Here is a 60,948-nt window from a genome sequence, read left to right on the forward strand (position 1 = left end):
TTTCCCCTTTCTAAACGTTTAAGGCTGCAGTGGGAAAGTGCCAGAGTTGATTTACCGGTTAAAGTTAACCGGTATTTCAACACGTTTAAAAAGCAGAGTCCTACACGTTTCAGAGCCGTTTTTTAGGCAGTGGGAATGGCTCTGAAATGGTATTTAGTAAAATAAAAAAAAAAAATTGGCGTGGGGTCCCCCCCACTGCTGTAACCAGCACCAGGCTGAAAGAGCTGGGGCTGGTATTAAAAAATCAGGAAACCCGACAAATAGGGCTTTGCTGATTTTTTAAAACCAGCCCCAGGCTCAAGGGCCGGGGCTGGTTCCCAAAATACGGGGGACAAAATGAGTAGGGGTCCCCCGTATTTTAAGAACCAGCCCCAGGCACAACCAGCCAGCAGGGTAATGCCACAGCCGGGGGACACTTAGTATATAAGGTCCCACGGCCAAAGCATTAACCCTACCGATCAGTCAGCCTGGCCAGGGGTCCTGGGAACCCCCCAATAAAGGAGCCCCCCCCTCCAGGACTTACCTAACCAGGCTGAAGCCTGGTGCTGTCCTCGATGCTCCTGGGCTGTGGGCATCGAGCTGATCTTTGTGTAAAAAAATAGATTAAAAACTATCGTCTTATACCGTGGAACTGTGAGTCCCAGCAAGCCTCCCCCGCATGCTGGGACTTGGAGAACCACAAGTCCCAGCATGCGGGGCATTAAAGGGCCCGCTGGCACTTGTAGTTGCACAGTACAAGAAATAGTTAAATAAACACACTGACAAGCCAGAAAAATAAAAGTTTAATACATACATTACACAAACACACTGATACTTACCTATCTTGAGCCCTTAGTTAGGTCCCTGGATCCTGGGTCCGGGGCTCCAGGGCTGAAGAGTCCGGGGTCCAGGATCCGTAGTAATCCAAGTGGGTACCTGTGGAAGGAAATCCTACTCACCTGGTCCTCTGGCGACGATCCTGGCATCTTCTCTTCAAGTCGTGCTTCTCCTTGCTGGTACCTGCTCTGACACTGGAGAGACGCAGAGATATTCATCTTCCGCGCCTCTCCTCAGAATGATTCTATTGGCCGCCTAGTGGCCATACAGGAGCCGACTTCCTCGGCTCCTGTCTTATAGTTCCACGGTATAAGACAATAGTTTTTAATCTATTTTGTTACACAAAGATCAGCTCGATGCCCACAGCCCAGGGGCATTAAGGACAGCACCCGGCTTCAGCTTGGTCAGGTAAGACCTGGAGGGGGGGGGGGGGGGCTTTATTGGGGGGGTCCCCACTCCACCAGGACCCCTGGCCAGGCTGACTGGTCGGTAGGGTTTTAAATGGTAATTTACTGTTTAAAAGCTGCAGTGGGAAAGGGTCTTTATGGCTCTTGCCGTTTAAAAATAACGGGTAATGACCCGTTTCAGCAGTGGGAAAGCAGCATGAGTGTGTACAGCAATAATAACAAATGTTAGCATCATTTATGATTTGAATATACAAATATCAGTTCCTTGGCAGCATATTAGCACAATAGATTGCGACTGATTTGCATATGATATGTATTTAATATATAAACAATTTAAGAATGTTCCTGGACTGATGGTCATGTATTTTATATCTGTTGTAAATGTCCCAGTAGCAGACAGAGAAGTGCAAGGTCTTCCCAACTTGTATACATATGATTAGGAATTAAAGAACTCCTTGAAACTTCTTGAAAACTTTTCTCTGAATCTTTACAGACTGCATAGACCTTGAGCTGCAAGCAAAGCTGGAGTTACCAAAGAACTGTACTTGGTAAATATAGCAGTAAGGGAAATGCCATCATAATCCACCCACTGAGGTGCTTTCTAATTGTATAAAAACACACTCTAAGACAGAGGCAGAATTAGGAGAGGATATGTACACTCAGTTTATCGGGGATACGGTCATTAGGTCTACAACAACTAGGTCGACAAGCATTGGGTTGACACCACTAGGTCGACAGGCAACAAGGTCGAATTGGGTTTAGGTCTACATGGGTCAAGGTTGACATGTGTCTAGGTCGACAGGTCATTAGGTTGACACAAGCATTATGTTGACATGGGCAAGGTCGACATGGGGTTTTTCACTGTTTTTTGAGCCGACGTGCCGATAGTCGGTATTTCATGTCCTACCATCCACTAGGGCGTGGTGGGAGAAATAAATAGTGTGCCGAGCGTAGCTAGGCACCGTGCCCGATGCGAGGGGATGCGGTGCACTTCAAACTGTGTCGACTGTGTCGACATTCGGGTAAAAACAGTGAAAACCCCATGAGAATAAAATAGAGAATAAAACCACATGAGAATAAAATAGTGTGCCGAGCATAGCAAGGCACCGTGCCCGATGCGAGGGGATGCGGTGCACTTTAAACTGTGTCGACATTCAGGTAAAAAACCGTGAAAAACCCTGTGCTGACCTTATGCTTGTGTCGACCTAATGGCCTGTCGACCTAGACACATGTCGACCTTGACCCATGTCGACCTTGCTGTCTGTCGACCTAGTGGTGTCGACCCAATGCTTGTCGACCTAGTTGTTGCAGACCTAACAGCCCATACCCGTTTATCAGGTACAATTGAATGTATCCCCCAGTGTTTATAATACAGTTAAGGGCCCCTTCATCTTTCCTGCATCTTTGACCCGGTAGATGCAGGGATGTAGTTTAGAACCCTGGTACCCAGGGGTGTAACTAGATATTTGTTGGCCCCATAGCAAAAGTTTGTAAGGGCCCCCTAATTAGCAACTGATGGTGATAAATGTATGTAAAACATATTACTTAGACAGTAAAGATGGGCCCCCTTCAGCTCTGGGCCCCATAGAAGCTGCACCCCTTGCATCTATGGTAGGTACGCCCCTGCTGGTACCCAGAGGAAGTATATTCTGTTTCTAGTGGCAAACAATGCAGGGCAAGTTGCATGTTTTATGAGTCAGTGCAGGGACTGGCCAGAAGGGCCAAAGGGGTTGGCCATCTTAACAAATTATATATTTAGGGGGTTATTCAGTCCTGGGAGTCGGAAATATTGTCCATTAATATTCAGTTCAGGCCGTTTTGGGATGGGACTCGCCTATGCCGGTTTCACTTTTTTAAAAAGTCGAATCTGCATTGTCAAAAGCGGCTCTTGGATTGTCAAATCATTTCCGACAATCTGTGTCTGTTTTCAAGAATCTACAACCTTTCCGACTTACGGAACAGTTCAGACAGTCGGACAATTAAATTCTGAATGTCGAATTGACGTTGGAAATGGAAAATATTCAGACTGTCGAAAGATTTTGAGTCAAAATCAAGATTAAATACCCCCTTTGTAGCAACAAAAAATATACGCTACAAAATAAATACAATACAAAATATAAAATAATTAAAATGAAACATTTTTATTCATTATCTGATATGACATGGTCATATATAATATTATTATTATTGTTCCCTGCTGTCTTTACCCTTGTTTCGTCTTCTCTTGTCTAGTCTGTGTCCCCCCTCCACACTAGGTTTATATTGGTTATACTATTGTTGTGATAACTTACTTATTGTTCATGTGCTACATTTATTGCTGAAGATTTACGATACGTGACGACATGTATTTGTACAGTTTAGTGTTATGTATGTTTCTACAATCTTCTCTGTATATGATTCTGTTCATGCTTTACTTACATTTCTTATAATGTATTCAATATTCTCTTGTAAATTCAATACAAACTTTATTAACAAAATAAAATTAAACATTTTTAAGTAAAATAAAAAAAAATGGAATGCTGGATACACATTGGGCGATATATTGCGAATGATATGAACTATATCTATATCGTTAACCATATACAGGTCGAGTATCCCGTATCCGAATATCCGTTATCCGAATTATTCCGAAAACCAGACATTCCAGAAAGTGAAAAAAAATATTTTTTTTTGCTAAAAACTCACTGGGGACATTTGTAACAGCATCACTGGGGACATGATATGTAACCCAGAGAGGGATTGTAATTTGTCGCCCATGGGAGGTTAGTGGATAAGGATGGAAAGAGGAAGTAAGGCTGACGGGCCAGGACCGATGAATAAGGGTTGTAAGGTCGTAGGGTAGGTAGCAGTAGGCGGTTATCAATTTGTGAACTGTTTGGATAAGGAAAAGTTTGTATCTGTGAGACAATTAAGGAGTAAAGCTGGGGTAGGTTTTTAGGGCTGTGAACATGTCAGTATAGTATTGTCGGGGTTTATGTTATTGTCTTTGTGGGTGTTCGTATGTATGTGTGTGTATATGTTTTTTTTTTATATATTTGTATACAATATCCGATATACGCTTAAGTAAGGTGTAAATTGTTTGTTTTGTACATGAAATTTGAAAATATTAAATAGACTCAATTAAAAAAAAAAAAAAACAGCATCACTGGGGACATGATATGTAACCTGCACTATATATGTGCAAGACAATGATTGCTTGGCATTCGAATTCAGTGCTGAGATAGGACACACATTTTGTTTCACGTTTTGAAACCTTGTTTTTTGATCAAATAAAATATATTTGTGTGTATTTTATGTGGTAATAAAATATATTTGTGTGTATATTATGTGTTTATACAGCATAAATGCAAGATACTTCAAAATACATCATTGAAATATTAAAATATTCCGAAATACGGAATAATCCGTTATCCAAAATTCTCCTGGTCCCGAGCATTTTGGATAAGGGATACTCAACCTGTATAGTGCAAATCATCTAGTGTACACTAAATGTCAACAATGATGCATGCTCCCACGCACCGTTAAGGACCGCCCCTGTTATCTGTGCATGCAGCTCAATGTTGACTTTCTAGTCAACAACGCATGTACGGAGTGGGGTCCCAGTGATGTCACTGACCGATATTGTTAGCGATATTGGTCAGTGTGTATGTACTATATCATTCGCCCATGTGTACCCAGTATAACTGTCAGGGTATGCTGGTGATAGCGTGATTATAGAAGATGGTAAGTACATATGATTAAAGAAAGAATTGTGGTTACTGGAATATTTTATTTCAGTCATGTGGCATTGTACACGGTCTTGCCTCTGTTCGACCACACAATTCTGATCGGCAGCCACCAAACATAAGGAGGGGAGTTACAGTAACAGTTTGGAATAGTGATGGTAGCAAAGTCAGAAGCAAGGGAGGGGAGGTCAGAAAAGCATAGGTGCCGATTCTGTGGGTGCTCAAGGGCCCGAGCACCCACGGTATTGATAAACACCCACGGACCCAGGGCCGCTGTATTAACTTGCTAATTTGCGGCTGCAGCACCCGCCGCCTGGGAAACAGTATGCCGGGATGGCGGGAAGAGTGTATTCCATCCGCAGAGTAATAGGTGGATGTAAGGCAGGCCAGCCTGTGCATGCTCTGTGCGTGCTGTGCACATAGAGCACACGGACTGAGTAGCTCAGCAGCGGCCCTTCAGCCCATTTCCCACCGCACTCCCCCTCCCTCATTGCCGGCACAGGTACTGTGGGGGCATTTATGTACCTGCATTGTAGGGGCATTTATGTATTTGGCACTGGGGGGGCATTTATGTATCTGGCACTGTGGGGGTATTTATGTACTTGGCACTGTGGGGGCATTTATGTATTTGGCACTGCTACCATAATTTGCATATTGGAGACAACTGTACTACGTAATATAAATTGGTATTATTTTGTGGCCACGCCCTTCCACATGAAGCCACTCCCCTATATTTTTGGCTTGAGCACCCAACAGCGAAATCATAAATCGGCACATATGCAGAGAAGCACACACAGAGAGGCGGTACAAGGATGGGGGGACTGTATAGTAGGACAGGCAGGTACAAAACTGTACACCTGCTTGTTTATGCAGGTAACCTAAGTTACCAGTAAAGTGCTTAAAAGCATACAGACATGGGCAAGAGTTTCTTCTGTTCGTCAGACCAAATGGGAAAGAAAACAAACTTTCACCATGGAATATTTGTTTTTAGATTAGCTGAACACAGATTAGCATGGGATCCACATGATAGCTATAATGTGTCTAGGTTGAAAGTCAATACTACAAGATCTTTGATAAAGCTGCTGACAAATACGGAGGCGAGGACATGCATCAATTCCGCATCATTGCTCAACTACTTACAAGCCGGCCCCCATATCTGCAGACAGACACCCATAACCAGGCCACCTCTTATCACTTACATATATTCAATGCCGTGGGCGAGCGGTGACTGCGAGCAGGACTTTTTGCTCGCAGTCACCGCTCACCCTGTCAGTATTCAACTGACCCCCCCTCATTCGCAAATTCCCCCTCGCTCTGTTTTTTGAGCGAGGGGGAATTTGCGAATGTGCCTCCAAAAACTACGAGAATCGAGGCTAATTAAAGCGAGTTTGCTGCACTAGCCGCGGCTCTCGCAGTTTAGGGGAATCCTCGTTGTTCTGTGACTGCGAGGATTCCCCCGGAACGTTGCATAGTGCGAGCAGCCGGCGCAGGGGTTAAACTGCGAGGATCACTGGTTTTCTGTGATCATCGCAGTTTAACCCCCTCGCCGGCCGCTCGCACCGGCATTGAATACCTGCCACTGAGTTGGGGAGAGGAGTTTGGAGGCTTGTGAGCACACCAATATTAGTGGAAGAACTACATCTGTTTAGCTCAGTGATTTCTATATAGCGATGGTCGCTGATGAAAATGGAGTAACTGCAGGAGGAAACAGCTGGGCGCAGGAACATGCTCCTCCGACCAGCGACCAGTACTGGGCTGGTCACGCAAGAGCGCTTCTAGCGACCGTCGCCCCTTACACACAGGGATATGGTCACTTAGCGACCATATCCCTGGCGGATTCGGCTGAAATCGCCCTGTGAGTACAGAGATTAAAAGTGAGTGATTGTTCAAATGAATAGCAAAATTATCTATACACCTGGCAGACTCTCTCCATTGGGCCCTTGATATACTGTAGTATTTTATCATTTTCAAGATTATTTTATTTTAGGACTGTTCTTATTACGATCTGGTAATTAATTGTATGTTGTAATTATTGTATTACATTGAAATTTACCGTTTTTGTTTTTTTTAGCACTGTCTATTACTGATTTTTTTTTTTTTTAGGTAGAGTCCAGGGGCAAGGCAAAACTAAGCAGTGGGCAGACTGAGGTAATACAGCACATGCCGGGTCCCTTTATTAGTTAACAATTCTGCATGGAACCTTTTTGGTGCCAATAATAGATGATAATCAATATCTTTTGATCTTAATATAATTGACTAAGATGGGAGTTCTCTTTCACATGGGGTGTTGCTGTGGGCAACCAATCAGACACCATCTATTATCTTCTAGAAGGTGCTAAATAAATAAGTAGATTCTGAATGGATGCCCATGGCAACATCCCATGTGAAATAGAACTCACATCTTAGTAAATTTCCCTCATAGAATAGCCAACAATGTGTAAATAATTAACTTATAAACTCAGGGCTTCCTTAACAGCATTTTAGGCCTTAGGCAAAGCAATGCATTTGGGGCCCCTCCACACCCATTCATGCGAAAAAATGTAAACAAAAAAACTCTCATGTGCCCCTGCTGTAGTCCCATGCCATGTCTCCACTTGCTTCCATATAGTGAATGGCTGTCAGCAGTCTGGTGGATAGCTCCAACCAACCATCCACCAATCAGCATGCTGCCAGCCATTCACTGTCCGGCTGCAGGCTGGGAAGCTGGAAGAGAGTGAGGGCCTTATTCTAGTTCACTCTTTCTGACAAAATCCTTCTTAGATGGACAAAACCATGTGCACTGCAGGTGGGGCAGATGTTACTTGTGCAGAGAGAATTAGATTTGGGTGGGGTTTTACTTCAAAGTGAGATCTATATTGCAGTGTAAAAATAAAGCAGTCAGTATTTTCCCTGCACAGAAACAAAATAACTCACCCAGATCTAATTCTCTCTGCACATGTTACATCTGCCCCCCTGCAGTGCACATGGTTTTGTCCATCTAAGAAGGATTTTGTCAGAAAGACTGAACTAGAATAAGGCCCTGATTGCTTGGTTGCACTGTTTATATGTGATTCACAATGAGAGCGACCAGGCAGCATTCTCTACTGCCTCCCAAGAAGCTAAGGTGGCAGATGCCCACAACCCAATCTGCCCTAGCTAGAATTGGGTGGACCTTGGGCAGCTGCCCATTGAGCCCATATGGTAAGATGGCCCTGTATAAACTTGTGTTTTAAGTTAACAAAAACCCATAAAACCTAATTTCTAGAGAAGGCTCTACAGCACAAGTGCAGCTCAGTTTCCTGTTTATTGCAACAAAAATATACACACACTTACCACATTTTATTACATATGTTGTAATAGTTTAACTGTATCACTACCAACAAGTAAAGAATATGCACAAAAAAAGCCTGGCTGCTAAATAGATGTTAGTTTTATGATGTTTCTACTGTAATGTTCTTATAATTGAGATAACAACAACTAAATGTACAGTATGTGGACAGGGCCTGATTAAGGGTTCTGAATGCCCAAGACTAATAGGTACTTGTTTCCTAGAACGGCGCCCACGATTTTGATCTTAGGCATCGCAAGGAAAGAAATCGCGTCGGTTGCATCGCATGCAGCCAAAAAAATCGCATGCGATGCGACCGACGCGATCACCGCGATTTTACATAGGGAACAATGTTAAATGGCCCAATTGACCCGATTTCACATAGGGAACAATGTTAAATGGCCCACAGACCCCAAATAGCCACCCCCCCAATTGTTAACGCCACCCCACGATCAACGTCAACCCGAAGCATGGCGAGCGCAGCGAGGGGCGGCGGTACGCGTCCTCCTACCTTTTCATACCCCCACTATCCACGTCGGCGTGGAGTTGAGAATAGAAAGTGTGGCGAGCGCAGCGAGCCACCGAGCCCGAAGCGTGGCGAGCGTAGCGCGCCCCGCGAGGGGACGCGGAACACGCTCACGAAGCGCGGGGAGTGCAGCGAGCCCCTCGAGGGGACACGGATTACTTAACATGTATTCCGCGTCCGCTCGCCACGCTTCGGGCTCGTATTCCGCGTCCGCTCGCCGCGCTTCGGGCACGGTGGCTCGCTTCGCTCGCCACACTTTCTATTCTCAACTCCACGCCGACGTGAATAGTGGGGGTATGAAAAGGTCGGAGGACGCGGCTCGCTGCGATCGCCACGCTTCGGGTTCACTTTGATCGTGGGGTGGCCGTTTCACACTTCAGGGTGGCTATTTGGGGTCTGTGGGCCATTTCACATTGTTCCCTATGTAAAATCGGGTAAATTGGGCCATTTAACATTGTTCCCTATGTAAAATCGGAAATCGACTGACGCAATTTACATTTTACCATGCATTTCTATGTAAAATCGCGGCCATCGCATCGCATGCCATTATAATGGCATGCGATGTACATGCGATGCCCGCCGTTCTAGGAAACAAGTACCGACTAATATACCTGTAGCACTCCCTGTTATTGCTTTCACCCTATCAGAGCATTTTAAAAAAGAACATAAATCTGATGAGTGTTGTATTATAAATTTTTGGGGAATTCAGTTAATTACCCCACGTTGGCGCACAAGAGATTTGGATAAGAGACTAGCACAGACAGAAATGAGGTGGATCTATCGTTTAAACACCCTTGTCCCCGAGGGGTTGAACGCAGAATTCGAACTGAAGCACTTTCTGTCTTAATTTTGAATGTATTAATTATGTTGCTATAAATCTCTCTTAATCGCTGCTAAACTTTTTTCATCCATATTTTAATCAATGCGTTTTTGTATATATATTTATATATTTTTATATCTCTTAGTGCTGCTATAAATTATATTGCATTCATCAGTGCTGCTATATACTATTGCTGCTATGTATTTTATCAGTACCTGACCATCTCTCCAATGTTTTATAATGTATTTATCTTATGAAATGACACCTTTTTTATACGTATATTTATTCTTTTTTAATATCAGATTCGTATATGATTTTATATCTATAGTGTGTATCCTCTTGTGCTGGAGCGCAGTTGGAGCGCATCCGCATCGTGAGGTGAAACGCACAGCCATGTTTCATTATCTGAGGGGCGGAAGTGTTGCCACTCGGCGCCCACGTCACCTGGGATGCGCTCCACCTTGATTGGATGATGCGCACCGCCCTAATTGTGACGGGCGCCGCATCTAGAGGTGGGACACACGGCCATCCCTCACTACAACAATGTGGATGGCACGTAGAAATACGTGCGATGACACGCATCATGCGCTTCCTATAAACAGGTGGAACGCACGGCCATTTCTAAAATAATGATTGGCCACTATGAGTTTTGACCCTTACCATCTCCTGTATATAAGGAAGTAACATACTGTTAGTTAACACGCTACTGAGGAAGGACCTAGTGTCCGAAATGCATTTGGCGTTTGTTGCCTAACCTATCTAAGGACTTTTTGTGCTGACATTCGAGAACCCAGCTCACCCCAGCTTCCGGACCTGGTGGTATCCTGTCTCTTGGATTGTTTCCTTGGCACTCCAGTCCCGCTTTGAGCGTTCTATTGAAGTTTTAATTATCCCTACAAATTGTAAGTGCACATCCCTATTAAACTTTATGTTTTAAAAAGTTATGCACTATTATTTTCTTCTGTGTCATTTCATATCCTAATTGGGAGGACGTTACCATTGGAGGATCCTAAATCTTTGTGAAATCCCACCCATTGTGGAATACCATTGGTGACAATCTATGACTCTCTTGTGTGTCCTTTTTAGAACACAGTGACTATTTTATATGAGAACTACACAAGCGCTAATTAACCAGTTTTATCTCCCATTTTGCACATTATCTATACCAGGTGGTCATTGAATGTCACCTTAAACTGTTTATAAGCTGCATTGTGTATCGTGCGCACCCAATCACTTGGTTTCTTTTTTCTGTTATTGCTTTCACCCTGCCAAACCTACTCTGAGCCGTTTTTTTTAAACGTTTCTTTAACCAGGTCAGAGCAAGTTTAACCCCATTCACACTGCATGTTGTAAACGGTATATTACTGGTTAATTACCATTTTGGAACCTTTCACATTGAACCCGTTGTGAAAGGTACACGGTAATTAACCAGTAATATACCATGCAGTAGGCAGAGCGGGTTAAGGCGGTGACCCGGGGGCGGCAGCCACAGGTGTCGGTAAAGCAGCAGGGCCCCCCCACACAGCCAGCACCTAGTAACACCCCCTCCCTCCCCTGGTACCTGGCTGTGGATCCGGGCAGCGGGCGTGCACGGGTCACTAGGAGCCGCTCATTACATATGCACATATGTAATGAGCGGCTTCTGACTATTAAATATTCACTGCGCTGATAACCAGCTCAGTGCTAACTGCTGCCTGAGTCCTATATACCGGTTCAGAGCTGTTCACATAGCATAAAAAACGTCTCTGAACCGTGTAGGACTCTGCATTTTACCTGTTTGCAAGTACCCGTTATTTGTAACCGGTAAATGAAGACTAGCGCTTTCACACTGCAGCTCTAACCGGTTTAAAAGGCTAAAAAAACGGCAGTTTACCGGTTAAGAGCTGCAGTGTGAAAGGGGTATAATACTGCTAAACACAGAGCACAGTGTGTTTGCGGGCCCAGGAAATCAGCATTCGTTCTGCACATGCAGGTTGTAAAGTGACATGCTCAATCTTGGCATCTAATGACCAAATGAAGTTTGCAGAATTTAAAGTAGACTTTAGCTCAGGAGCATTTTTAGAGGAAGAGGCACGTGTGCAGCCTCCTCCATTCAGACCTATTCATCTTTGCCTACAGCCACGCAGCGCAACACAGCGCTAGAGTCTGAGCACTAGAGGGCACAAACTCTAATGCGCATGTGGAAATCTCTAGAAAAATAGTGATTTCCGCAGTGCTGCTCCCCCCCCCCCCCCCCCCCCCCCCCCGGTTGCCTGAACATGTACATCAATTTTGGCTTTGTAGTGACGGACCTGCATCTGAACATGTACATCAATTTTGGCTTTGTAGTGAAGGACCTGCATGTTCAGCGAGGTGCCAGTGATGTCACTTTAACAATATACTGTAGTTCAGTGTGTACAGACTATATCATGCACCGCTCAGTTGTGTAACTAGAGAGGGTGCAGGGGATGCAGCTGCTATGGGGTCCGGCAGCTGGAGAACAGTACTTTAAAACAGTAGTGCCGCAGGTTTGAGTCATGTTTTTGCTGAGAAAGAGAGAGGCGGAGCTCCTGCCTGGGGAGAGAAGGTATCTGCTGCGGCCATTGGGTGGTGAGGAAAGATTGCATGGGGCCGCTCCCTTATGGGAGGGGGACACACTGCCTGCACGGAGCCGCTCTGTTATGGGAGGGAGGGGTACATGCTGCCTGCACAGAGCCGCTCTGTTATGGGAGGGAGGGGGGCATGCTCCTGCACAGAGCTGCTCTGTTAGGGGAGGAAATGGGACACGTTGCCTGCACAGAGCTGCTCTGTTATTGGAGGGAGTTGGACATGCTGTCTGCATGGTAGGGATGGCCACAGATGGTTCTAAATCATTGATGGTTTATGGCCAATGTAGAATAGTTTTGCCATCAATGGGGTAGAACAAGATGGTTTCCCACCATCGATGACAAGCTTAAGTGAATAGTGTTGTCTTTATCCCCCATGGGAGGGAGGTGGCACGCTGCCTGCAAGGAGCCTCCCTGTTATGGGAGGGAGACATGTTGCAGCAGGGTGGGTGAGGTGGGGGTGGCATCAGAGGACGTGCTGTCCTGAGCCTCTCCATTATGAGGAGTAAAGGGGGACTTGCTGCTACACGAAGCCCGTACTTGGCTAGAGGAGGAGCCGCTGCCGCTGAACTAAGCTGCACCACAGAGGAGAGAAAGATGTCAATTGTGAGCACCCTCCCCCTATCTATTTGTCAATCTGTATTCCATTTCCCATATGGTGCACTGTTCGTCGGTCCATCTGCCTATGACCCCCACCATCCATCCATCTATGCTGCCTTTCCCCTGTCTGTATGTCAGTCTGTCCCCACTTACTGTACATTGCTCTGTCTATCTGTCTATGACCCCCACCCTTTCTTCCATCTATGCTGTTCCCTTCCTGTCAGACTGTGTTCCATATGGTGCTCTGTCTATGCTCCCCCCCCCCTCCGTCCATCTGTTAGTCTATTCTCCCATATGTTGCTCTGTCCCCAACTGTCTATGCCCCTGTATGGTGTTATGTCCACCCATGTGTCTGTCTTTGTCTCCCAAACCTCGTTTGTGAATTCCAGAAGAGACAAGGAGTCAGATTTTTGCATAGTACTGGTACATTACAATGAGTTTTAAAGCTCACACCACACCCAGAGAACGCTCCTTATGAGATAAATCTATAGAATTGAAAGCAGGAACCACAATTTCCTGATTTATATGGAATTTGGAGACTGCTTTAGGTAAATGTTTAGATATCGTGGAAAGGGCTGCCCTGTCATTGTGAAAAATCAGAAAAGGAGACCAGCACAACTGTGCAATTAGATATGACACTAGTCTTGCTGACGCTATTGCAAGTAAGAACACCACCTCAGTAAGCCATTTCAGGTCTGCTGTTTGTAGTGGTTCAAATGGTTGTTCACCCAGGACCTTGAGGACCATGGATAAATGGGGCCAAAGAAGGGACATAAGGCGGTTGAATGCGTAATACTCATTGAAGAAAAGTACGTAGTCCGGTAAAGATTAAATTTTTCTCTGGAACCACACGGAGAGGGCTGAGATGGATGCCAGTCTCGAAACCCAAATCCAAGCCTCTCTGTTGAAATGCAAGTATCCTTGTAGTCTTGAAGACCATTGTGTATCTTGAAGCACACCAGGAGAAATATGTATGCCATACCCTGTAATATGTTCTCGCTGAAGCCGGTTTTTGGGCCTTAATCATGGTTTGAACCACCTTGTCTGAGAACCCCTTATGCTTCAGAATCGAAGATTCAAGCACCATGCCATTAATAGGCATTTTAGATCCAGGTGTAGGCAAGGACCTTGTCATCTGGGCCATGCTAGAGCCACCAGCATGAGATCCCCCACCCTCCTGTTTGAGTTTCTTCCCAGTTAAGAAGCCCTGTGATGAATACAGCTGACAATGCCGGTATGTGTTGTCCGGCCCACATGAGTATCCTGGATACTTCCTTCATGGCTCTGGCACTGAGAGTGTCAACTTAATGAGTGACATAAACCACTGTCATGGCAATGTCTGACCAGAGCTGCACTCGCAGAATGTTTTGTGCTTGAAGCAGTGCATTGACGACTGCCCTCAGTCCAGAACATTGATGGACAACTGAGCCCCTGCAAAGGTCCACTTTCCTTGCAATGATTGGGATTCTACTATTGCCCCCCCCCCCCCCCAGCCTTGTATACTGGCATAGGTAATTAGGAGGACCCAGTTGTTGATCCAAAAAGGCCGACCCTGGTATCAACGGAGTCATTGATTAGGACCTGATCCGATGATGCTGGCCACCCCACTAGGTCTTTGCAGAGGGCACTAGTGATACTGTGCCCACTCAACCATGTTGAACGTCGACACAATAAGGGCATATCCTTGATTGTAAATTCCAACACTTTTCTGGTGGCAGAAACAGACTCTGGATATTTGAGTCCAGCAATACCCCCAAGTGCAGCATTCTTTGGTACGGGGTGGATTTCTTCCAGTTCAGAAGCCACTCATGACTCTGGAGTAACATCACCATTGTCTGCAGGTGATCAAAAAATACCCCTGTAGGTGTGGCCAGAAGAGAAGGTCATCTAGATAAGGGAACACCCTTGTCCCCTGATGACAAAAGCATGCCGCAAAGACTGACAGAACTTTTGTAAAGATTTTGGGGCACCATGGCATGGCCCCATGGGAGTTTCTGGAATTGGAAGTGTTGTGACATACTGCCAGCAATTCATCCTATTACCTAGAGCCAAGGATGCTTCTTCAGTGTGTCTATGAATAGCTCCTGCAAGCATAAAGATAGATTTAAGACACTGCTCCATTCGTCTATCTTTTAATGAAGAGCCAGTAGCAAAGGGTTTTACTAGACGAGTCAGATAAGAATCTACTGGAGGAGGTGTCTCCAGCAATTTATAATCCTCCGGCGGGAATGGATATCTGGAGAATAACCTCATAGACGCAGGAAACATTTTTTCCCAAGGTTTCCCATTGATCGGTCCTAATTTTCATCAGTTAATCTAAATGTGGAAATTGTTCCCTAAGGACTTTCTGTTTTTGAAAAACTCTTTTTTTTTGCAACAGGTGAAGGCACATAGTCATCAGACAAAAGCACCAGTTTGATGGTGTCTATTACAGCCAGTACATCGACTACTCTGTGAGTGTACTTCAGCCACCTCTGAATCTGCTATAGAAAGATTTGTATCATACACCTCCTCCTCCGATGTTTCATTAGAATCAGACAGTAGGGTAGGGTAGACTGGAATGAAGATGTTGGAAGTGGTCACCTAACAGCAGGTTTTGTGACAGGTAGCACTTTTTGTATTGCTACTGAAGTCTGCGGCAGGGTTTGTACTGTGGTAGACAAAGTATCAACCCTTGGTAGTGGTGCCTGTACTATGGGTGGTACAATCCGCATAGGAGGACCCATAATTGGATTAAGGGGATCCACTGATGTACCCAGGAGCTGTGGAAAGGCTGCCCAGGGAGGCATTCACACACAGGCCATCCTGAATGATATCTTGCTCAGACAGACCTGCAGCACATGATTTACATGAAAGCAGGTTAGGAGATTCTGTTTTATTGTGCCCTTTTCTGGAAGTCATGGTGACATGAAATATTGGTTTGCGCGCACACACACACACATATGCGTGGTATAGGTATGTGACAAGAGGATTAACCCCCTTTTTAGTACTCCTGGTCACAGAGTATAAATAAAGAAAAGTGGATAGAAATAGATCATATAGATAGAGCAGACATCAAGAGGAAAACTAGCACAGTCACATATAATCAGGGCAGGATTAATGGGGGGATCAGTACCCTTGGGCCCCCCTGTGGTTGGCATGTATTTAAAAAAAATATATATATTTTTTTTAGCTAAAGGTTTTGTACATGGGAGTGGGGTAGTGCTTCATCTATCTGCCCATCTGACCATGATTAATGGTGCTGAGTATCGGGAGTCAAGGCGCACTTTACTGGGAGTGAGACTACACAAGAGGTCAGAGGCTGAGACGCTTGTGCTGAGCTCTGATTGGTGGAGCTCATAACATGCTTCTCAGGCCCATGTAGGACAGCAGCAGCATCTTCATCATGGGAGGGTTTTTAATCAGAGGCAGCGCTGAGCCTGTGAGGTCTCCCACAAACTAAAGTACAGATGGACAAACACAGGCTTTCCATGTGGTGTGTATATATATATCTATCCAACCTCCCCCCCCCCCCCCCCCCCCGCAGTTACCCATTGTTTATACTGTTGTGGAGTTTGCAGCCAGTAATAACAAGCGGGATGGGGCCCCCCTGTCTAAAGAGACCCAGGCCCCCCAAAGGCTTAATCCGGCAGAGATATAAGTACAATACACTGTAAACAGTGGTCAGCAGTAGACATTCTTACATGGGAGACTAACACAAGCACTCCTGGAGACCCGATGCTGCATGTAAAAGATGGCTACCAGCATATCTGACTGAGGAGGAGGGAAACTGAAAACAACCTGGGAGTAGAAAATCCGCAGTGGACTGGCACCCAAAGCTGGTGGGGGGGCATGCTACAGCAGGGATAGGGAACCTTCGGCCCTCCACCTGTTGTTTACCTACACATCCCTGCACGCCCTGCAACAATTTTAGCATGGCCAAATAGCAAAAAATGTAGCAGGGTATGCTGGGATGTGTGGTTCAACAACAGTTGGTGGGCCGAAGGTTCCCTATCCCTGTGCTCCATAATTCATAGGATTAATAAAACGACCAGGGATTGGCATCCCTAATAACTACAACTACAGTACAGTAATGCATTCCAACAGATTCAACTTTTGAGACTTTAAATTGCTGAATGGTGTCATTCTAGAGTGAAAATAATATTGTAGAGTAAGAATGCCAAACTTCAGAATAGTTTCCTTTATTAAACAGCAAAATGCTCAATAGTATGTAAAACATTAATATTGCAGGTCCACCATGTTAAAATATTTTGAAACTTGTCTTTTTTTTTTATCCGTTAACAATTGCTGACTATATGTGGATTGGTTTAGTGACAGTTTTCAGAGGTTTGACAATCCAGTAAACCCACCACACAAAACATGCAGGATCAGTCTCTAATCTCTTTAGGCTGCTTATTTTATCCCCTATGTTAATATAATTAAAAGAGGGTGCTGGAAACTGCTACTGAATTACATGACAGGAAAAGATTGTCATTGTGATCAGGAGTGTGCCAAGTCATTCTGCCGCAACCGGACATAACCAGGGTATACGTCCCTGTACAACATGATCAACACATTATTTATTAACAGTTATTGATATACCACACACGGATTCCTCTGGGTTTTATAGAGAATATTCGTTTCTGTCATGGCGGAGCTTACAATATATATTTCCTGCCATATGCACACAAGGTTAACTGGCTCCTGACAAAATGAATCCTTCATTAACATTTCCAGTGTGTACAGACAATCTGGGATGACGGGCATTTATTCGGATATCAAAACGAATGCCGGTCGCTAGTGCAGGCATGTCCAAACTATGGCCCCCCAGCTGTTGTGGAGCTACACATCCCTTCATGCCTTGCCACCGTTTTGCTATTAGGGAATGCTAAAACTACAGCAAGGCATGCTGGGATGTTTAGTTTCACAACAACTTGTTAATGGCGATTAAATATGACCGGAGAGACAATAAGTGAAAAGCGCAGGTTACTTAATAAGTCCGCAACCTGCGTACCCTTTATACCTAACTACGTGCGAACAAAACGTAGCGCAGCGTAGCGTACCTTGTATTGTATATTGTACACCAAGAACCAATACCTTAATAAGAGATTCCTTCGCAGTAATTTGTCTCTAATCTGCGAATATACCTTTATGGACAGTGTCCGTAATATACCTTTATCGCAAAATGCGAATAACAGACACAAACCACAGTATAGAAGTAAGGAGATAAGAACTCCATAAAAAGGTTGTATTTAAGTCCCTAATGGACAACAGGGGGTTACAGGAATAGAAGATACAGGTTTAACAAGTGATACAATATGCTAACAATGAATACTAAACAGGCTCTGCTAAGGGGAAAGAATACAGATACAAGACACAACCAGCCAACTATACAATAAGTATAAATACCGTTAATGCAACCGTTACCCGTCTCATCAAATATGCGAAGTGCAGTCCGGTCAGAGCTCACTATCGTTCAGGGCTGAACTATAGTCCGGTAGAAAAGTCATGGGAAGGTAGATGTGCCGAAGAGACCCTGGCTGCTCTGGGTCGCCTATCTTATAGGGTCAGAAAGGGGAGGTCAAAGGCCGTTTTCATTGGTCGGAGGTCGTATGTCAGTTCAGCTGTGATTGGGGGGTTAGACGCTGCACCTGGTCTGAATAGGTGCAGGGGAGTGAACTTTAAGAGTCCTTTGTTTGATGGTTTCGGCGTCAGCAGGGATAAGAACTGGTTTCATCTAGTTTCCTTTGTTACCTACTTTCAACAGAAACTGTCCCTGGAATATGGATTATGTCCATAACTGTCGAGCCGTGTATATTGTGAAATATTCGCAATGACCGGAATACTACGCATAAGAAACGGAACGGAACGGTACTAAACGTGATACAGACAGATGTATGCAGGGCTAACTAAGCTATGTGTGGCGTCTAAACCTTTAACTATATTTTATTTAGTGTCAGTATGTTATTATGAATTTATGTGTGATAGTATGGCTACTCTTCTGGTCCACTTTGTCACACATACTCGGGTATGGAAACTTTATTTGCGCAACTCTGCGAACCAAAATGGCGGCCATACTATCCTAAAATGGCGTGTGTGTAACTCGACTTCCATAGTCCACCCTTTAACAGTAAATATAAAACTGTTACATAAAAAAAAACATTTTACACGACAATACAGAAATTCATAATCCTAACAAAGAAATTGGGATCCATGAAATAAACATATAAGGGGAGTAAACCATCTGCTCTCGGCCGATCCAAGATCATGGATAAACGATGGGCCGCATTTATCGAACAATCTACTCAGGGTCACGAAGGATAATGTACAATTTTGGGATAAAAATAAAAACAGGGGTGGTTACAACATATACACGTTTTTCAGATATGGCATCCTTTGGTAGGTATTGTTTGTGACAACAGACCCTTGAACTCTTTGTTGTTTTTCTTTTTGGTATGCTTTTAAGTATGATGGTATTATCACTATCAAACATCCGGTCCTGGGTAATGTGTCAAGTTTATAGATTCTACCTTGACCTAAACTGGGACGGGTAACACACTCTCAGAACTCTGTATCGTCCGTCCAATGCCTGGCAGCAGTGCGGCGGCGGTATCCTTGATTTTGAAGATAAGAACGGATAGTGGGGGGGGGAACAAGAATAGGACCCACAACAATAGAGAAAACTGAGAAAGGAAAAGATTTTTTGTTAGTGATCCTTCCAACCTGTTACCAGTGGGGTGTGTCACAGTCCCTTTTGTAGCTTGTACAGGTTGCTTGACCTTAGCTGCTCTCCAGTCCTCCCGAAATGGTGCCTCTTAGCGATTTCTTTCTTTCGCCCTCGAGTGTAAGGACCTTTTGGTTTTCTGTTCCTTTGGCAGTAGGACGAACGTACCCGAATCTCTCTCTCTGCGACTTTGTTATTGAGGTAGTGCTGGTCAACAAGATCTGGGGTGGTCCTTTCCAAAGGTCTATCAAGCAACCTGTATATGGCAAAGCAGGGGAAACAACAACATCTCCTGGTTCATGGTTATGACAGTTCACAACAGGTGTCAACAAAGTCCTTTTGCTGCAGTTTTCCAGGTGTGGATACATCACTTGCATTTGTGGTCTAGGATCTCCTTGTGGGATTACCATAACCTGTGGCTGCCCGCCAAGCAATGTTTCGATGGGGACCAATGAGGTGGAGTTCTGAGAGTGATTCTACTACTACAAAAGAGATTATGGGGTGTACCATCAGTCCCTGAAGGTTCATACATGACTTAAACCTTTCATATATATAAATATACTTGCATACTCAAGGGTGCTTCTGGGCTGCTATATCTATACACACAAACGTCAACACATATATATATATATATATATAAAATAAATAAATAAATAAATAAATGCTTCTAGAGTGGACTGTACGAAGCCAATTTTGTATTACCTGCAGAGGATCCTGCTGGAGGAGGGATGTGGAGATGGCTCTGTGGGAACAACCGTTGCAGTTTCTTTCCCCCCAGACAAGTAAGGCATGATCCTGTCGTCTTACCTGTCTGTGGGCACGCCAGAAATTTCGGACTAATTTTTTTTCACATACCTTCCCTGTCAAGACAAGTCAGGCCATGGGCTATCTCTGTCCTGACAGTTTGGCATGTTCTCAGAGTCACTGGTTTTCCTTGTCCATCTTTCTATTCCTGTCCACATCCCTTCGGCTTCCAGACTGCTTCTCCTGCAGGGGACACAAATCTTGTATTTCTATGTGAATGTACTGACATTTACAGGGGGGACACAAACATTATCCGCAGAGCGCATGGCTCACCCAGATGCCTTGCCAGCATGTTCATTATCAAGTGACACTGAATCCTCATCGAAGATGTGGCCTTTACACTTGATAACAGCCACTCTGTCCGGCAGCTGTGTGACTGTCAGAAATCTTTTAAACTTACAACGCTTGCGCCACTGGAGTGCCAGCTACTGAAACAAAACATCTGAGGCGCCATAGGGCCTAAGATCTTCTGTATTACCCTAACAAACATACTTGGAGTCGGCATGAATATTGGCTGTTTTTTTTTTTTCAGTTCGCAGTACTATTAATGAGACTGCTGTTGCTGAGTGAGACGTCCAATGGGTTCAGCCTCTACTATGCCTTTTCCATCTATTACGGTATAGCCAGTGTACAATTTTCCCTCTCGGTGTTGTGGAAAGAACGAAAAAAAAAATGAATTACCTCTTCCAATGGGTTGTTACCACCCTTTGGGGGCCTGCTGCAAAAGGTCTGACTCAAACATGTCATGCAATCATATTCGTCTCGGCTCCCACTAAATTCCACCATTCCAGCAACCTCAGCACCAATCCACCCTTTGTGCCTTTGGCGGGCACACCTGGTAAGAGTGTTGCTGGGTTTACAATATTACCCATTTTACTGGTAACATCAATGCAAGTTCCCATTTAGTGAACTTGGCTGATGAATATTTTTCACATGTTTAGGCAGAATTTTAGGAGTGTCCAGACTATATGAGGAGCATAAACAGTTAAAACACACCCCAACACCACATTCTCAGTTTTGTTTACCAGTAGTGCTATGGCAACTACACTGTGTAGACAAGTAGGAAGTGCTCAAATAATAGGGTTTAATTGCACACTGCAGTACGACATTGGTCAGGCTGGCATCACCAGGTTTCTTACGTCACTATATCTGTCGCCCCCTCAGCAGGTCTAATATTCTAAATCACATGGTCTCTTGTGTCAGTTTTACCCATGGCAAAAGCTGTAATCAGGCCTGTTTCTCCTTCTTTATCCACATCTGTCTGTGAAGACATGGGTATTGTGATTGCACCTATTTATATGTAAATGCGTTTTACAACCCTTTTCATTCTTTGTAGAAGGGGAATGCTTTGTGCATTACTTGGACTGCTTTTCACAAGATGGTGGCTGTGGTTGCCCTGGGTAACATTAGGAGTAATGCTTAAAGTTACTGGGACTTTGTTCAAGATTTACTGAAAAATATATTGTGACTACTCGCTTTATGGGGTATCGCATATTCACAATGGGTATTTTTCTCTGCTGGGAGTGCGACAGATTTTTCGAACTATTTTTCTATGATTTGTGGGTTTATGGTTACTAATGTGTCCCAGATTTCCCTCCCCCTCCCCCCCTTGTTCAGGCGCAACCGCAATCCGTCCTGAGATACCTTATGTCCTGCCTCAGGAGGATACACCAGAAGTTGTCTATCGCCAACTGCTGGTGCTGTGGATGAGGAAAGGACATAACAATAGATCAATAACCCATTGTATTGGTATTTACCCATTTGTGGGCCGTAAGGACAGTGTGCGATCTTGCAAGACCCGGGGGAGGGGCTTGGTGGCTTTCTGAGGTTTCTGGAACAGAAAAGTAGGGAAAGGAGAAAAAATTGGAAAAAGAGAGAGAAAAACTCAAAAAGGGTAGAAAATATTAATGACAGTAATGTGTACATTTATTTTCAACCGAAAATTTTTCTTTTATTTTGATGACACCAGGATTTAGCACTATGGGGGAATTGGCTCTCAACTATTTGGTTCTTACCCTTTTCAACTCCTGTTCTGATTTGTAAGCCCTCCCTTTCTTTCTGTTTCCCAGTGTGGTTGTGACTATGGGCTGTGTCTAGGGGTATTTAGCTAAAAGTTCTCTTTTGGGAACCTTGTTATTTCACTGGGTATTTTTTTTTTTTTTTCAGCTCAACCTCAGATTTCGAATGGTGAGGCTGTACTTTGGGGCGCTATACTTTCTGTTTTTAACAGGGTTTCTATTGAAGCTATGGTTGCCATTGATCCTGTGTCCTTCCCATCTTTAGTTCAAAGGGAACTCGGTATTTGTGCTGTAGTTTTTAGCTACCTTAGATGGATTTGACTCTATAACAGTGGAATACAACATTAGCCTCTGAGGACTGTCCAGCATATCTTGCACTTCTTGTGTAAGATTTCTAGGAGTGTCCAGAAATACCCCATTAGGGGTGCAATAGATGACACATCCCATTTTACATAGTAAATCTCTACTCAGGAGGTTAGTCGGGGCCGCTGCAGCCAACAGAAAAGAGTGTTTGGTATGCAGAGGCCCGATTGTAACCTTCGCCGGTTTCGTCAGTGGGTAATGTTGTATTTTTCCTGTTACCCCAATTGCTGCTACTAATTGCTTGGCACAACCTAGATCAGGAGGGAATGTTGTTAACGGGTTTGATACAAAAAAACTTTATATTTAAACTATTCCACTTACCCATATCTGGGGCTCCTCCCTCAGATATTGTCTTATGTTACCTGGATGTGGGGTGTATGTGTGTCCTACTCCCTGTTTGCATATATGTGTCATGCTTAGGGCGGCGTTGGCTACTAGGTGGGGCTATGGCTATGTGTTGAGACCTACCTGTCTTCTCCCATTGTGTCTCCCAGTTACTTACATATGTGTTACGTTTCCTATGGTTACTTACCCTGCAATGTCTGGCTATGTGTCCTTTGTTTCCACATTTGAAACATACCGTTTGGTTTTGTCTTTCTGTCCTAAATCGTTTGTCCAGATCAACAGCAGATTTCTTTAAAGTGTGTATTGACATTTGTCTGCAGTTGGGTTCTATGTTGGTTCTCAGATTTTCCCTAAGACCTTGTATCAGCACAGAGACAATCCCTCCCTTAAGATGTATGTTGTCCCTGGGGCTGGGGATACCAGAGTGTTTTGGCAATGCCTGTAAAGCACGGTTGAAATATCCGCTGGTGGACTCACCATCTTTCTGTGTGATGGTGAACCCTAGGGTATTTTCAACTGTCGCGGGGAAATATACACCCAATTGTATATTTATTAGGCGTATATTTTCCTGGTTGCCCTGTTCAGTTAAAATCTTATCGCCCTCCACACCACTGTCTCGAATGAACTTCTGGACATCTATGTGTGAAGGGAGGCAAGCTCTCAACATGTATCGCCAATCCTTATTGGTGGGCTCATCTGAATTTCCTCGCTCCCTTACAAATTTCTGACACTTTGCCAGATCTTTGCTGGGATCAGGGAAATTTTTGATGATTGAATGACGTTCCAATCGTGTCCATGTATTGTGCATGTCACTATCCTTTACAGGCATTACCTCATCCCCGCCTCCCCGTCCACAAGGAGGTTCCACTGTGTGCAGAGGGTGGATCTGTATCTCCCCTGCACCATTGGACAACATCCCAGGAGCAACTATCTCTGTGCTGTGTTGTGTGTACTTACCTGTGTCTCCAATCGTGTTCCTGGCATCAGCCATCTCCTCGACCAGAATGGCAGCAGCAGCTTGGGCTGTCTCAGCCTCTCTCTCCTTTCTGCTAGCTTCGCAAGGGATGGCTGATGTCAGGAATCTCCCTTCTGGATCTGTATCTTGCTTATAGGGGGTAAAAACAGGGTACAAGTTAGCAATGGATACATTATTACTCATGTCTTTCTTATGAGTCATTAACCCCTTCGGCACATATGGGGGTGGGGGAGCTGATTCTATTGTGGCAGCGGTTGTAACGGTTGCATTTTTATTGTGGCTGATTGCGTCAAGTATTGCCAGACCTCTGGTTCCCCATTGTTCCTGTCCTTCCTTCTGCCACAATTTAAGAATATCTATATGCTTCACTCTCTCCTTACGACTGGAGAGCAGGCATATTTCATCTTTTACTGCCGATAAGATTTCTGGATCAAAGCTACCAACACTGGGAAATTCTAACTTGCTGCCTTGTGTCATTCTTCTCCATTTATTTTGGTAAACAACTGCGAGTTCACCGTGCTTCCTGCACATAATGAAAGCCGCCGACCCTTTGGGTCGACTAGATTCCTCCCTAACTGACTCGGTATCCCTGTGTGAACCGTTATTACCCATAATTACAGGAATAAACGTTCACAGCTAGCAGAAACCGGAGGGCCGTTTATCAGTGAGTCACTCCCAAATCACTCCTTCTCCACAAAATGGCACTATTCCGCAATCAAGCGTGAAGCCCACTATGCGAGGTAATGTACTCAATCACCAAGTCTTTCAACTAGTAGCGAACTGCTAGCCAACTTGCAAGGTGCGGCAGTTTTTCCAGGGCACAGCAAAACTTGTTTTTCCTGTACCCCCAAAAACTGGTATTTCTAAAGTAGCTGATCGGATCACTGGGTTCCGATTTAGCCTCTTGTACCCTCCCAGTGGATCAAAATAGGTAGTTCCACGGAAGGGGCAGTTCCTATGGGCACGTCGTCACGTGAACCCGGTCCTAACTGGACTGTCCTACACTGGCTACACTGCGCTTGAGTCGTGTCGTCACACACCCGTTCGCCTCAGTTATTTTTCACACTGGGCGCTGGTTACACCTTGGTCTTATGCATATATTTGAAATATTTCTGTACAGAAAGTCTTCCCAGGCTGGTAGCTTTTCACTAGATACTTATGCAGGTATAAATCCCTTATAATACGCTATAGGAATCTATTAAAATAATGCTTGAGTTGCTTGCTTAATGAGAAAATGAACAAAAAGAAAAAAAACTTATTTTCTCTTTATTTAATCACCACCTTATCCACAGTATATTGCTATACTGTTTAAATAAAGCTAATGGTTCAATACTGTTCACCTTTGAGTTCCTATGTGTGCTGCATGTGCAGTACCAATGAACAGCCACGTGTGTACATGCGCTGTTCACAGGCCGCTGATGAATCGGCCACCCACGTGTTCTATAATGTATTTGCAAGGTTGCACTCGGGTTTCGCTATACGCAGTAATTGCGCCTAAATGTGGAATAAATCCCTTAACTCCGTCCGAAAGTTACGTATCAAGATGCGAAATAAATCCCGCACTTAATCCGTAAATCACGTACAAAGATGCGAAAATTTCCCGATATGGGCACGTGCGCGCGCACCTTGCGTAATATACAATAGACGCTTTACGTTACTGCAAAAGGCCCAGGGCTTGTCGCCACGTGGCGGAGTCTCTGGTTTTGCAGTAACTAACAATAAAAGTTATAGTTTTGCACAGAGGGGATCCTCTATGTACTATAATAAACACAGACTCCACGTGTGCGAACCTTATCGCACGTGGTACATATACTGTAATGAACAAGCAACTCAAAACACTATACCCCGTTAAACTACTTGTGGCAGGCAGAAGTACAGTTTACTAAACACTTAATATATGCTTTAAACACGTGGCTTTCACTTATTGTGCTCCGGGTTCAACGCTAGCACTTCCCGAACCCCGCACCGCCGCGGACCCGGCCTATCCAGCAATGGATAATACTTCCACCCTTTTGCTGGTATAGGTCGGGTCGCACGCCTGGTACTGAGTTCTGGAATGTGGAGCGGACGGACGCGCCCCCAATTGTTAATGGCGATTAAATATGACCAGAGAGACAATAAGTGAAAAGCGCAGGTTACTTAATAAGTCCGCAACCTGCGTACCCTTTATACCTAACTACGTGCGAACAAAACATAGCGCAGCGTAGCGTACCTTGTATTGTATATTGTACACCAAGAACCAATACCTTAATAAGAGATTCCTTCGCAGTAATTTGTCTCTAATCTGCGAATATACCTTTATGGACAGTGTCCGTAATATACCTTTATCGCAAAATGCGAATAACAGACACAAACCACAGTATAGAAGTAAGGAGATAAGAACTCCATAAAAAGGTTGTATTTAAGTCCCTAATGGACAACAGGGGGTTACAGGAATAGAAGATACAGGTTTAACAAGTGATACAATATGCTAACAATGAATACTAAACAGGCTCTGCTAAGGGGAAAGAATACAGATACAAGACACAACCAGCCAACTATACAATAAGTATAAATACCGTTAATGCAACCGTTACCCGTCTCATCAAATATGCGAAGTGCAGTCCGGTCAGAGCTCACTATCGTTCAGGGCTGAACTATAGTCCGGTAGAAAAGTCATGGGAAGGTAGATGTGCCGAAGAGACCCTGGCTGCTCTGGGTCGCCTATCTTATAGGGTCAGAAAGGGGAGGTCAAAGGCCGTTTTCATTGGTCGGAGGTCGTATGTCAGTTCAGCTGTGATTGGAGGGTTAGACGCTGCACCTAGTCTGAATAGGTGCAGGGGAGTGAACTTTAAGAGTCCTTTGTTTGATGGTTTCGGCGTCAGCAGGGATAAGAACTGGTTTCATCTAGTTTCCTTTGTTACCTACTTTCAACAGAAACTGTCCCTGGAATATGGATTATGTCCATAACTGTCGAGCCGTGTATATTGTGAAATATTCGCAATGACCGGAATACTACGCATAAGAAACGGAACGGAACGGTACTAAACATGATACAGACAGATGTATGCAGGGCTAACTAAGCTATGTGTGGCGTTCTAAACCTTTAACTATATTTTATTTAGTGTCAGTATGTTATTATGAATTTATGTGTGATAGTATGGCTACTCTTCTGGTCCACTTTGTCACACATACTCGGGTATGGAAACTTTATTTGCGCAACTCTGCGAACCAAAATGGCGGCCATACTATCCTAAAATGGCGTGTGTGTAACTCGACTTCCATAAACTGGAGGGTCACAGTTTGGCCCTGCCTGCTTTAGTGTGTATCCAGCAGAGGCCTATAGTGAAATGGGACATTTGAAGGGGTTAAAATATCTACCTCACACCAAAAAGATGTAATCCACAAAGCATAATCGTTTAATCCTTGAACATATCTGAAGCAGGATGACCATCACAAATGTGATGCAATTCTGGAACCAATGTAGAGCAGGACAATGTACTTTATTGGGCGTGTTCGAGCTCTTGATCTAATGAGTGTTTCAATTGTTAAAATGCCCTCATATTAAATATGCACATTTAAAAACACCATGCCAATAATCAGAAAAATATATTTAATTGCAAGTTTAATGGTTGATACAGGAATAAAAATCTAATTGTTCATTAACATAGTAAATACTGTATATGTCTTTGGGTCAGGTATGAACAGAATTGTCTAACATTTAAAATCTAAGATAAATGGCAGTGCATGTTGCTGCTGCATGGCCAGGCTGGCCTCACGCAGGGTGAATCACAGTGTTGGTCACCATATACCACAATTGACAGGAACTCATCATGAGGCTTGTTGCTATGGAACAGAGCTAAGTAACACGGCGAGTCGGCTGCTGAGTACAATTATTCAGTATGAATCCATCCAAAGGGTTAATTGTGTCTTTATGTCTACCACTGTCCCTGGAGCATCAGACACTGGCTTGTATTTATTTGACCCAGTAATGAGTTAATGGAAGAACTGTACATTTAGGGGGAGTCTAGGCAGTGTCACAAATAAAATAAGGAACATTTTGTCTCTCCGAACACACAATAGAACCCACATTTTAGTCCTTGATACGATCAGAAAGGGCTCCCACTGGGAACAGCAGCCAGTGCTTACAGCCAGAGGTATGCCACACTGCACAAGTCTCCGCTCCTTGCATGTGCCTGGACATGAGTCAGACACCTCAGTCATGTTTACGGGAATGACTGCCTATTGTTCAACCAGAAATGAATGCGCTAGAGCCCCCTACACATCACAAGAGGCCACCTTGCTCTGCACCATATAGGAAAAACAGGGTTAGTCTTTGGAACGGGATGCAGTCATTAAAATTGATAGTCAAAAGGTCAACGATCAAAAGTTTGACACGTGAAAAAGTCGACATGGTCAAAATGTTGACATGAGTTTTTCAAATTTTTGTTAAACCGACTTGTTCATTCTTTACCATCCCAGTGAGCACAGAGGGAGAAGAGTGTGCAGAGCAAGGCACCATGCCCAAAGTATGGCGAGTGCAGCCATGCAAGGGTATGCGGTACACTTCTACTGTGTTCATGTCAACATAGACACGTAAAAAAAGGTGAAACCTCATGTCGACATTTTTTTCCATGTCAAACTTTTGACCATGTTGTCCTAATACACGTCCACATTTTTTTTTCACTGTTCACCTAAAAACCCATACCCTTTTGGAAGGACATATTAACCCTTTGAGTGCCAAGGGAGTTTGTCAAAATAGGTGTGAAAATTGTCCAGCAAACTCTCATTTTAATAATCTTTTGTGTGCCGACGTTGCTGTGATCCTCAAAGTATATGATAAAAATGCCAGTGCCGTTCACAGCGACTGTTCTTTTTTTTGGTGCAATATTTGACTGAACTTCAATGAATTGACTTGGCTGTATTTGTGTTTATCTATACTAAAAGAACAGTTGGTGGCATTTTTAGCAGATATTTTGAGGATCTCACAGCAACATTGGCACTCAAAGGGTTAAGGAGAGTTTTTCCTCAAACCCACATCCATGGCCACATTCTCTGAGAACAGAGGCCATTCAGCATTGTAGCTGTTTATAGAGCTTTGTAATATTATTATTTATTTATATATAAATGGCGCAGCAAGGGTTCTGCAGCGCCTTACAATACATAAATGAGCAAACACAAGCAATATAATAAATTGCATTGTACTGTAATTCGTTAAGACAATACATGGTTAATAAATAAAGGCAGTTGAAGCAATTATTAGGGTGGCAAAAATCTATATATTCTAAGGAAAGCACATGAGGAGAGAGGGCCCTGTTTGTGAGAGCTGACATTCTAAAGGTAATGTGGGGTACACACCAGGACAATTTGGCCCTTAATGAGACAATTTAGATACAATCTCGACCGATTGTATGTAAAATGGCCATGTTTTGTCCCATTTCGCTGCCGTTTTGAGGCGATCCCGATCAGATGCGCGGCCCCGCGGGTCGTTAGGTCTTTTCTGAGATCCTACCTGCAGCAGGTGGGATCTGAGAAACGACCATTGTAGTGGGTGCGGGGCGCGATCGGATCGCGATCACATCAGGGGCTTTTTTCTGTGCCGGTTGGTGGCGGGTCGGCAGCTTTGTCAGCTCGTGAGCGGGTCGTACGTTCCTGTGACGACCCGCTCACGAGCAGCATCGTGCTGGTGTGTACCCAGCATAACCGTTTAGGAGGTAATATCCACAACACAGTGCATAGTGCCTTCAAAAGTAAGATCTGGAGATATTTCTAAGCTATTTACACCATATAGGTCTGATATATTACACTTCCCAAAATATCCTCAATGATAAACATACACACACACACACACACACACACACACACATATATCAATTATATGAGAAAGTTAGGTAGAACAATAACCCTCTGTCTGACGTTAAGGAGAATACTTTGACATGCATTGGGTCGACCACTGATGGTCCAAAGGGCATAGGTCAGGGCTTGACAAATTTTGTCAATATCTAGGAACCAGGACAAAAGTGCAGGAGCCAGACAAACTTAAAATAGGGACAGTGCGTACCATAAATTTACACCGTAATGCATATTACACGTCACACACCTATTACAAATTATGCCACATGCCATAATGCCCATTACAAGTTATACCAAACACCATAACGCCCACTACACGTTATGACACACACTGTAATGCCCATTACATACAATACCAAACGCCGTAATGCCTATTATGGCACATAAGTGCCGCTTACCTACATGCTCTTTACTATGGGTTTCTTGCTTGACGCCAGGAGTTCATGCTGGGGGCAATGGCCAATGCTGATGCTAGCTAGAAAGTGAAATTAAAGGAGCAGTATCTGCCTCAACAACAGAAGGGGCAACCTGACTGGCAGGATCTTTTCATTGCGTGCTTGGGCACAGCAGTCAGACCAGCAGAACCCAGGACCTGTCAGTGCCCTTAGAGGACAAAGGAATGGCTGGATAAAATGTGATCACTAGGTAGCTGCCCTCGCCCTGCCTGAGTGCTATAGCATAACGCCTATGTATGCTGCCAGGCTTAACTGATGACAAAGAACATGAGAGTGTGCGGGTCTCTTGCCCCAACCTGTGTGAGATCAGAAGGCGGGGTCCGGGCATCATAAATACAACCAGAAGCAGACACACGCACGCTGGTTTTTGCCACTTTACCTGCTTCCCCCAAAGTGGAGGTTGACCGGGGCCCTTCTCGTCAGGGTCAGTGCTGTTGCAGCAGCAGGAAGCGGCGGCTACCCTCCTAGCCGCAGGTATCTACCCCGCAGGTACTTGAGCCATGAGCAGGAGATGCGTCTGCCCATAGCGTGGTGACAGCACATAGCATGGATGTGTAGCGGCGGATCTGCTCTGCCACAGCCAGAGCTGAGTGGGATATCCACTGCTCTGCCCGGCTGTTGCATTAATGCAATGCAAGTCTCCACTCTGCCCGACAAGATCTGTTTCTTGGCAAATCTAGTTGCCGTGGCGACCTGGCCCCTGGGTTTTGTCGACCCCTGGCTAAGATTGACAACTGAAATAGGTAGACATGGCTAAGGGCAACAGGGTTGGAAGGTCGACACAAGCATTAGGTCAACAATGGGAAGGTCAATAGTCATTTACATATGTCCACCCAGTTGAGCTGTCAATCACCACTGGCACCTGGTATATCTTTAGATATGTAGGGCATCGCCTGTGTTGCACAGCCAACGCAATATGTTTGAACAACTTTGTTTACAGATATATCCTATTACACTATTACAGGACTTTCATCGGGCTGCTCCCATCTTATGGAATGCCCTTCCACGCACAATAAGACTCTCCGCTAGCCTCCGAACTTTCAAGCATTCCCTGAAAACTCACCTCTTCAGGCAAGCCTATCATATTTAAGTTCTACACGCATAACCCTCTGAGGCACTTATGTATTATATAGCTTCCCTTCTGGACTTGTAACTTGGTGGGACTGCTATGCTATTACTGATGCCTGTCCTTGTGTTTCCCTCCTATATCCCTATAGATTGTAAGCTTGCAGCAGGGCCCTCCTACCTCCAAGTCTGTCTGTTGTTACCCAGTTTGTTTTATCACTGTCTACTATTGTAAAGCGCAACGGAATCTGCTGCACTATATAAGAAACTGTAAATAAATAAAATATATCCCTGGTACACACTGGCCGATGGCTGGATATACTGTCCATTGAAGAATGCAGCCTATATATTGGCCAGTGTGTACCCAGCATTAAGGTGCCTTGAGTACAGAGTTTAGGAACCTCTATGCTGTGAAAATATTTCACCATCCCACCACCATAAAAAACAAGCACAGATTTTTATTTTTACAGTTACCAAACATCACACAGCATGCTGAAAGATGATGAAATGATCGGACACAGTCACCAGATGCTTATGGATATGCAAACATTTATTTGTACAATACTCATGGGTACATAGGTATACAAGAGTCTGCACTCCTTTAGGCCGATTACAATACTGAACAGAATAAGTAGCTTTATGAACAATTGTATCCCTCCAACTCACAGACAACTAGTGAGTCCTGAGACAGGCAAATATCAAAAGAGGCAAAAGAGGTTATGCTTAGAACTGAATATTACAAAATAATATTGAAGATTTACCTGTATAAAACATTAACACTGTCAATTCTAACACGTTTAAATAGGCACAAAAGACAAGTAGATTCACAACATTAAAAGAACGTATAGAGCAATAGGCACTCCCTTTATAATGAAAACAACCAGTGGTATTTTGCATGTAATGGTAAGGGAAGAGGTCCACATAGGAATAAAAAATATAAGGTGTACGCGGTGGGTTGTAAGATAGTAATACTGTGAAGAACCAAGACCATGAATAGTGACCTTTATTTAAAAATAGAAACACAAATATGAATAAATCATGTTTGTACTGCACTTGCTAATGGTCAGACACAAGAGCAGCAATGAATTTCTGGATACTAGTATGGAGCTCTTTAAGGTTTGTATATGTGATTTACTAAAGGAATGAGATATGGGTTTTGTTGCCACAATAAACTTAAAAATGCAGCACATTCAACGTTATCTTGTTGCACATTGAAAAAAAGGGCTAGATTTAGTTTAGTTCCGTTAAGAAAGTTGCACGCAGTCTGAATTTAAGACCAGTACAATTCTAATCACACCAGTGCAATGAGAAGTGATTTAAAGTGAAGTGAAGTAAATCGTTTCAGTAAAGTACTGAAAAAAAGACACATTTTGTAAGTTTGAATTGGTTATCAATTAGAATAAAGATTATTGTAGTTGTTAAAAACACTGCACTGCCCTACAATGCACAGCAATCACAATAAAAAGGAACAATTTAGGTAAGCCGTTCATTGTCGCCACACACGGACACCACACTAAATTACCTCATTGCTTCTGTATGACTGCCAGGAGTAGGGTTTGCATCAGGAGCACCCTAATGAAACATACAGTAGGACTGCATTTGACCTACACCAGAAAATGTGTCAAACTGTATTTAAGAAACATTTCCAGGATTTTTTTTAAAAACATGAAATAATAAAATGAAATCATTCTCAATGTATTAGGCACTCTTAAAAAGCTGGAACATTGTGTTTTTTTAGGGCTACATCCCCAAAATAAGAGATTGAATGTGGACATACAGTAAAATGAAGTCAGTGATACTACGAATATCACAGACTTATTGTGGAACTTCATACAGTAAACAGTCTTCAGCATTCCAATACTGTAAACATAGGCATCAAAACAGAGGATCATAGTCATAACGACTAATGTCTAGACCGGCATAATATCAAGATTAACAATACAAAAAATGTCCTTTTTCAAAAATTGTAGTGTTGTATTTATATTAATTTGTTGTCCCTTTAAACTCCTTCAGCATAAAATGGCTAACTTTCTTGGCTAAGAATTTAGAAAGCCCTATATTTAACTGTTGACACATGTGAGGGGTGGTCGTCAAATAAACTACCGCCTTCCCTTACAAAATATCCTGAGATTTTCACATCACTAAAAAAAGATCCATCAACCAGCATTGTCTGACACAACGTCTACTCCCCCACCGCCAAAATCAAACAGTGGTTCAGCATCCCCACTACCACGAGCCAAGCAATCCTCCAGGATTTTTGCAGGTTCCTGCAGGAAGACCACCAGCACTGTGATGTTGTCACTAGAACCACTCTCTTTAGCTGCAGTAACGAGCCTCTGCGCGACATGTTGCCCATTTCCGTTTTCCTGAAGGTGGTCTAGAACAAGGCCAGGTACCTCGGATGGTGATATGGCATCATAAAAACCATCACAAGCCAAAACCAAAAAGTCCTCTAAACCACTGAGGTGGTGGGTAGTTACATCGCCTTCTCCAGACACATATGGCTTTTGGTCAATGTCACCTGAAAATACGACAAGAACATTATCAAATTATCAGTTATCTGAAGAACACCCCTACACCTCACAGACCCCCAAAATTGGGGAATCCAAACAAACTGCTATGGTCTAATATGTTAGGAACTATATGCAAGACAATCATGTGGCGCAATGTTCAAAACCCCCCCAGAGTCCAAGATGGCTACCTATATACCCCTAGATGCAAGAAGCAGCCGGGAGCGATCCGTCCAGGTCAGCAAGTGGCGGAGCCAGGCACCGAGGAGAGCACAACGGCCACGCCTACCAGTCAGTGAGGGGATACACCCACACAGCACAGCACCCGTCAATGGCAAATAGTGCAGCACAGAGGGCCCACCACAGAGATCACCGAGCCACAGGCTGGCAGGGACAGGAGATAAACTTCGCTGAGGTGCTGCAGGAGGACGTAGGAGAGGTTACCCAAGCCTTATATCTTAGAAGGGAAAGGTATCTCTGCCCAGAAAGCATACTGTATATATTATTAAGGATCTTAGGTGTTTAAACTAAAAAGTACTCTAATAATTGGTACACTGACAAGATCAACATGGTAAATGGCATCCATAGAGCTCATCTCTGTGCTAATCATGCATTTATGTGCAAAGGCTCATCCACACATAAATTAGGTTGAGTGAGGAGGGAAGCCAGCATTGTGGGCTATGCAGAGTTGCACGTAGATAGAGATCCATCTTATTCAAGACATCTGCATCATGTATTGGGGTATTGAACAAGAATATGGACAGTGGTGGTGATTTTGCATAGATGTGTACAGCTCAGCATACAGGCGAATATAAATATTTAGTTCAGCACACACAATGCGGGTGTTGTTATTGTTGCTGACCTGTCTGCAAATCTGAATCAGCCCTATAGTGAGACAAGTGTAAATCTGTAATTGAATGCCTACACACTTGTCCAATTTCAACAGATCGGGCTAAGAAATTGGGTGAAAACAGCCCAAAGCAGATGGGTTTGACATCAGATTCATTCTGATGCGCTGTCCTGTGCATGCCGAATTGGAGTCGGAGGTCCAGTGGGTAGACCATAAGATGGGTCGTCATAAGACCCATCAGCGGTACATCATGGGTGCTTTACAGTATGTATGGCATCCGATCAGGTCCATAGGGCTGTCCCAGCGGTGCCACCACTGGCACACACCTATAGTCTGTAGAGCAAGGAAACACCAGGCAGGAGAGGCGCATTCCCCACTTTGTATCCTCAGCGGCGTCCATTCATTTGAGCATTTAGCTTCATCGGCAGCTCCCCTGGGGGAACTTTTTACATGCGATAAATCACATGCGATTCAAGTGTCAAACTGTATGTGAGCTCTCCCAGGGAGCTGCCAGGGAAGTTGAAGGTAAATCAGGTCCAACTTGTCCTCAAGACAAATCAGAGAAATGTATAGGGGCCTTTAGACTTTCTGTGCGAGTGGGAGAACCCTTGCAGTTCAATCAAAAGTAGATAAACAGTTATGTCTGCACTGCTATAATCTGTAGTTGGCAATCCATACAAGGTTACTTTGGAGGACAACCCTAAAATGGCACTATAACACTTAAATAATTAAAAGTACTCACCTATAGCTCTGGATACAGCAAGAGTCCCGTTAACTCGCCAGCACCCCATAAAAGTAACACAGCCCCCCATTGACTCGATTCTTTCACGTTCATCCTATGAAAACAGAGGTGTTAAAAGAAAATGGCCAAAATATGCAAGGTACTGTATTAAACACTAGAGAAACATAAAATGTGCTATATAAGTATAGACAAAAGTACTAAAAGTTAAGCTCCCCTACCACAAACAATTGATTCCTGATTAACTAAGAGAGCATGCAACTAGCTTCTGTACAAGGGTTCTCCCAACTGCCACGCTCTCTCTGCAAGCAATTTTACCCAGCACGGAGATAAACACGGGCCTTACCCATTTCAAGTATATTAATAATATGCACATAATCCATGCGTATTATTCTTATTATAATTGTTAAATGACCATAAGGCAATCTATTTGATATTTAAATACCCAACAAATTATTGTTAAACATTATTTTTATAATGTAAGGCTATATAAAAGTACACAATGCTCTTCAAAATAAAAAATATAAAAACTATTAATTTTAAAACCTGTCTCCATTGATAATTTACATTAGTAGTTTACAGTATGTGTTTTGCAGATCTCCACCAGGAGCACATATGGTACATCCAATTTGACGCACCAAGTTGCTGCGGTTTTGTGAGCTATGTTTTGAAATGGGATGTATATTGCAGCATACGTGGCCTCAAAATGACTGATGTCGAACAAGGCTCCACTCCTGGCATTCATACATACTTTGTAGAAGCCAAAGTTAGCTACAAGAAAGTATCCCAGAGTTAGTAGTATCAGTTACAGAGGCAGAACTCTGGGAGGCAATGGAGTCTGCCACCGGGCTCCTGCTCCCAAGGGGGCACCTCTCCTCCCCATGCAAGTATAAATCAGTTATTTAAAAGCCAACAATATTGCTTCTGTGGCTGAGCTCTGAGTAATATATGTTACCTATCTATATTTCTTAACAGAAATATAATTTTATGTAAGGGTTTATTGTGTTGTGTGTGTGTGTGTGTGTGTGTGTGTGTGTGTGTGTGTGTGTGTGTGTGTGTGTGTGGCACCAATATATATCTTGCCTCCGGGCATCTGGAACGAACTTACTGATCAGTTACACATATAAAAAAAAGCCTGGCTCACCTCTCTCTCTGGCTTGTGGGGCTCCATGAGTGTTACTGGATTCCCTTGTTGCACAAGAAGTGCTTGGGAGTCTCCTAACCAAGCCACATGCAGCCGACCACCCTCCAATAGGGCACACACCCCAGTGGTACCACTGCGCAGTCTCTGTAGAAAGAAAAGATGGTCTGAATTCTGCCTAATAGTAGCAATTTAACTCTGTAACAGTATGAAAACCGCAGTGTTATACAAAATCAGTAGCGAGAAAAAATATCAGTACTTAAGTGGAAATATAAACAGCGTAAAGTTATATTCCAGAACATTTCAGTGTGAATTTCTCACAAATGATTTTCACTCATCATGGAGAAGGCATAATTAAAACTGCGGAAGTGCAGTAGCTGCTGCTGGCACCCGGTCTGCCTTGATGTTTTGCAACGTGAGGAGCTGAACAAAGATTTTGCTACCTGGGATGCCCATCCCTCAAAAATGTGAATCTTCCAGCAAAGAATGTGTGTAAGTGGGAATAATCTCCCAAGATACACCAGGCTATAGATTCCTTGGGGGAAATTTAATAGGATGAGAAATTCAGAAAGTGAGAGATTTGGTAAGAAATCTCCAGGTTTTTTTAAAGTGGCAATCATTTACACTGCAAAACCAGTTTGAATATAAAGTGTAAATGATGGCCGCTTTAAAAAACCTGGAGATTTCTTTCCAAATCTCTCACTTTCTGAATCTCTCATCCTATCAAATTTCCCCTATTATTTCAGTTCTGGTGAAGGTAAGAAAAAATGGCTTTTATTTCAAAAGCCGGGTGAGTCCTTCCAGACAATTGTGAATCTCTGTGCTGTAAATTCCAACACTTTTGGTGTATATTTTAATAGTCTTTAACATCAGTACCAATGAATTTTTAGCATCCATGGAAGTGGTATGTGTACCTTCACCTTCCTATTTGAGCCCAAAATCATTCTATCCCCATTTATGCAGTCAGATCGTCCTATTATCTATAAGGATTTGCCATTTGGTCTAGCCATGGGCCTGTACCATTTCACAAAATTCATGCCAGTATGAAGGTGGGTATAAAGGTTATACCTTACTTCGACAATCTTCTCATAAAAGGCCAACTTGGCTCCATTTTTGCAGATGCGCCTAGAGCGCACAGCACAAGTCCATCAGAAACACATACTCTGAACACAAAGTAGTCACCTTGTCTGCAAATGTTGTTTCTGTGGGTGATTAATGATTCTGGGGATGTTCTTTGGCACCTGGCTACAGTGAATGTCCCTTCCAGAAGCCAAGGCAGGTGCTCTTCAGAGTTTGATCAGGCAGTTTCAGACCATCTTTTGCATGAAACTGTTGGATAAATGGTCTCAACCTTCAAGACCATTCAGTGCGCCAGACTCCACTCACAAGAATTTCAGTGGGACATTCTGCGGAACTGGTCAGGTCCTTACTTGGACTATGATTCAGGTTCAGAAACCAATACTGGTCTTTGAATTGAACTCGATGGTCGCAAGTCTTTATTCAGCCTTATCTACTTTGTAACTATGAATTACCACTGGGTCTGCAAGATCATGTGATGCAAGAAACCGAGTTTTCATGCTTTCTGATTTCACTTTTGTCGCTTTTTGGCCTTCCTTTAGTGGGGTTTGTAGGCTGCTGTACATTTCCAGCAGTGTCTAGGCGTTGCTCAAAAGCTTGACCATTTTGCTGGGAGTGTTATTGGGTTTCAACCTCTTTTTGTCCGCCTTTGGTTCAGAGAAATGTTAATTTGGTTCTCTCTGCTCTTCACAATGCTCCCTTAGGGTGGTTAGATTCAACTAAACTTAAAATTTGTGATGTGGAAATAGACCTTCTTCATGGCCATTGCATCAGCTTTGAATGTTTGTAAGTGAGGAACATGGTGTTGCAAGTGACCTTTCCTCATATTTCATGAGGACAGGGTGATTTTGCGTACCATGCCTTCATTCCAAACAAGGATATTTCCTCTTTTCATTAAAACCAATAAATTGTCTTTTTTGTAATTTGCCTTTCACCAGCAAGTCCGACAGCATGGATGAAGGAGAAAAGGGTATTTTTGTGTGTTCACTGTTAAATGCTTTTCTCTGAATACATCTAGGGGACACTGATTTCCTTCCCTTACACTTAAGCATTGAAGGTTTCTGTTGCCATGTATTTGGTTTGAGGTTCCAGACATTTCACTGAGTTACTGCTTCTCTTTTCAATTTGCCTTCTGTAGGTAGGATGTAACATCTATATTTAATTGCCATCTCCTGTGGTTCCTGCAGCAACCCGTGGTAGGAGTCTCTCCAGATATATTGAACACTGAGTATACAAAAATACCATTGTGTCACGAGGATTGAATTTGATAAGCACTGCTCTAAAGGACTCAAACTGCATATTAACCCTTTAAGTGCCAATTGAATTTGTCAAAATAGGTGTGGAAATGGCAAAGGAATCATTTTTATTCATTATAATGACCTGTAATGTTTATCTTTTGTATTGGAAACAAAATCCCGGTACTTGTGTATTATAGCGGCGCCCCCAATGTACATCGCACAATGTTTTTATCGCATCGCATGCCATGCACCCGATGGCATGTGATGCGACGCGATTTTTGCCCCCTATGCGATGAAACATTGTATAAGCACCCTAAAGGGTGCTTTTAAGCACCCAAATGGGTGCTTACAATGTTAAATGCACCCCCACACTATAAACGTGAACCCGAAGCGTGGCGAGGGCAGCGGTACGCGTCCTCCGACCTTTTCATACCCCCACTATCCATGCCGGCGTGGAGTTGAGAATAGAAAGTGTGAAGGTATCCGCGTCCCCTTGCGGGGCTCGCTGCGCTCGTCACGCTTCGGGCTCGGTGGCTCGCCGACGTGGATAGTGGGGGTAGGAAAAGGTCGGAGGACGCGTACCGCTGCGCTCGCCACGCTTCGGGTTCACGTTTATAGTGGGGGGGTGGCGTGGGGGTGCATTTCACATTGTAAACATTAGGGTGCTTATACAATTTTTAATCGCATCGCATTGTATGCCATACACAATGTCATACAATTTCAAAATTGTATGACATTGTACAATATCGCGCGATATCGCGTCGCATCGCATACCATCGCATGCCTTATGGTATGTGATGCGATGGGCGCCGCTATAATACACAAGTACCAAATCCCCTTTTACACAACATTTTTTATTTGAATTTATATAACAAATGCGAGCAACGCTAGCATTTTTAGCGGATATTTTCTCACATAGATGTTGGCACTCAAAGGGTTAATCTTTATTACTACCAATTTCCTGCTATATCCCAGATATCTTAAACTGGTCTAACACAATTAAATGAAGACCCTTTCTGTTAATCAGTGAACTTCCAGTGTGCACCTGTTAATTCTATCACCTTGCTGGGATTTATTTGATTACAGTGGAACCCAGTAAAATAGATTGTGAAATGATCTCTAAATATTCGTTCTACAGTAACAAATATCATTTTTCAAACAGTATCAGTCATAAAGGTGCCAATACATGACGCGAGATGTGCTAGATGCGTTTTGTACTGTATAGCATCGCATCTAGTTCAAATCCCATGCGATGTGCTACAACAGCGTGTGACAAACTAGATGCGATGTACAAAAAGTACTGCCTGCACATCCTTTTTTTGGTTTGCGATATGAACTATGCGTAAAAGTTAAAAACGCATCTGAGAATCACACCATGTGTGGGCACCATAAGCTTAAATATAGGTATAATCCATATACCTAAAATAATTGTTTCCTACTTTGCTTTCACATATAAGTTCTATGCTGGATAAAATACTGCTGGTGACATGCTTTTTACACTATTACCCCATCTGTTGTTGGCAATGTGATCTCTGCAGATGAGCAGGGACGATAGAGGGCCACTGTTGTGAAAAGCTTACAGAAAGGAAGCTTTCAGTTTTTCATCCAATTATATAAAGGGGATTCGGTCTAGTGAAAAAATAGGCTGCTCCAGCCAAAGAAACTTCACCAATTCCACAAAGTTAAGTCACACACATTTCACATTAAAAACATGTCTGCTCTATAGAGACAACTCACTTGCTGTGATGATAGTAGTGTAGTGGTGCCAAGTGGAGACAGTATGGCTTTACACTGGGGGAGCCATCAGCTACACAGTACTGTTCTGAAGACTAAATCAGCTGTTTATTGAAGAAGAAATTAAGTTCATAATTGATGACTGTTTTTAACATATTTACCATTCTCTTTGCTCTCTTCAGGAACATAGCATCTGTACGTTGAAAGGCTTCCTTCAGGGCTCGAGCTGGATCTGACACCAATGCTTCATGACGAGCCACCATCACATGTACATGGGTGGCAGCATAATTGGCAGCATCCAACCCGCCGTGCCCGTCAAACACAGCAAAGAATGATCGCTCCACACCATCCTGAAAGCAATAAAGCTGCTCATTAGTATATTTGATTATTTCATGAGCAAACAGAAAATATGGCCAGCAATCATTCTGATTGGGAGTTTTCATACTATTTCCATGCACTACAAATATGACACTGCGTTAGCAACAAATAATTTGATAGCAGATAAGAACCACTTGGCCCAACTAGTCTGCCCTTAATACATGTACATACTTAGGTTAATTGCTGTCTGTAGCTATGCAAACAATGACTGTACCCTATGAACCAAATTCAAGTAATAGATGGTCCTAAGTTCCAGCAGGCTGACCAGCAGCATGGATGCATGCATGAGGATTAGGAGGATTGGTAAATGAAACTGCCCTTTTCTGCAGAAAGTTAGCACCTGGTGGGGGATAGCTGTCACAATGGAAGCTTGAAAGATCTCCTTGCCGTCAAATATCACGGATCCTCCTAAAATCGAAGGAAGCAATGCTCCGTAGACACAGCTGATTAGATCTCTGGCATTTAAGGCGGCCACCCACTAGTGCGAGGTTCATATGCAGTACCTCGCATGCGATACCCCGCCATCTCACCAGGTGGCTCTCGGGGGACAGTATCCCACAAAGTACATTGTATGCGGTCCTTCTGCATGCAATCTATATCTCATGCGATCCCAGCAGAGGCTACGGGCTGCGACAAATATTCATGACAGCCCGTAGGATCTGCAACTGCAATACGCGGTACACGAGAACGTGCCTCACATCGCAATTGCAGGTAAATGTAATTCGATGTGTCACTTTTTATGCGATCCATCGCAGCAGTGCATCGGAATCACATAAAAAGTGCCCATGTCGCACTAGTCGATGGGGGCCTTTAAACTCTAAGTGAATAGAGCAAATGAGATACAATTTCCGGTACTTGTGTATTATCACGGCTCCCATCTCATCCCATCTCATTGCATACCATAAGGCTTAAGATGGTATGCAATGAGATGAGATGTGCTGCGATGGGACCCGATCTTATACAATTTAAAATTGTATACCATTGTATATGGCATACGATGAGATGAGATTTTAAATTGTATAAGCACACTAATGGGTGCTTTAAATGTTAATTGGCCCCCCTATAAGATTTTTAATTGTATAAGCACCCTAATGGGTGCTTACAATGTTAAATGCACCCCCACTATCAACGTCAACCCGAAGCGTGGCGAGTGCAGCGAGCTTGCAAGGGGCGGCGGTACGCGTCCTCCGACCTTTTCATACCCCCACTATCCATGTCGGCGTGGAGTCGATTTTATATAGTGTGGCGAGCGCAGCGAGCCACCGAGCCCGAAGTGTGGCGAGCGCAGCGAGCCCCACGAGAGGACGCGTAATACATGTAAAGTAAAACGCGGCCGCTCGCCACGCTTCGGGCTCGGTGGCTCGCCACACTATATAAAATCAACTCCACGCCGACATGGGTAGTGGGGGTATGAAAAGGTCGCAGGACGTGTACCGCCGCCCCTCGCTGCGCTCGCCACGCTTTGGGTTGGCGTTGATAGTGGTGGTGGCGTGGGGGTGCATTTAACATTGTAAGCACCCATTAGGGTGCTTATACAATTAAAAATCTTATAGGGGGGGCAATTAACATTGAAAGCACCCATTAGTGTGCTTATACAATTTAAAATCTCATCGTATGCCATTGTATGCCATATACAATGGTATACAATTTTAAATTGTATAAGATGCCATAAGATGGAAATCGTGGGCGCCGTGATAATACACAAGTACCTAATTTCCAAAGTCAGATCCATAGTACCAACTATCCTCTTCCAGTACAGGTTTGACAGAAGTGGTTAGATTAGCCACTAAAGAGTCTGAGGGGTATATTTACTAAAGTATGTGTTTGTAAAAATGAAGATATCACTGATAGCAACCAATCATAATATATTCGAGCCTTATCCAAGTGAAGGAACACACTGTGTTTCTGGTACTGTTTATAGTATAAATTAAAAGAGCCAGGAACTATTTCTGCTTTTTTTTTTATTCAGCCACGGACAGCAAGGGCTGTGAAATGCCAGTACACTGGATTAGGGCTTGGTTAGAATATCATCCAGATACAGTCAGATGAAATGTGCCTAAACCAAAGTGTAAAACTGTTTTTTTCCCCCCATATTAGACCACTGGAAACTTTAGATTAAAGTATGTGCTGCTGACCAACACATGTCTGCCATTCCTTCCTTCCTGCTGGCAACTAACAGAACAGCTCCAGTGCATTACGGATGGTGTAATGGTTAGCATTACTGCCTTACAGCACTGAGGACATTGGTTTGATTCCCACCATCGCCCTAACTGTGTGGAGTTTGTACATTCTCCCTGTGCTTGCGTGGGTTTCTACGGGTACTCCAGTTTCCTCCCACAATCCAAAAATATACTGGTAGGTTAATTGGCTTCCAACAAAATTAACCCTAGAATGTCTGTGTGTGCGTGTACATGTGGTAGGGAATATAGATTGTAAGCTCCACTGGGGCAGGGACTGATGTGAATGTTCAAATATTCTCTGTAAAGCGCTGCATAATATGTGTGCGCTATATAAGAAACTTAATAATAATAATATGTGATAAATGACAGCTAACGTCCACAGTGTTATAATACTATTGACATCTAAGGCTGCTTGTTGTAAAGCCAATTAGCAAGGTTTTCCTTAAAAAAAAAAAAAGAGTCACTCTTGTTATATTAATAATGCATTGTCAATGCACAATATGGTGCAGGTAGTTTTAATCCCTGGGAATGTAAGCTGTACTGGAATGGGGAGGAACCATGTACAAAGCCAATGGAGGCACAAGCAGACAACAAGAGTGTCATGGCACAAAGACTAGCAATGTGTAACAAGGTACATACTGGCACAGTATAGTGTCAACGGAAAGGGGCTGGCACTGCGTTTAATGACTTTTAGCGTTATGCACCCTGCCAACACAAATCATCCCTCAAACTTATTTTTCAATTCTGAAAAAGTGTTATAAACCAGACCTAAATGTTGGTGCTTTTAAAAAAAATTCTCTTCTTACTTCTATGATGTCAGACAGTGCACATTATTTACCGTAATGCCGAAAAGCTGGTTGAACTCCAAAAGTGAAAAGTGGCGGTCCTCCATTTTCCTTCGTGTGTTGCGGATTGCATGAACAGATATGTAAATCTGGCGCTTAGTGGTTGGTGCTGATGGCAGCTGTTTCTGCCACTGGCTGCTGATGTCATGCAGACAGGTGAGGCAGTGTTGCAATAATGTATCTAAACTGAGGACTACATAAACAGAAGATAAAGAGTTAAGGAGAGCATGGAAGAAGAGGAGAGAACAAATGTAGAGAATTGAAATAATTTAGTTTGAAATCAAATTAACTTCCCCATGCCAAAATAAGTGCATTCAGGGGATGGTGTGTGCAATGCTTGATGAGAAAACATACCTGTGGATTAAAGCCGATTAATTTGATGGTCGCCGGCTTGGTACATGTGTGAGTTATTTTGTTTCTGTGCAGGGTAAATACTGGCTGCATTATTTTTACACTACAATTTAGATTTCAGTTTCAACACACCCCATCCAAATTTAACTTTCTCTGCACGTTACATCTGCCCCACCTGCAGTGCACATGGTTTTGCCCATTTTGAGAACATATTTGTACTGCGATCAGATCTGAATAAAAGCCATAGTCCAATGTCGGAAATCCGCATTTGACTGGTTGGTAAGTGATTTATGTGATTTGCAGCCTACAGGTACCATGAAACATTAAGTTGCACAAAATCAGGAACAAATATCATCTTTTAATATTGCAGACGAGTGTGAATTGCTTTGTATAGAATTTTTTTTTTTTTTTTTTTAGAAACTACTATAATTAAACACAATAATAATATGACTATAAACATGACAGATGATTAATAATAATAATAGTACTGAATCAATTAGCAGCTCAGGTATAAAACCTAAGACAAGCTGCCTCATTATCACACTTGCTCCTGAGGAAGCCGGAGGTGAATATTCCGGGGAAACGCGTTGAGCACATTCAAACTGTCTGACTTCATCCTTCCAAAAAAGTGACCGAGTTCATCTTCCCTTGATGTCCCTTTTTCAAAAATATTTGGATATTCCCCTAATTCATCCAAATAAAGGAAGATCCTCGCATGGTAGTCCTGAGCCTAAAGGCATTGCAGAACTGTCGCTGTCACAAGGAATCTGGCTACAAATTTGGACCAGAGACACTGGATGGTAATATATTTGTCAGCTTCTAACATCCCCCCCATTCATGGGACTAGCTATAATGAAATCACACCTCAAAGTGATATACTACAAATGATTCACAAAACGAGATATTTATTTTTAATATTTTTTATTTTTCATATTAAATGTATATGTGTTTATTTTTATGTTTACTTTTTATTAAATACTAAATCAAGAGAACCGTGTAGTTAATTATTGAAACAGCAAAGCGCTGGCACACACCATTTCTTCCTCTACCTTAAATTATTAGGGTTCTTGACAAACCCTGTGCCAGCAGCTATTGATTGCGCAACACACACCACTTGATTTTTTTCCCCTTTTTAATACCCAACTTGAATAGGTGTCGTGGAACAACGGGTGATGTAAAATTTCACATGGGATAAGATTCCTTTTTGTGTGTAATAATGCAGCTGGCGAATATGGGTGAAACACACAGTGATCTAGGGCAGAATCTGTGTAGTTACTTAGCCCCAGTATCCAGTCCACGGCATATCTCGTGAGAATGGATATAGAGTATGAATAGATATCGGGTACCTCCGCACCCCCTTCCTCTCTGGTCATGGCTAGTTTGGAGAAAGCTATTTTTGGTTTCTTCCCCTGCCAGATAAATCTCAGCATAGCTTTCCTGAGTCTGTAATTGTCAGTTTTGGTTATGAGAAATGGCAGCAGTTGCATTATATAAAAGATCTTAGGGAAGATAATAGATTTAAAAACTGCTATCCGCCCAACAAGGATATAGGAAGATCCTGCCATCCGTCTAGTTTTGAAATAAGGCTATAGATAATTTTAGTGAAGTTTAGCGAGTATATTTCCGATGGCGATTTGGGTATTAGCATTCCCAGATATTTAAAATGAGTTTGGGTGATTTTGAAGTGTGTGGTATAGCTAAGAGTGGAGAGAACTTCTTGTGAGAGGCTGAGAGTTAAAAGTTCAGATTTAGGGCGGGATGTATTAAAATACATCGCCGCCCTTCGCGCCACCCCCGCCGCGATGCCGCCGCATATGTACTAACATATGCGGCTGGCATTACGGTGACGGAGGCCCCCCGCGATACCTGGAATGTGGTGTGCAGGGGGACTCCGTCACCTCCCAGCCGGCTCCTGCATCCGTCACGCCGGGGACAGCTAAGCAAGCTGTCCCCGGCGCCTCCTCCTCCCCCCTGCAACCGGAAGGACGTCCGGCTTCGTCGATAGGGGGAGGAGAGGTTTACCTTCCAGGGTCCAGGAGGACCCTTCAGGAAGGTAAGCCAGAGGGGGGATCGGCGAGGCGGCGGGTTTGCGTCGGCGGCAAAAAGAAGCCCATAGGCTTCTATAGGGTATCGCCACCCAAAGGTGGCGATACCCTTCACTGCGGTATCATTTTTGATACATAGGAAAATGCAGTAAAACCGGGGTTTTACCGCATTTTCCATTTGATACATCTCGCCCTTAGTGATGTTTATTTTAAAGCCAGCTTTGTTGCCAAATATTGAGATTAGTCGTAGCATGTCATCGGCGAACAAAGCTATTTTGAGTTCCATGCCGATAACACATAGCCCCTTTATATTTGTCTGAAGCTCTTAGCATCATTGCCAGAGGTACTAGCACTATAGCAAACAATATAGGGAAAAGAGGACATCCCTGCCTTGTGCCTTTCTTGAGGATAAAAAGGTCAGATAGAAACCTGTTGCACGCTATTTGAGTTTGGGGATTATGGTAAAACAATCATATAATATTGGCGAAGGCATCAGGTAAGTGGAATTTGTGAAGGAATTCATAGAGGTGAGGCCACTCGATTAGGTCAGAGGCCTTTTCGGCATCTTGTGTTGGGGGTGATGAGGCCTGTGATGCCCCTAGTGCATCTATGACCTTCCTTACGTTAACTACGGAATGCCTGCCTGCTATGAAACCCGTCTGGTCAGGATGAATTATTTGGAGTAAAAGTGGTTTAAACCTGTTTGCCACAATTTTTGCTAATAGCTTGTAGTCTAGATTCAAGAGGGACATTGGCCTATAAGAGCCTGGGAGGGAGAGATCTCTATCTGGTTTGGGGAGTATTTTGAGGACAGCAGAGTTGAAGTGCAGTGGAGGTTATGGCCAAAAGCAATATCGTTAAATGCCTTTGTCAATATAGGAGTTAATGTAGGGGCTAGTAGTTTGTAGAATTTTCCACTATGGCCGTCTGGGCCAGGGGCCTTATTTGGCTTTAGACTTTTTATTGCTGTTTGAGTTTGATAATTCTTCAGTCAAGGTGGGTAAGGTGAAGGTATCCCAGTCAGGTGCGGGATGGGGAGGAGCAGTTAAATTATGGGAAGCGGGGCCAGATTCTGATGTGAGAGAGGAGGAATACAGGATTTTATAAAATTGTTGCATTGTTTGGGCAATTTGGGTATTTGATTGGGTCATAGTGCATGTGCCTTTTAGAAGGTTGGATAGTAGGGTGCCCACTTTATTGCCAAATCGATGGAATTTGTAGTTTATTGAAAAAACGTATCTGTCACCCACATCCGCCAGGCATTCATCAAAGTGTGTCTTCGCTAGAAGGTATATTTGTTTTAATTCAGGTGTGGGAGAGGATTTGAAGTTTTGAAATGCAGTTGTTAGGGCCGTTTGTAATGTTTGGTATTTTTTTCACGTAGTTTTTATTGGCAGCTGCTGTAAAGGAAATTATTGAGCCTCTTAAGACTGGTTTCAATGTCATCCAGAACAAAGAGGGGTTGGAGTCAGCAATATCAACATTGTCCCTGCTATAATTTTGAACTTTCAATTCCAGTAGGTCTTGGAATTTGAGACTTACAAAATCTAGCTGCGAATCTCCACAGTATTTTAGATCCAGGTTCATCCATCATATGTAGGTGTGTTGTTACCATTGCATGGTCTGATAATATTATGGGCTCAATGTTGGAACGCGTAGAAAGGGGAAAAATAGTGTGTGACATAAATATATAATCAATGCGGCAAAGAGACCCATGGGCTGAGGATAGGCAAGTATAATCTTTATCTAGAGGGTGACGTGCTTTCCATACATCTATGACTTGTAGAGAGTCGTTTAAAAAGTGCATGAATAATCTGTGCACCTGCTAAACGTGCACTGTTGGGGGTACTTGAGGACCAGGGTTGGGAACCACTGCCCTATAGGATAGCTGTTGTGTGATATTTGCTACTGCCTTAGAAAGCAGGGGGGTCATGACTGCATTAATGGCCTCTGCAACTTCCCTGTAGGTAACAGGGGCCTCAGGGCCCCTACTCACATGGCTCCTGGGCTCTGTGTCACCTGCTGAAGCCTTCTTCTGCACAGGGAGGTCCCGGTCCCCATTGTCGGTGGGCGCCATGTCATCAGCCGCCCTCCTGCGCTCTGTGCATGGCGGCTGGGCTTGCTGGGGCGTGTGGTGTGACGGAGGTACTGGCAGATGAAGATAGCGCTCCAACTGTTCAGCGGGTGCTGGGGGAGAGGAGGGGTGAGTGCTGCCGCGATTTGAGGCTCTAGGAGCCATGTAATACTGCCGGAGAGTGAGGCGGGAGACTGAGCAGGGAGAAGGAGCTCCTTACTCCATAGCACTGGAACCGCATGTCTGACAACCGTTGCATTATTTAATGTGTACTGAGCTTTATTTTAAATGGAGGATTCTTTGTACATAAAAGGAAATATTCCTTATGCCGTTACTTTGCTTCTGTTTTATGCATACCCTTAGGGACTAGTATTCCATGTCCCTGCCTATAGACATCATACCAACCCAGTTGAAGAAACCCAGATTATACTGGCTATGCCATGTGTCACCCATCTATGCATCCCTCCAGTTCAGTTTAGCTTCTTCCCTTATGTGCTTCTCCTTCTGTTACTTTTACCATCATCTACTACAAGGGCTCTCAAACTATTTTGCTCTCACACCCCATCACTCAACTACTTTTACAGGACCCCAGCAAGCTAACACAGAATGGTCACCACACGGCACTTGCATGGCAGCATTGCAGAGGCAAACAATTATGCCAGGAGTCTGACAATTCAACAGATGTGTCAGACTTCTGGGATCACTATCAGATATCAGAGAAATCAGATGGTCATCAACAAGGAGTCATGACCTCATGATGAGATGGTTGCGACCCGCAGTTTGAGAATCACGGATATAGTCCATACACCCTACAATGGCACATAAGCCTTGATTTCTGTCACACTGCTGCAGCAACAATATTTATATGCTTGTCATTGCCTTCCATTGTATTTCTTGTTTTGACCATTTGTTCATGTGCTTTGTAAAGGAATGTACACATTCAATTTGGAATATATAGTACAGATCTGCACTATATAGTCTTACCTGCACAGTCTTTCTATTCAATTGCGATGCCAGGCATCAGGATCGCATTGAAAATGTTAGATTTTGCCTATGTAAGCAAAATCGAATAGCAAAATAGATGAAATCGAACCGTGTGTACACTCTATAAGGAACTGCAGAAATCTTGTGGCACCATATAAAGAATAGTCATTTTAATATTGAAAAGCTTGAAAACCGTAAAAATCCATTTGCCAGTTTAACAGCTTACTGCTCTACCACCGTTTACCAAAAGAGGGCGCTCACCTACTACTAAATGGCAAATATACATCACTAAATTCTATTCTTTATATCAAATATTTAAAAACAAGGATAATAGTATATATATGTTAAAAGATGTAGACATGAAGATTCTCATCCTGCACCACACTTCCTTTTGCAGAAGTTAGTGATCACATGTGCATACAACAAAATTGTGTATATATAAACTCATGGGTGTTTTGTGTGTGCTCCATATCAGTTATCTGAGATACAATTAAATTGTGGGAGCTATTCAATTTATTTCACTACTAGCTGCCACTAGTGGGCACCCGATGGAGCAACCATTGCTCCTTTCATGTGGAAAAACTATACATGGATAAACCCATTCTAATTGGCTGTGACAATTGAAGTGCTCCACTAGGCACCCAGTAATTAGTGCTGTGTAAGAAACAAACAAACAATTAAAACTGTCCCGTGAACAGACAGCTTGTGAAAATGGTGAGAAACGTTCCTTGAAATAATAAGTGAATGCCAAGTTATAGATAAGTGGTTTGAACAGACCAGAATATGTTTATTTAACATGACCTATTTTGAGGTAAATTTGAGTTTTATTAACTAGTGGAGATTAATACTAAGCAATTGGCTCCTGCCATTCTTCAAGCACAGCCTGTAAGGCTGGGGTAGCCAACCCTAGTCCTCGAGAGCTACCAACAGTGCATGTTTTGCAGGTCTCCTCACAGAATCACAAGTGAGCTAATTAGCTCCATCTGAGTATCTTTTAAAATGTGTCAGTGCTTAATGAGTGCAGCTGTGCAGCAGCTAGGTTGTCTGGAAAATGTGAACTGTTGGTAGCTCTCGAGGGCTAGGGTTGGCTACCAGTGCTGTAAGGTGACTGAGCTCTCCTCAGTCACTAAACTCAGATAATTAGAGCACGTGTGGAAACAACGCATCCTGTATTTCCAGATCTCTGCATTCTGGGGTAAAGGGAGCCCTAAGTCTTACCCGGTCACAATTAGACCTTGTGAAAATGGAATAAATATTCAGCAGTATATGTGGACTCATTGATTGGTCTATGCAGCATATCATACTCACGATCTTTATTCCCTTGATCATCTTGTATTCCCTCAACAACATCCTGATCCCTTTCCACAAATGAGTCCAAGTCATGCTGCAGTGTCTGCTGGACGGCAGCTCTGACTAGAGAAGCAGCCAGCCAAGCTGGACCACCCCTGCATAAACAGAGAGAAGGGATGCTAAGTCCAGAAACACCAAAGAATATTAACACATCTCTAAAACAATTCAGAAATATGTATTTCACTTTAACTTCTGTTCAGTCACCAACACCTGAAAAGTATGGGGAAGACCTACAGAAAAGCACGAAGGGTAGGTAAATGGGTAGAGAAAGAGAGAACCATAAGAAAGGGGAGAGGGATACAGTAGGAATGCTAAAAATTGGATTGTATGTATATACTGTAGAGAAAATCACGGTAACCATACTGAAACAAGTCTTTCTGTGGCACTGTGCACATACTGTACAATTACAGCTATACAAATGGTTTGGAAATATACTTTATGCTTACACTTTATCCTGTATAATAAAAGGCCAACGCTGTTCCTCAACTCCATGAGGAGGAGTCAAGTGTTTTGCGCTCTGGCAGCCACTTGTTGGTGCTCAATGGAGCAATTCAAATCTTACTCTGTTCAGGTAATCACAGCTGCCGGTGCTGACAATACAGGTTATGTTTTGTCATTTTGACATGCTTATAACTAATTATTAATTCCAAAAACTAATGAAATGTATATAATGTTCTGTTTTTAGAGAAAATACAATGGAGTCATTTTATTTTGACCAACTTCTACATTTGACGTAAGCAGCTGGAGCCCTTGAAGTACATCACATGTCGTGTGTTATGGGTAAAAGGGGCAATTTGCCAGAGTTGCAAAAAGGAATGATTATCATCATTCGGGTCAAGGGTGTTGGCATTTCTGATTTGGGAATTGTTCACATGCTGCTGTGAAGGTGTATTGTGGCTGGACACAGGGCACCAAAGCAAATACCCAACATGGAAACTGCAGAGCACCATGTGCCATTGATGTGAGAGAGGAGCGTTGGCTACAAAGATGTGCGAGAGCTGACCCACATGATAGTGGAGTGGCCGACCTTCCAGATAGGTCACTAAAATGAGTCTAGCTAACCATGCTGCATGAGGTACGAAGCAAACGGATGGTCACTGCACCTATGCTAATGAAGGCTTTCATTTCCCTGTCCGTATCAGAATTGGACCTCCGCTGATTGTTGAAGAGCTGCCTTCTCTGATGAGCCACATTTTTGCCTTTTCAAGAGGATGGATGTTGGCATGGGGTGTGGATCATTAGGTCACCAGCATGTTGGTAGACAGTCAAAAGCTCGACATGGGGTTTTTCACACGTTTTGTCCCAAATGTCGACACGGACACTGAAACGTAGCACCGCATCCCCTCATATGGCTTGCTGCACTCGCCGTCCTTCATATTCTCCCACCACGCCCTAGTGCAGTGGTGTCAAACTCACGGCCCTCCATCTGATGTGGAACTACACATCCCAGCATGCCCTGCCACATTTTATATAGTGGATTGATAGAACTGGACAGGGCATGCTGGGATGTGTAGTTCCACAACAGATGGAGGGACATGAGTTTGACACCACTGCCCTAGTGGATGCTAGGGTATGAAATACCGCCTGTCAGCACATATCTAAAAAAAAAAAAAAAAAAAAAAAGTGAATAACCCCATGTCGACCTTTTGACTGTCGACCTAACCCATTTTGACCTAGACTCATGTTGACCAACATGCTGGTGACCAAATGACTGTATACTTTGGCATGTCAGGTGAGAAAAACCGCAGAACAAACAACCTGCAACCATTGCTGGAACACCACAAGCTGGTGGCTGCAGCGTTATGGTCTGGACAATTTTATTGTGGCATTCTCTGGACACACTCATCCATGTGGAAGGCACACTCGCCTGATTTGGTTCTCAATCGTCAGATCACATACACACGTATATGAGGATTGACTTCCCTGAGGTGGATGGGATATCCAGCAAGACAATATGATGTCACATAGCTAGAAACTAAGTATAGCCGAGCTTACGGCTTCCACAGGACTTTGGGCCTTATTCTAGTTCACTCTTTCTGACAAAAACCTTCTTAGATGGACAAAAGCATGTGCACTGCAGGGGGGCAGATGTAAAATGTGCAGAGAATTAGATTTGGGTGAGTTATTTTGTTTCCGTGCAGGGAAAATACTGACTGCTTTATTTTTACACTGCAATATAGATCTCACTTTGAAGTAAAACCCCACCCAAATCTAATTCTCTCTGCACAAGTAACATCTGCCCCACCTGCAGTGCACATGGTTTTGTCCATCTAAGAAGGATTTGGTACTTGTGTAATAGGCCCCCCCAGACCCGATTTTTAATTGTATACCCACCATGATGGTTAATTATTAGGTAAAATGCCCCCCATTGTTAACCACGATCAACGCAAACCCGAAGCGTGGCAAGCGCAGCAAGCCCGCGAGGGGCGGCGGTACGCGTCCTCTGACCTTTTCATACCCCGACTATCCACGTCGAGTCCACTATCAACGCCGAGCCCGAAGTGTGGCGTCCGCTCGCCACGCTTCAGGGTCGGTGGCTCGCCACACTATATAAAATCAACTCCACGCCGATGTGGATAGTGGGGGTATGAAAAGGTCTGAGGACACGTACCGCTGCCGCTCGCCACGCTTTGGGTTGGCGTTGATCGTGTGGTGGCGATAACAATGGGGGGGCATTTGACAGTCATTACCCATCAGGGTGGGTGTACAATCAATAATCGGGTCTGGGGGGGCATTTAACATAGGAATCAGGCATCTGGGTGCCTGTACAATTAAAAATCAGGGTCCAATCGCATTGCATGCGATGTGGCTGATTTTTGGTTGTACAATGACATAAGATTAAAAAAATCGGGCGCCCAGATGATACACAAGTACCAAGGATTTTGTCAGAAAGAGTGAACTAAAATAAGGCCCTTTATGTCCAAGTACTTCCCTGACCCCCTAACTCCCCAGGCTTGAAACTAATTAAGCATCTTTGGGAGCACCTCAATTATGGTGTTCGCTGTATGGATCTTCTGCCACGCATTTCCAGCAGCCGTGGGATGCACTGCAGTCAGCATGGCTCCAGATACCTGTGCCAACCTACTAACAATGATTTACTCCCAGCCTGTGTCACTGATGTTTGTGATGCACATGGCATTTACTCTGGCTATTAGCTGCTGGTCATAATAACATATCTGGACTGTTAATATCTAATATGAGGCAGCAAAATTAATTATTAGAATGTTTATTAACCTCACTAATCCATGCTAAACAACATACAAGTGTTATTGACTGATGTGGGTTTTGTGCCAGGAAATGCGTCTAGAAAAAGGAAGTACAGAAGGAAATGTTGTCACATGAGGAAGTCGGCTGAGACCAGACAGCGATTGTGATGAAGGGGAAGCTTGCCATTAACAATAATCTCAGAGATAGCCACCATCGTATCTAATGGAGGGAAGATCAGATAAATCACAATGCCCACAGAAGTCATACAGTTGTATATAGGAAGGAAACATCGTGAAAGTTTGGAACACCCAGTATAACATGTTTCTAACTTACGGTTTGTACTATTATGCTGCTAAACTGTAATAAATATAATGTAGCGCTGCATGCACAGATGACAGGGGTGCAATATTTAAAACTAGATCATAAAAAATAAAAATATTGACCACTGTGTACCTTAATGGTGTATACACACGGCAGGTACTGCGGGACTCGCATCTCACGGCATGACAGAGGGGCACAATTTATACTATATAGTGCAGATCTGCACTATATAGTGTTGCCTGCTCTCTCTATCTGGCTGCCGATATGCACTCACACTGGAGCGCGCATCAGGCTCGGAAGCCCTAAAAAAGCATGCGATATATCGGGAACATCGGAAGCCAAATCTAACCGTGTATACACACTATAAGACCTTTCTTGTATTTTCATTTTAATGCAAATCCTCTTTCCACCCAACTACTGCATTAATACTAAAAGGCTATACTTCTACCCCTTCCACCAATGCCAATTGGCTGAATGAGCAGTGTCTGAGGCAATGTTCCCTCTAATTTTACGAAGGCTGTGTGCAGCAAAAGATTTTGTTTGTGCAACTTTGGAAGGAAATTTTAATTTTTGTGCGTCACTTATATATAACTGGAAAATGACGTTCAGCATATGTGTTAACTTTACTTCAAAAAGGTATTAAACATTTAAAACACAGCACACAATGTAGTTAATGGGTGAAACACACATTAATTGAGTCCACAACTGCAAAAAGGGACCACTGCTGCTTTGTGCGCTCTGTTGTAATGTCTGTGCGCACGCTCGTCGAGTTGTGTGCGCGCGCACAGCTTAGAGGGAACACTGATCTGAGGTCTCTCCTACCACAAATACAGGTGTTGAGTAATAGCCCTCCCTGACAGAAATGACAATTCACGGATGAATTTGGCAACATTTCATTGCTACTTTATTGCGCTTTTTTTCAAGAGTACAAATGAACACCAGAGCAACTGATTGGGATCCTGATGATACATGCAACGTGACGCTCCGATGCCCTCCATTCAATGTATGGAGCATACAGCAGATGAATTGGGCGGCACTCAAAGACTGGGGCAGATTTCTTAAGCTTGGTGAAGTGATAAACTGTCTGGTTTTTATCACCGGCCAATCAGCTCCTACCTGTGAAGTTATAGGCTTGGTTTGAAGAATGACAGGTAGGAGCTGATTGGCCGGTGATAAAAAACCAGACACTTTATCACTTCACCGAGCTTAATAAATCTACCCCACTGTTAGCTAAACTGAAATAAAGAAAAGTCCTGTGGAAGCTGTAAGCTGAGTCACACATTCCACAGGACTTTGTGTCTTTATTTCTATTTAGCCGGCAGTCTGACAGGCTGTAACAGGGCCACCTTTCCATCACATTATGTGCCATTCTGAGTGGCAAGAACCTGGAAGTACACAGTAGGGAACTGGTGTGTCATAACTCATTCTCCTCTAGTAGAGAGATAAATACAAGTCAGGGCAGTCAAGTCTGGGGCAAATCAGGGTGCTTAGACCTATGTGCACCAGAGGTCGGAAAAAAATCAATATAAGCTAAGATGTGACTATCATAAAGAACATCCTTTACCCTTGTTGCTTGTATAATTTATCACTACTTAATGGAACTTTTTTTGTACCCGACTAGTCCACACCAGTAGTATAACAGACCAAGGAGACTCTAACCTGGCCTACAGGCGAGTATTGGCTTTTTTTTTTCAGAGAAAAAGCAATGGTTGTTACTTTTCAACTTTGTGGACCCACAAGTCCCAACAGTTATCCCAGAAGCAGATATTAGGAAGATAAATTGTGAAATCTCTATGATTAATATAGCTTAAAGAGTTGTCATTTATGCTGTAATTGTCCATCTGTCAACTTTTTTGTGTGAAAAATTTAAAAATCATTATTAATAGATGTTTTAGGTAACATAAGAAAAACACCGTTAATCAAAGTTTTGAATAATTTGTTTTGAGTAATGGGTTCAATGGGTGGAGAGAACTGCAAAGGAATGTAGTGATGGCTAACCTTGACACTCCAGCTGTTGTTGAACTATATATCCCAGCATGTCCTGCGTCAGTTTTAGCATGGCCAAATAGTAAAACTGTAGCAGGGCATGCTGGGATGTTTAGTTCAACAACAGCTGGAGTGTCAAGGTTAGCCATCACTGATATAGAATCTCTCTTCACATTCTGTTTATGCTCATGTCTATTCCTTCTGTGTCACTCATGTCTGTTCCTCACTTTTAGGATGTAAGATCTTAAGAGCAGGGCCAGCTCTCTTCATGTGTTATTCCTATTTATTACTCCATACTTCTTTTAATGGCACTTAACAGTTAACGTCACCCTAATTGTTACTTTATTATCCTGCCCGCTGATGCAACAAGCGTTGTTTACTTGTCCTATATTGCCTTGTATCAGTTGTTGTTTTCTTGTTTTTGCTCATTTATGTTTTCTGTTTGGGGGCGCAAAAGCCTTATTGGTACCATATAAATAAACAATAATAATATGGAGGAGGAAGCGCTCCAAAAAGTAATCTTGGGAATCTCTTACCACTTTCACACTGCCTAAACGTTTTCAAAACCAGTATTTTGAAACGGTATTTAAAATGGGGCTGAACCTTCACATTGCAGTAGAATATCGTTTTAAATACAATTCACATCAGTCAACCCGTTTAATCCCCTGAACACATTTCAAGGCAGAATGCAGGGCACAGCCTATCACAGATCTGTAATCTGTTGATTTTATTAAATACCGTTTCAGAGCCATTCTCACTGCATAAAAAACGGCTCTGAAACATGTAGGACTCTGCTTTTTAAACGTTTTGAAATACCGGTTAGCTTTAACCGGCAAATGAACTCTGGTGCTTTCCCACTGCAGCCTTAAACGTTTAAAAAAAAAAAAACGGCAATATACCATTTAACAAGTGCAGTGTGAAAGGGGTATCTGCTAGAACGCCACAATCACTGAAAAGCAAAGAATAATACTATGTTGTAAGAGAATACTTTTACACGGGACATATTGATTAGAAATAAAGCTTTTAAGATTTAATTGTACATTAGCAGAATGAGTTTAAATTAGTGACAAATTATTGTATGCTACCAAAAGTTAAGATTTCCTTATGTCTGACCTTATCAAACAGTTTTCAATTTTAAAATGTCAGTATCAAATAGGATTACATACTGTGTGAATGCTGTAGCTGTATTAGAAGAATGCATGGTATGTCAAGTATGAAGTGTGGGCCTGCTCTGATTTGCCGGGCTGCTCACAGCGGACAGATTCCAACTTTGCCCAATTACTTATTGGGCAGAAATCATTAATGGTGCTGTGCAAATGGTGGCGTTATTTGGAGGCCGAGCCTTTTCAACAAACTGAAAATGAGCCATTATTTAATAAAAAGCAGCAAAAAAGAGGTTTCACCGCTTGATATTTGGCCTGCACCCAAAGGATGTTAAATTACGTTAAAAAGGTGCATACACACTGGGCATATTTGCTAATTCTATAGATTGTAAGCTTGCAAGATTGTAAACTTGCAGCAGGGCCCTCTAACCCCCAAGTCTGTCTGTTACCCAGTTTGTTTTATCACTGTTTACTATTGTAAAACGCAACGGAATCTGCTGCGCTATATAAGAAACTGTAAATAAATATATAAAATAAATAATCGTGTACGCAGAGTGATGATGCGGAAAATCCCTCAGTGCTAACACACTGAGCAATTTTCAGCTGTCCAAGTGATTTTTGTAAAGGTGGGTGACTTTCCATAGCAGGACGCCATGGAGCCGTCCACCCATCGCACATCTGCTGGTAATACCAGCATATGAGCAGTGGTGGCCAGGGATGATGCAGGCACACTCCGAAGCAGCCCTCCAGATGTTGTGAAACTACAAATCCCAGCATACCTTGACACAATTTTGCTATAAGGGAGTGTTAAAACCATGGGTCCTCAAACTGCGGCCCTCCAGATGTTGTGAAACTACAAATCCCAGCATGCCTTGCCACAGTTTTAACACTCCCTTATATCAAAACTGTGGCAAGGCATGCTGGGATTTGTAGTTTCACAACATCTGGAGGGCCGCAGTTTGAGGACCCATGGTTAAAACTGTGGCTAGGCATGCTGGGATTTGTAGTTTCACATCTGGAGGGCTGCAGTTTGAGGACCCATGCTCTAGAGCAGGCATGTCCAACGTTGGCCCTCCAGATGTTGTGAAACTACACATCCCAGCATGCTTTGCAATAGTTTTAGCATTCTCTTATAGCAAAACTGTGGCAAAGCATGCTGGGATGTGTAGTTTCACAACATCTGGAGGGCCAACGTTGGACATGCCTGCTCTAGAGTCTAACTACTTTGACAGGTGAGGCAGAGACCGCGATCATAGTCGCCACTCAGAAAGGCTGCTAATGATTTGAGAAAATCATGCTAAAGATCTATTCACAGCGTGCATAAAAGAAGTCAGTTCACTGGTTGGCCATTCATTTTGTTTTTTGTATACTCTTGCAGCCAAGCTCCAACCGCCTGCAGTTCTCTAGGAGTTGTATGCAATATCACATGTAAAAAATGGCACATCAAGTGTCAAATCGTATATATAGGTCAGGAAAATCAGGTCCGACAGGTCTTTAGCACAAGTCGGCCTAATGTATGCGATAGAAACATGATGATTGAGGCGGAAGTTGACGTCAAACACAATTTCTGAAACCGCTTGTGCAGGCCTGCGGTTTTTCTTGACACTCCCAGAAAATGGACAGGTGATGCTCACACATGCCGGTTTCCAGTCAATCAAATTGCAAACGGCTTACGAGCAGAATAGGCGCTGTTTGGGCTTTTGCATGTGTGCTACAACCCAGATGGATGCCCAGTCATTGGTAACCCTCTGCCTTGCAAATTAGCACAGCAGCGATCATGTCTGAATCAGGCCCCTTGTGTACACATTTTTCACCAAATTCCTAGCAGTGTACCCTGCAGCATGTGTATTTTACCTAGGACATGTACACTTGAGCTTATATTAATAACCATTTCCCTCACTGCTAATAAGTTCGATAAATGCTTCATCACCGCGTACACCCGGTCACATCACAGTCCCTAGAAATATAAGAGGACATTCTACACAAAAGGACGGCACGTTCCAGTAGCGAGGGGTTTCGCTGGGATTTGTAGTTCTAGAGGAGCTAGAGTCACAGATTATACACCAGGAGGCGCAGCTGTCACTGCTCTGCCCACCTCTCCCTAGCTCTCACCTGCCCCCCACTAGCCGGAGCGCAGCCTCGGACAGCTCCCCCTCGGCCTCATCACGGCTCACGCTCCGGTTCTGTGGCCTCGGCTGCCCCTCTGGCCCGTTCAGGTCACGTATCACCGCCGCCAGCAGCTCCCGGGCTGCCGCCTCCTCGTCCTCCGCCATAACAGACAAAAGCAAGAACCGCCGGCCGCTGGGCAGCAGCCTCACTCTGCGGGAATCCGGAAGCAGCGCTGGGCTGCACGTGTGCGGGGAATCGCTAGTGCGGGGGAAGCCGGGAGGGGCGGCGGTACGGGAGAGGCAACACTCCGGAGCCCTCAGAGGGCAGACGGCGATGCGGAGGAATTCAGTGGCTGGGCCGTACGGGTGATATCTGTAACTTCCTAATATCGTGCTGCATAGCGCTATTTCCCTCCCCACCCAGCCCGCAGCACCCCCGCAGACGTGGTACAGTCTAGGCACAGACCTCCTCAACAGGGGCGGGGCAGGCTGACAGCTCTAGGGGCTGGAGCATGGTCCAAGTCTGGAAGGGGCAGAGGCGGCTACTGCAGGCACCAATGATATAAAGATTGATGTTATGCTACTGCATATGTGCAATGTACCGTAGTAAGCACATGCCAGAAAGGTTTCTACTATGGACACGATCAGAAACACGGATGGATGACAGGTATGGGTTTCCGAGATGGAAATTCCAATTCTTGTTTCATCAGTGCTGATATGTGTGGTCTGAGGAATCATCCCATAGCTTATTATCAAAGCCGGCCCTAGCCTAAATGGCGCCCTAGGCAAGATTTTGGCTGGTGCCCCCTAGCACCGCCACTAGTTCCGCCTCTGACCCTGCTCCCCTTTCCCAGCACCATCAACCCTCATCATAGCAGTCATCATTTTGGTGCTCCTACCCGCAATATTTTAAATAGAAACAGTGCACACATTCGGTGCGCAGCCCAAACAGGGGTGTGTTCTCGCTGGGAATGGGCATGGACACACAATTTTACCCCCAATTCAAATTATGCCACACAGTAGTGCAACTTAATTCACATTATATCATGCGATAGTGTCCCTTATTCACGTTACATCACACAGTAGTACCACTTTACCTTATATACATTACTCCTCACATTATTCACATTATACCCTTAGAAAAAAATCCTGAGAAAATATTGTATTTTAAGCACCTCCATGGCCACACTGCAACCCAGCACAAAGCAGTGTGTGCTGGGCAGAGGAGAAGAGCTGCCGCTGCTGCTGTCACTTAAGGGGAGGGGGCCCGGGCCCCCACTGGGCCCTTCCATCAGACTTTGGCTTTACACATGACACACATTATTAATGTCCTTATAAACATAATGCCCCTTACACATTATGCCAACCTTTATTAATGCC

The 60,948-nt window shown here is 43.6% G+C and overlaps 1 protein-coding gene across 1 annotated transcript; it reads right to left on the minus strand.

Annotated features, from left to right (window-relative positions):
• Window positions 1-31,879: 31,879 nt before the first annotated feature.
• On the minus strand, window positions 31,880-59,961 carry PPM1F (protein phosphatase, Mg2+/Mn2+ dependent 1F). Its single transcript, XM_083149281.1, has 7 exons — window positions 59,573-59,961; window positions 50,802-50,938; window positions 44,033-44,232; window positions 40,798-40,986; window positions 36,591-36,734; window positions 35,450-35,543; window positions 31,880-33,868 (listed from the first exon to the last, which is right to left on the minus strand). The coding sequence occupies exons 1-7, from the start codon at window positions 59,731-59,733 to the stop codon at window positions 33,504-33,506; spliced, it is 1,290 nt and encodes a 429-aa protein (XP_083005407.1). The 5' UTR covers window positions 59,734-59,961; the 3' UTR covers window positions 31,880-33,503.
• Window positions 59,962-60,948: the final 987 nt, after the last annotated feature.

This window comes from Crinia signifera, chromosome 1 (assembly GCF_055691185.1).
Source record: "Crinia signifera chromosome 1, ASM5569118v1, whole genome shotgun sequence".
Lineage (NCBI taxonomy): Eukaryota > Metazoa > Chordata > Amphibia > Anura > Myobatrachidae > Crinia > Crinia signifera.

Bases quoted from the DNA above. Each gene is read 5' to 3' on its own strand.
- PPM1F (XM_083149281.1), bottom strand. From the start codon at position 59,733: ATGGCGGAGGACGAGGAGGCGGCAGCCCGGGAGCTGCTGGCGGCGGTG. The intron at 36,735-40,797 runs GTAAATATGTTA...TTCTTTCTACAG, and splicing joins TGAAGAGAGCAAAGAGAATG to AGACTGCGCAGTGGTACCAC. The intron at 33,869-35,449 runs GTGAGTACTTTT...TCGTATTTTCAG, and splicing joins TGCTGTATCCAGAGCTATAG to GTGACATTGACCAAAAGCCA.